Genomic DNA, 72,089 nt, shown 5'->3' on the forward strand with positions numbered 1-72,089 from the left:
ACGTAAAATACGTAATTTATTATATATTTTTTTTAAATAAAATAAAATAAAATAAAATAAAAAATAAAAAATAAATTTGACCCAAAGACCAAGGAGATATGTTTTTTTTCGAAGATCTAGACTCCCATCCACTTCCTTGTTAACTTAAAACTTCTGTATCTCGGCTCCTGAGTACTTTTTTTTTTTCAATGAAAAATCTCTGGCAGTGGGCAAACGCGGCCAGTAGTGATGAGCGGGTCGACCCGTAACCCGCGGGACCCGCGGGTCAACCCGCGGCGCGGGTGGGTCGAGTCAGGATTTCAGAGGAAATTATGTGGGCTGCGGGTGAGCGGGTCAGCCGCTCTCACACGCAAAAAAAATAAAAAATCACATGCTCTTGTTTTGTCTTTATTCCTAATAAGAATAAGAATAATAACAATAAAACAGTTTGAATACACTTGGGGTGTATACTTGAAGATTATTTTACCGATTTGGCGGGTTGAGCCATAGATTTATAAATGGGTTCGCGGGGCCGGTTGAGGCGGGTTGGGTTCCGTGGCGGGGCGGGGCGGGTCATGAAAAAACCCGACCCGCACATCACTAGTGGCCAGCAATAATTCAGGCAGTGAATGAGTTAAGCCAAACAATAAAAAAGAAAAAAGATGATACATAATCAAAAGTTTCATCACAACTCAAACTCCAAGGCGTCACAATGCGACGCGTTAAGGGCCTGTTTTTGCCATATAGTATTATTATTCAGATTCAGTCATTTCTTTGTATATTCAAGTTATTTGTCATATCTGCCCTGTTTCAAAGCCTGAAAAGGCAAAACAGAAATTGTGTTTGTATTCATAATGTTCCAATACGCAATGCCGAAAACACAATTAAAACCATTCATTACAATTATTTGTATTTAGCTAAAAAAAAGCATTATTTTACACTTTGGCTATTCAAAAATAGCAGATATACAAGCTTGTAGATCTGCTATTTTTGAAAAATCATCAAAATGTGTGCAAATCTATGAATATATATATTATTTTAAAGCAAACATTTGTAACTCAAATCTTTGCTTCTGGGGGGGTCCCTGGAACAAAAATATTTTGAGATGGGGGTTCCGTGGCCAAATACATATACATTCTGTGGTCCTTGTGACATGAAAAAGTTTGAGAACCACTGACATAGTAACATACGTTTTTTCAGGATTAGTTAGGATTTAGAAGGCCTTCGTAGAATCTTTATAATGGGTTAAACTATACAATTATGATCCTTTTAGCGTCTCGTCGACTCCCTCGCCGACGCCGTCGGGGACCGAACGCGACGACTTGTCGTTCTTGTGCGTCAGCCGGTGGCTGGCGAGATGCTGGAGGAGCCTGAAGCCTTTGTCACAGTGTTCGCACTTGTACGGTTTCTCCCCCGTGTGAATCCTCAGGTGTTTGGTGAGGTTGCTCTTGTCGTTGAAGTGCTTCTTGCAGACGTCGCACTGGTAGGGTTTCTCTCCGGAGTGGACCACCTGGTGCTTCTTCAGCGTGGCGGGCGCCGTGAAACGCTTCCCGCACTCGCCGCAGCGGTACGGCGCCTTCTCCGCCTTCTCATCGGCGGCCTTCGCCGGTCGCTCGTGCGTCGCCTTGTGCCTCGCCAGGCCGACCTTCTGGCTGAACCTGAAAAAGAATATTTTAAGACCAACTCGCAAGTTCATAATTATAATACTAGACAATCCGATAATCTCCATCCTCCCTTCAGCCGTACCACCCGCACAGCCAGTTCTCCATTAAAGGTTCTTTACTCTGGAATACAACACATAATTATTGCCAACTCCTCATCTTTACTCAGTAACTTTAAACATAGACTGAGGGCCAGCCTGATGAATCAAGCCTCTCCACTTGCTTCTACCATATAACGTAGCTTTCTGCATACATACACACACACACACTGACACACATGTGCAGACACGTGCACACACACACACTCACACTCAATACACAGACACTCGCACCCACACAATTCAATTGCGCACAAGTTATTTGTTGTTCGACGTGTCTTATGTTTGATTATTATGTTTAACTTGATTATTATGTTTAACTACTTGTTTATTATTTTTAGGTGAGAACCTTTTATAAGCCCTTTATGGGTTTATTTTCTTTAGATTTATTTGGCTATTCAAAAATAGCAGATCTACAAGCCCATATTGTAGATCTGCTATTTTTGAAAAATCGTGAAAACATTTTTTTTTTTTTTTTTCAAAAAACTTTTTTAAGAATCGCCTCAGGTCTTAATGGGTTAATAATGTTACCTTTGTACCGTTGTTTTATTGTGCAAATAAAATAAAATAAATAAAAAAATCTATTCAACCTCTTCCCGCACTCGTCGCACTGGTGCGGCTTCTCCCCCGTGTGCGTGCGCCCGTGGCTCCGCATGTGCTGCAGCAGACGGAAGCCCTTCCCGCAGACGCGGCAGCGGAAGCGCTTCTCGCCCGTGTGCACGCTCTGGTGCGTCCGCAGGTTGCTGCGGTCGCTGAAGCCCTTGGGGCACAGCGTGCACTTGAAGGGCCTCTCCCCGGTGTGCGTGTACCGGTGGGCGTCCAGGCCCTCGGCCGCGGCGAAGCGCTTGAGGCAGTACTCGCACTCGTAGGGCCTCTCGCCCGTGTGCACCCGCAGGTGCAGCTTCAGCTTGTCCGGGTGCTTGTAGCGCTTGTCGCACTGGTCGCACGCGTGCGGCTTGGCGTCCGAGTGGCTCGCCTGGTGGAGCTTGAGGTCATGCTTCCGGGCGCACTCCTTGCCGCACTGGTCGCACTGGTACGGCTTGGCCCTGCCCGTGGCGTGCGTCAGCCGGTGCTGCTTCACGCCGCTCTGTCGGGCGAAGCCCTTGCCGCACTCGTCACAGCGGTGGGGTTTGTCGGCCTGGTGCGTGGCTCTGTGCTGCTTCAGCTGCTTCCACGTGAAGAAGCTCTTGTCGCACCGGGGGCACTGGTGAGGCCTCTCGCGGTCGTCGGCCGCGTGCGTGGCTTTGTGCTGCTTCAGCTGCTGCCACGTGAAGAAGCTCTTGTCGCACCGGGGGCACTGGTGAGGCCTCTCGCGGTCCTCCTCGTCCTTGTCCGTGAAGTGAACGAACAGGTGCTGCGTCAGAGTGTGTTTGGTGCGGAAGCTCTTGCCGCACGTGTCACACTGGTAGATGTTGTTCTTCTTCTTCCCCGTTGTTGTTTTACTCTGGGGTGGTGTGAAATCAGCATCTAAATATATAATGAGAGAGAGAGAGAGAGAGAGAGAGAGATGAGAGGTATTAGGTCGTGGTTAATCTCTCAAGAACAGATTCAGTTGACAACCCGTGCGCATTGGCTACAAGTGGGCGTGCCATCAGATCAGGAAGCAGGCCGCGCTTTACCCAATCAAATGTAGTGGGCGGGATTGCACGTGTGTGCCGTTCTTTCCTCACTAGAAACAAACCGAAACTCATTTAACAATAGCGTCCTCGAAGCCGACAAAAGCACGGAAAGTTAGTAACATTTTTACTTGCTCTTTCATCATAGAAACAAATGGTATTATAACCAAAACCATCCATGTTCTCTGGGAGAAGTGGTGTTAGTGTTCCGTGTAGAAATATTGTTAGTGGGAATGAAAACATAGTCGCACCACCGGAAGTGAAAGGCTGAAGGCAGACCAAAACCCCGGTTTCCCTGAGCACAGGGTCGTCCGTTCAGCTCCGCCCAGAGCCAAGTGAATAAGTAAAAAACAGCAGAGGGTGCTGTTTTTATTTACTTTTTATTTGGCGATGGGTTCCCAGATTGGGTCATGGTAAATGTTTCTGTTTATTGTGCAAGTGCTGACACGTTTACCATTGAGCTAATAGAGCCTGCCTGCTTGCTCAGGGGAGAAATTGAATCTTAACCTTCAGGTAAAAAATGTTGTCAGATCCTGTGTCTAGGTGAGACATGATCTTTGACACGATCTAAATGTCTCAATAAGAAGACAAAAAACAAAAAACATGTATTTGGCCGTCAAAATATTTAGTTCCAGAACCCCCAGAAGCAAATATTGGAGTTTGCTTTAAAAAATATATATATATATTGAAAGATTTGCACAAATTGTCAAGATTTTTCCAAAAATAGCAGATCTACAAGCTGTTGTATATCTTCTATTTTTTTAATAGCCAAACAAATCTTAAAATGACACAGATGCGTTCCCGGTCTTAACACATCGGGTGCCGAATACGGTCTGAACCGTGTTTTCACAGAGTAGCGCTTTGGTGCCGAACACGGTCTGAACCGTGTTTGGTGTCTTTTTGTTTTTTTTGTTTTTTCCACGCGGGAGGGGCTGGAGCAGCTCTGGAATCACCCGTGGTGATTCTGAGAAGGATAGTCCAGATGGATCACCGTGTCAAAAAACATGGCTCCCCATCCGCTTCTGTTCTATCTCCTTCTCTAAAACCCCTATAACTACGAAACTTTTTACGCTGGGGAAAACGACTCATTTTGTATGAGCGATCGCTGCGCCATTGAGACCCTCCCGCGTGAGAGATGTTATCGTTCCAGGCGTTAGCCAGGACCATCGGGTAAAATGGAGGCATGCTTTTTTTCACATGGAATGCACGTTGTGGAGTCTACAGCTTAAACAGCGCTGCGCAGCTCAACGGTGAGATTTCTGGCACCGAACGTATCTGTTATTATAAAATGCTGGCACCCAATGTGTTAAAGTGCTAAGCCTTATATTAATTTCAACAGCACGGACAAACTCACTATGAAATGAATTACCTCCATTCTCTGGACCTGACTCTTGTCCATCCAGGCTGTCCTCGTCTGAGCCGCCGTCCCATTCTGAGCCGCTGCTCTGCTCGCGTGTTTCGGCGTCGATGTCTTCGTCTTCGTCGTAAGAACGTTGTTCTGCGTTTCGCTCTGAATTTGCATCCAGGCTCAACTCGAACATCATCGAATTGCAAACGTAAAACGGATCTGGTAGAAAAACAGATACAGACCAAACACATTAAGAGTGATACGTGATAATACATGATGAAAACACACACACACACACACACACACACACACACACACACACACACACACACACACACACGCACACGCACATCATCGTTTTATGCTTTTTCATAAATTAATTAGCTATTTTTATACTATGTCGTATGTGTGTCTTGCAAAAGTAACACAATCCGCAGATCTACAAGCTAGAAGCGTTGCAACATGTTGTGAGCTTGTAGATCTGCCATGTTTTTTCAGGCCAAGGGCCCCCTAGTTGAGAGAGAGATGAAGCAGGGACCCCCCTCTATATTGTATAAAATTGTGTTTCAGATTAACCTTTTTTGTTTTACTTTGTCTGCTCTTTTTTTCCTCTACACCTTATACCTCTTTGCCGAAAATAGCAGATCTACAAGCTCACAACGCCTCGCAGCGTGAGGCGTTGTGAGCTTGTAGATCGGCTATTTTCGGCCGAAGTTCTCCTCAGAATAGGGATGCTAGGGTTCAAGTGGTTAATGTAAAAAAAAAACGGACCCCCTATAATAGCACTGAGGACCCCCTAGGGGTCCCGGACCCCATATCTATGGAAATCCAAATGACTGAAATCAGTCAGACTGAGAACTTTAAAGGGATAGTTCACCCAAAAAAAACACTTTTTTTTAGGAATGTGACAAAAACAAAAAAATATGCATGAATTCAAGTCTCCATGGGGTGACTAATCGATAGAAAAAAAGTCATTTTTGGGGGTGAACTATCCCTTTAATCCATGAGTACATGTGAATGAACTCACCCGGAGGTTCTGTGAGGGGGGGGCCGCGGGACGTGACGTGGCTCTCTGATGACACCCTGTCTCCCAGTTCTACGACCAAGTGGCGTGTGGCGCTGCTCTCCTGTGAAGGGTTCAGACAAAGAGTTCAAAAGAGTTCAAATACGCGGGTTTTAGAGCAAGTCCCATAGGCGCAGGTTTTAGCTGCGGTGGACCCGGGATGGAGTTATGACATTGTTCTACTGTACCAGGATATCATAACATCATAAGAAAAGAATAAGATTAATTGTCTGCCTTTGAAAATAGCATGTCTTGACCAAAAATACATAGTAAAAAAAAAAAAAAAAAAGTACAAGATAGCCGATACAGCCTTTTTAACCCATTAAGACCTGGAACTGTGTCATTTTTAGATTTGAGCTAAAAAGCATTATTTTACACTTTGGCTATTCAAAAATAGCAGATCTACAAGCTCATAGCGCGGCACCGAGTGCCGCGCTATGAGCTTGTAGATCTGCTATTTTTGAAAATTCGTGAAAATATGTGCAAATCTTTGAATATATATATATTTTTAAAGCGAACATTTTTAACTCAAATCTTTGCTTCTGGGGGGGTCCCTGGAACAACATATTTTGATGGGGGTCCGCGGCCAAATACATATAATTTTGGGGGTCCTTGACATGAAAAAGATTGAGCACCACTGATATAGAAGAAACATACGTTTTTCAGAAAACTGTTGGGATTTAGGAGACATGTAGAATCGGCTTCAGGTGTCAATGGGTTAAGTAATAAGTTAAACAAGAAGTGAATGGAGAGACAAATCTTTGGATCACAATATCTTGGGTTCTGAACATTAAAAAAATAAATAATAATAATAATGTATTTTTTTCAAAAAGTCGTTATAAGTCGTTCTTGGCAGCCAGGGCGTTATGACAATGACTCGTTATAAGTCGTTCTTGGCAGTAAGAGAGTTCAGTACAGTACTTGAGTACAGTAAATGCACTTAGTTACTTTACACCACTCCAATTGTGTCAGGCCTTTACCGAGCGGCTGTCCTCCTCGTCTTTGCACGCGTCCCGCTTCTCCGTCTCCTCGTCGGACTGCAGCTCCAGCTCCAGCTCCAGCTCACCGCGGCCCTCCTCCTCCTCCTCCTCTTCGGTCCCCCCCCAGCCCGGCCTGACCGTGCACACAGACGCTATCTGGATGCCGTGGCGCGTGCCGTGAGTCTGTGGGGATCTTACCTAGGGATGGCCAAATGGAGACATTTCATTAACCGGTTACCGTTAGGCCTTACCGATTAATTCATCGATAACCGTTTAGAAAAAAAAAGTGTAAAACTAAAAAAAAAAGGTCCAAAATATATTTTATTTCAAAGGGCCAAGTCTACACAGTTTGTTTTGTGTCTCCAGCAGAGTTTCTAGCAGTGGCGCGGGAAGGGGGGGGCTACGGGGGCTGCAGCCCCCCTGGTGATGGGAAGGGATTTTTATTTTTTTTTATTTTTTGATTTTATTTATGAGAACGAGAATTAAATAACGTAACCCTAACCTAACCCTAACCCTAACCCTAAAACCGAAATAAAGTAAAGGAAAAAAAGTGCCAAAACCCACCCAAACCCGCACATTTTTCGACCCGAAACCAAAAAAATCGCGCGCGCGTGCATGCGTCAAGCGGATTCCCCCCGATGCTCAGCCCCCCTGGCTATTAAGTACTTCCCGCGCGCCGGGTTTCTAGTGTCTCTATCTCTCTCTGGAAGAGGTTGCACATGAACTCTGCAGCTGCACTGAGGCGCTCCAACACAAACAATACCAATACAAAGACGAGGAAGAAGAAGAATAAAGTGGAAGTCACGTGTGGTTGCAGGTGTAGACTTGGCCAACAAAAAAATTAAAAAACATTTTTGGCCATATATATATATATATTTTTTTTTTAACGATTAATCGTTAGTCGTTAGTATTAATCGGTGGCCAATTTCTTAACGGTTAACGGTTACCGGTTGGCCATCCCTGATCTTACCGGTGACTCCAGCTCCTCCTTCACGCTGGCGATGGTAGGGCTGTGGTAGCTGTGACCAGGAGATGCCTTCATACAGTCCACCAAGGCCACGGAGGCCATGGTGGTAGGGCTGTGGTAGCTGTGGTAGCTGACACCAGGAGGTGCCTTCATGCAGTCCACCAGGCCCACGGAGGCGATGGTAGGGCTGTGATAGCTGCCACCAGGAGATGATCCCTTCATGCAGTCCACCAGGCCCACGGAGGCGATGGTAGGGCTGTGATAGCTGCCACCAGGAGATGATGCCTTCATGCAGTCCACCAGGCCCACGGACAGCTGTCTCAGACCTAGGGCTTTGAAACCATCATGACATTTTTTTTTAGTTGACGATCAACCCATTAACTCTTTGACTGCCAGTATAGTATCAGTATTTTCAGAATGTACTCTCACCCCGTGCCAAGCGATTTTCGAGCGATTTTCGTGTTTTTAGTAGTTTTAAAGTTGTCATAAAAGTTTAGATCCATATTTATCGATCGATGTGTTTCCGGAGCAGGAGTCTTTGACTATTGCTCGGGAAGCAAAACATTGCATCCGGAGCTAGTGTCCCCTTCGCTACGGGCCGTTGGAAACACGCGTCTCCTTGGAAAAATGGACAAAAAAACAAGAACAGAGATACAGGCGAAAGAAAAAAAAATACAAACATGGAGTCGACGGGAACGGCATGACGTTATATTCAATATTTCCGTATCCGTTTGTGCTACAGTTTTACTGCTCCCTTCGGATTCAAGATCAGACCGTGATCTTCTCTAAAATAACAATAATTACAAACACGCGTCGACAGCCAACTGGACAAACTAGCAATTGACTCGATAACGCGTTGATGGCAGTCAAAGAGTTAAGACCTGGAACGCATCGGTGTCACTTTTTGATTTGAGCTAAAAAAGCATTATTTTACACTTTGGCTATTCAAAAATAGCAGATCTGCAAGCTTGTAGTGCGGCACTCGCTGTAGATCTGCTATTTTTGAGAAATCGTGAAAATGTGTGCAAATCGTTGAATTTTTTTTTTTTTTAAAGCGAACATTTATTACTAAAATCTTTGCTTCTGGGAGGTCCCTGGAACAAAACATTTTGAGATGGGGGTCCGCGGGCAAACACATGTCATTTTAGGGGTCCTTGACATGAAAAGGTTTGAGCACCACTGATATAGAAACATAGGTTTTTCAAAAGCTGTTGGGATTCAGAAGACATTTTGTAGAATCGGTCTCAGGTCTTAATGGGTTAATAATGGTCAAACAAATAATTGTGATTAATGTGTTTTCGGCATTGAATATTACATAATTATAGGCCTAAATACAAATTCAGTTTCTGTTAGCCTTTTAGGCTTTGTAAACAAAAATGGCAAAGGGCAGATATCTATGACAAATAACTTAAACATACAAAGCCTGTATACAAATAAATGACTGACAATGACCGGTTTCAAAACTCTGAATAATGTACTAAGACAAAAACAGGAGTTGTGACGCTATTATTTATATCATTGCTGTCAGGCAGAAACCTCTTATCTCCATATTTACATTGTTTGAGTATTTTTCGTAAATTAACGCCCTACGTGATAGTAGGCCACACACTACAGCGCAGTGTTGATTTCGTCGACTAAAACTATGACGAAAAATGTTCGTCGAAAACTAAATAAAAACGAAATAAATAGGCTGTATGATGACTAAAACTAAGACTAAATATATTGCCAATTTCGTCAACACATGAAAACTAGACTAAAATGTTAGTGAGGGACTAGTGGAGAAGAGATCCAGTAGAACTAGGGTGTTGTGCTCTGAAAATAGCAGATCTATGTGAGCTTGTAGATCGGCTATTTTCAGCATGCAACCAAGTGTAAAATCAGCCATTACTAGCAGTGATTCTCAATCATTGTAATTTAAGGACCCCCCCCCAGTTTGACATGCATTAGGGCTACAGAGCCCCATTTAATGGCATTTCTATCTCTGGGACCCCAATTCATATTGTAAAATCAATGTTAATGTAACTCTGAGAGTTTACAAATGGAACCAAATGGACCCGTTAGGGTCCATTTGGTTCAATTTGTACACTCTCAGAGTTACAGACCCATAACGGTCCATTTGGTTCCTATACATCATTTAGCTGGGGACCCCCTGGTATCCCCTCAAGTACCCCTGGGGGTCCCCGGACCCCACTTTGAAAACCAATGCAGTAAGTAACTCAACGAAGTACCTCGTAGCTCCTCCTCATCCTCCCCATCCTCCTCCTCCACCTTCAGGGCTCGTGTCAGGCCTGCGGGGGTCTTCATACAGTCCACCAAGGAGACCCTCAGCTCCTTCAGAGGTACCGGTGCCATCTGAGAACGACGTCGCTTCATCCTTCACTCCAGGGCCCAGTAGAAGGCAATGGCGAAGTCTCCTAAACATTGGCACAGTAAGTGGAAAGTAACGACTAATGCAAGGGTTCCCAAACTTTTCAGGCCACGACCCCCCAAAATAATCATTATTTGACCACCCTGACAAGCACTTGGAATTGTAGGCATTACATTTAGCTTGACTCGGTTCCACAGATAAATCTTGTGAAAATAGCCGAACTACGAGCTCACAACAAAAAATGGAAATACTCCAGTAAAGTAAAAGTACCTCAACATGGTACTTAATTGGTACAGTACTTGAGTAAATGTACTTAGGTACTTTAAACGACTGCTGTGTGTTCAAAATGAATTTAAACCAAGGGCCCAGCTTCCGGCTTTGAAATTGAGTCTATATAGGAAGTAAAAGTTACCCCTGCTGATGTCAGAAATATTTTTTCTTCATTCAAGCGGATGGGTTTTTGACGAACTTTAGACTTGATTTTCTTACCTTAATAAACATTGTCATAAATACTATATGCTTCCAGTCGCTAGTTTAACATCTTCTTTCAATCATCATGATATGTGTTTAGGTAAATTATGGTCCCATTTATTTTAAAATTGATGATAAAGTAGGTTATGCTCTAGGAGGGGCGGGATGATTTGATTGACAAGCTACACAACCAATCGCATTCATTCCCCGCCCTTGATTGACAAGATACCCAACCAATAGCATTCTTTCCGGTTGCGCAGGATATGACGCGATAGAGAAAGATGGCGGATTTGACATTGCTGAACAATCTGCTTCATTTACGGTCTGTAGAAACCAATGGCGTCACTTTGTCCATTCCTTTTTACAGTCTATGATACAGGTACATTGTGTCATTCTGTGTAACTGGTAATAGACCAATTATTTGTTTACCAACATTGAGACTGGAAGACACAGGTGATGTTTCATGCAATCAATTCCCAACATATTGTTTCGGGGTTTCAGTTCATTCAACCTCCTCTTGTGTGTGTGTTGGCTAGTGAGGCGCCGCCGCGTCCTAGGGAGACCAGACAGAATGGGTTTCATTTGGTGCCGGCCTGCGCGCGCATACTGGTTCTTATCAGTGTGACGTCGTCTGTTAAGGGGTCTATAAATGCATCTGAAGGACACCTGCTGGTCAAAGGGTGGAACAGCAACCAAAACCTCAAGCTGTTTCCATGCTGTCTGTGTGAATACATGAAAACAATACATAGTAAATGTAGTATTATTATGATCTGTAATGTAGAGACCGTTGCATCTACTGTTATTTATGTAATAAGCACTAATACGCCTCTTACAACACAATAACGTCCATGTTTTGCAGATTTTTTACAGGATTACTTACTCAGTGTCTCTTTTTTTTCTAGGCTAAATACTCCCAAGGTTAGATAGACGGTCAATCCAGATCTTAGATATATATATATGTATATATTTTAATAATCTATTTAATCTATCAAACAACAGCGACACAAGTTTACAAATCGCGCACCGTCTTCCGGGGTCCGTCGATTGACGTATGGTTTCACCCAATGGGTTTAGAGCAGCGTTGTCAGGTTGTGTGAGAGAAATAAGCAACCAGGGTCTATGAAAACAAGAAAACGTGAGCCCTTCGCCCTTTTAAACATAATAGTATATGTTTAAAGGGCGAAGGGCTATTTTCAAATAGCCAATTATATGTCATATACATTGACTATTTGAAAATAGCAGATCCAGAAGCTCACAACGCGTCGCGATGCAACATGTTGTGAGCTTGTAGATCTGCTATTTTCAACAACAACAAACAAATGTTGAAAAAATATTTGAAACATTTGGAATATTTTTTTAAAAACATTTTAACAGCACAAATCTTGAATGGGGGTCCCTGGCATAAAATGTTTTCAGATGGGGGGACTGTGGACAAATATATTTTAATTTGGGGCTATTTGACTTGAAACATGTTTGTGAACCACTGGTTTAAACAACATTAGTAAACAGATGCCAAATAAGCAACGACACTTTAGAAACAAGCCCAAAAAAACGCAACCAGCAACTACCAATATTTACAAGCAACTTACCAGAAAAACAAGACCAAATTCGCTTATAATAAGCGGACATGGCAACACCGGTTTATTGAGAGTAGAGGGAGGAGGCGGTTCTTGCAGTAACATTTTTACGCCAATCAACAGCTAGGTACGTCAACGGGACCGTTCACAGCCCATAGTCCGGAGGGATGGTCGCGCTGGGATTGGCTACTGTGTTGCCAGGGGGGACGGCATAAATGGCTGCCAAATAAATTACATTTGAACATCTGGATTATTAACCACTTAGATTAGATTGGATTAGGTTAGATCTGTGGGGTTCAACCTTTTTTTGCGTCAAGGACCCCCAAATTGACACACATTAGGCCCAGGGACCCCCATTTGAAAAGTTATGCCAGGGACCCCCAATAAGAGACGATTTTTACGGCTCTAGCAGTGATTCTCAACCATTTTAATTTCAAGGACCCCCAGTTTGACATGCATTAGGCTACAGACCCCCCATTTAATGGCATTTCTATCCATGGGACCTCCATTTTTATTATAAAATCAATGTTAATTTAACTCTGAGAGTGTACAAATGTAACCAAATGGAACGGGTCCATTTGGTTCCATTTGTACACTCTCAAGGTTGTTACACACCGGGGCGATTTTTTCGTGCGAATAATGCGTTTTTTTTTAAAAACCTTATAAAGTCAATGGCTCCGTACATGGAGCGAAAAAGCGAAGCGAAAAAGCGTCTTTTAATTATTCGTAACGAGTCCGAATTTTGCGTATTCGCTATTTTCGCCGGTGTCGCCCGGTGTGTAAGGACCTTCAGAGTTACAGACCCATAAGGGTCCATTTGGTTCCTATCTATTATTTAGCTGGGGCCCCCCTGGAACTCCCTCAAGGACCACTGGTGGTCCCCGGACCACTTGTTGAAAACCACTGGTTTAGATGTTTTATAGCATTTTGATGACTTATAATGTCAAGTAGCTACTAGCTATCATATACTTTATAATTGTTGGACACTCACAGGTGGTCCCCAGCTAAATGATGGAGAGTTGGTAACCAAATGGACCCTTATTAGATCTTTAACTCTTGAGAGTGTAAAATGAAACTGCGGGTCCATTTCGTTTCATGTTACACCCCACCCCTAATGGTAGTGGAGTAAAAGTACAATATTTGCCTCTGAGATGTAGTGGAGTAGAAGTAGGAGTATAGACAACTGGAAATACTCCAGTAAAGTAAAAGTACCTCAAAATTGTATTTAAGTACAGCACTTGAGTAAATGTACTTAGTTACTTTTCACCACTGCTCATAATAATCCGTCATATGACATCACCTGGATGAACTCTTCTTCTTTACAAGTATTAAACAAATGAAAGATCTGGTCCACAAGGTGGTGCTAGAGTACTGCTATAATTTCCATGTTGTTAACAAAGCTCCATCATAAGAGACATTAATGATCAAATGAGTACAAACAGTAATTCTGTTACTTCTGTTGAGTTAATAATAATAATAATTCAACGTGAGAATAGTATTTATGTATAATGTTCAATATGCCCACGGCCTATACTTTATAAACATTGATATAAGATGTATTGCATGATTATAAACATACTGTATGAGAGTGTTGTCTCATGAATGTGTTTATAATGCTTTACAGACATAATAATAATAATGATGATAATGATGATAATAATAATACTAATAATACAACTTGTACAACTTTGTATATTACCTTCAATACAAAACATGATAGTGCTTTACATTACAATAAAATAATTGCATTTGATTTATTGAATACTTTATTAACAGTTTGCAAATAGTACAGTGGTCTGATTTTACAATGATGCTAAAAGGAAAACACAAAGATCCCTAGAGGCTTGTTTTCATTGTGGTCCTGTAGCAGATCTACAACCTCACAACACATTGTGATGAGCTTGTAGATCTGCTATTTTCCAATAGCCAAAGTATAAAATAGGGCTTAAGTGGTTAAAGCACACAATCAATCAATAAGAAAGTTAAATGGCAAATAAAATGAAATAAAATGCTTAAAACTGGTGAGAAATAGATGCATAACTTCTCTTGCACTGTTTTAAGAACAGAACAAACATTATATTAATCTACATGAAACATGATATTAAAATGGAACAGATGGCTGTTAGATTAATGTTATTCACATTCTATAGGCTCCCCTTTAACTATATATATCAACATATGAATATAAATGTGTATGTAATGTCTACAGTGCATATTGGGTAGAACTTGCAAGGCAGACAACACACCAGCTAACTGATACATGGTGAACATGATGGTTTCAGCACAGAGCTCTTTCACACATCCAGTAGATGTGATGGTTAGAACACCGTGCATCGTTCCATCCTTTGTCAGGAGCGCCAGACTGAGACCCATCATAATAATAAACACAGTCTTCTTCTGCATTAAGGTAATGGCCTTTTGCAGGGTCATTGCCTTCAGTATGAGGCTCACCAGGGTACCAGTACCTGTAGAAGTAGGAACATATAATTAATACAATACTTTTACAAGGATGGTTTTTCACTCTAAATAGTTTTTTAATCATCTCCTCATTTTATATTCAGTGGTTTTCAAATGTATTTGTTGCTAAATTAGCTGATCTACAAGCTCTCAACATGGTGCATGTAAGCTTGTAGATCAGCTTATTTTGCCGCTTTGGAAAATGTGTGTGATAAATGAATGAATAAATTGTTATATTATGTATTTAAGGCTATAGAAATGAGTGCACATAAAGTACTGATATAGAAATAAATTAAAAACATATATATAATTAGCCTATTTGTATATATTTCACTAATAATGAGTGGTTCACCTGGATCTCATGACCATTTTTGGTTATAATTATTCAGGAACAGTAATAAATTGCTAGTTACCAAATGAACCCACAGGAAGCATCGTGCTGTTGCCTTATTTTTAACTCTATGGCTGCCATGTGTGGCTGCAGGAGTTTTTCTGTGTCTTGACTAGTTCAAGCCAGTAGATGGCACTGTTGGGACTGCTGATGCACTAGAGCAGTGGTTCTCAACCAGTGGTCCTTGAGGGGGTTCCAGGTGGTCCCCAACTAAATGATGGAGAGTTAGTAACCAAATGGACCCTTATAGATCTTTAACTCTTGAGAGTGTAAAATGTTACGCTCTCAAGAGTTAAATTATTGTTAAACATCTGCATTACTTAAGAAGAAGAAGTCTACACAATTAGAGATTGTACAAGAATTATTATTTTGATCAACGTTTGCCTGTTATTTCTCCTATTGGCAGGCCTTTCAACATCAATACAACATGGATGGAATTGTGGACAAAATCTTATCCAACGACAACAAAATATTCTTATATTCTTAAATATAAGTCTTGGGTCTGAGAGTCTAAATCTCATCAAACGGTGGTTCTGTGGCTCAAATGCCCAATAAATAATGGACCTTGATATGAAAAGGGTTGAAACCCACTGCACTAGAGCTGCAGGACGATATGTGAGTTATTATCACCAATACACCCCTGACTATGTCACACATATGTCTGTCATTAAATTAAATCACCCGATGTGACACGTTGTGAGCTTGATCGGCAATGAGACCATCATTAAACTTTATGAATTCACTTACTATATTGATATAATAAGTATTATATGACGGGTGACGACAATGACAAGACATGGAGGATAAAATGTTGACTGTTTGCAATCAGCGTCCAACTAACACCTTATGGATTATAATAACCTGCTTTCAATATAGACTACCATTTTATGCAGAAATCCTCCCAGTGTCTGATGACAGAACAAGGAGGAGAGAGTCGGGTAGGAAAGAACACCTCATAGCATTTAAACAGCGTCTTCAAGCAGATGATATTATCAGACAGATCAAACTCATAACTAAAACATTGGGGTCTTTATGGCCAAACATTTGCAGCCCCTTGCAGTCATGGAGGACGCAGGATTTCAGCATAATGATTAAAGTCAGCCTGTCGCCTCGCCGAGTTTCAGAAACACAGTAAAAAAACATTCATTTTAACCATGAATGTGACATTGTCAAGTAAACACACGCTTACTTTACATAACAACCTCTTGTTTTTTGAAACATTATAGCTTAGAAATATATGTGTGTGTTGGCCTTTATATTACTTAAATATTATATTACTTATTACTTTTACTGTTTTTCTTCATATTCCATACCGTTGCTGTCGGGTGGAAACCCAGGTGTCCAAAACAATTCATTTTTCATTGTTATTTTAAAAACATTTTAAAATAGTGAAAATGACCAATCTACAAGCCCACAATGCATCGCAATGCATTGTGGGCTTGTAAATCTGCTTTTATCACTACTTTTGTGCGACACTCTTGTATAATGAAGTAGGGCATTAATTTACAAAGAAATATTAAAAGTCAAAATATGGAGATACAACGTATCTGCCAGACAGCTAAGAATGAATTATCCTTACAGGAGGAATCAAAAACTTCCTAAAAGCAGCACTAAACACAATGAAGCCTCTCAAACAGGCCTGTACAAAGTTTATAATGGACAACTATGTTTGTATCTTTGACTGAAATAAACTCAACATAATGACGATACTTCCAAATGTTGAAAGTATTCCTGTGTGTGTGTGTGTGTGTGTGTGTGTGTGTGTGTGTGTGTGTGTGTGTGTGTGTGTGTGTGTGTGTGTGTGTGTGTGTGTGTGTGTGTGTGTGTGTGTGTGTGTGTGTGTGTGTGTGTGTGTGTGTGTGTGTGTGTGTGTGTGTGTGTGTACTATGCATGCATGGCACTGGCTTCATGTTTGAGCCACACACTGACCTGACCCAGACCATATATCACCAGACCTGCACATAAGCTGCATCATTGATTGATTGATTGAAAAATGTATCAACAAAGGTTATGTTAAAAGGATAACACATAAAGGCCCAGGGGGCTTGTTTCCATTGTGGTCCATTGTACTCAATTCCTCACGACCCGTTTCGGTTGCACCAAAACAGGTCGTAGCCCCGGGCACCACGAAGGGTTAATCGGGCCCTGGTAATGCAAGGTTAGTTGGATCAGTAATGTAATAATATTAAAATTACAATACTCGTTACTGGGGAAAGTAATAATATTACAGTAATATATTACTATGTAACGTGTTACTGCCCTACACTGCCCTTTGAGAACCACTGTTCTAGATATTAGATGCACATTAACTGGATAGTGAAGTAGATATCAGACGTCTTTGTGACAGTGTAGTAGTTTTGTATTTTATGATAACATTTAATACCATTAATTAGAATGAAGGTAAAATGAAGATGATCAGTCTTACGTTGGTGTGGTCAGTGGCGTTCCATCTACCCACATCCAGATTCCTTCCTCGTCTCTGTCGGTCAAACCCAGATGCACTCTCTTGTTGAAACTGGCAACAAAGTCCTGGACAAAAAAACTGCTGGTTACTGATGTACAAACTGTACAATAGATGTCTGTCTCCACAAAATGCACACACACACACACACACACACACACACACACACACACACACACACACACACACACACACACACACACACACACACACACACACACACACACACACACTCACACTACCTGTTTTGCCCTGCTCTTTATGACAACCAGGTCAGATTGTCTGTCTCTACACCACTGTCTGCTCTCCTCCCAGGTTTTGGTCTCAGTAGAGATGTAATAACAACCTCCGTCAAACGTGTGCCATCCAAGTGATTCTGACAAAAAATGTATTAAAGTTTGTCCTTTTTGTATTGCTCAATTTAATTACAAATGGTGAACAACATGATATAACAATGAATAAAAACAGTGATGTCTCACTGACCACAGTCACAGAGCATCCTCTTCAGGTCATCTCTCTCTTCAGTCAGGTTGTTGTTCTTGATTTGTAATTGGTCTCGCTCTTCAGTCAGGAGGTCATACCTGGTATCTAACTTGTCATACCTGGTCTCTAACTTGTCATACCTGGTCTGTATCAGGTCCAAACGGCTCTGTAACTGTTCTGTCTGGTTGTTATGTTTGTTCTGTGACTCATCTAAACGGCTCAGTAGTTGTTGTCTCTCCACCATGTTGGACTGATCTGTAGAATGAGAGATCCACTACTTAAAAACACCTACATTTTGTAAATAATAATAATAATGTCCAACTACAAATGCTGCTTATGTTGCTGCTATACAAAACATATTACAACCACTGCCTGATAATAGATTTTATGAGGTATAATATAGTGCATACATTGTAATACAATGCATTGTTATGACTTATGATACTTAACTTACAGAGTTTTAGTGGTACAGCAACGCTGAGGAGAGCTAGAACAACACAAAGCAATCCAACACCGACTCCAACCCGCCTGTTACGTCTTCTTTCTGGAGGACACACACACACACACACACACACACACGCACATGCACACGCGCACGCGCACGCGCACGCACACGCGCACGCGCACACGCACACGCACACGCACACGCACACGCACACACTTGTTTATTCATGTCCACATAAACAGAAGTACAAGAATGCCTTGTACAAAGGACATAAACACTGCCAGTGCAGTCAGATAATGGGAAAACAGCCAGTTACAAAGTGCATATAAGAAAGAACATTGCACTCACACATACAAGCATGTACCATGCACGCACATACACACTCATGCCTGCGTGTGCGCACACACACATGCACACACATGCGTACGAACGAATGCACGCACGCACGCTCGCACAAACGCACGCACACACACACACACGTGCACGTACGCTCGCACGCACACGTGCACGCACAACCGTACGTACGCACGCACGCACGCACGCACACACACACACACACACACACACACACACACACACACACACACACACACACACACACACACACACACACACACACACACACACACACACACACACACACGGAGTGAGATCGGTTAAAATCTTTGAAACTCCTGTATAAACAGTTTATTCTTAATTATAAGCATGAAACCAGGTTAAAATCCGGGGTTGAAGAGGAAAGTTACGTAGTGCAGCTTTAACCCTTTCACGCATAACGGTCACTACAGTGGACAACTATTAAAATGTCATTTTCTATTATAAGAATAGGTTTTGATGTCAGAGTTGCATACTAGCCTATACAGGGGACGCTAGAGCATCACCTCAATACTGCCATCCAGTGGCCAGGTGTTTTAACTGCAACATAATTTTTTCAACATCCAAGATGGCTGACAAAAATGTAAACAAGCCCAACAGCTCAGGAATATCTATCCGTTCCTTCTAAAGTAGGAGACCCCTGCAGGTAAAAAAAATATTTTTACATCAAGTAACATCTAATAAGCACTATAGTTGTGAAAAATTCCAAGTATTGATTTTATATTGGGAGGAAATTATGATTGATCATCTGTCCACTAAATTGGACTGCATGCATCACTGGCTCTATTTCAACTACAATTCATACTTTTGCTGCCACAGTTTGCTCTTGAAAATGCTTCATCTGCAGTAACCTTTTTGGATATAAATCAATGTATTCATGTTATTAGAAAGTAACCTGCATTGTTTGTATAAAGAATTATATTTTGTGCAATTTTTTTTTACATTATGTGAGTACATTTGTGTCTATTTTTTTTCTATATTTTGTAGAGGTCATGTGCAGGTCATTATAGACCTAGGCCTACAGGATAGTGGAGTAACTATTATATGACTAAAGTGAGGATGATGCTAGTGGCCAGTGGTGATCAATGGCTGCCAGAAAAAGAAGGATAAGCAAATATGATTAGCAGTGACAGTGAAGCTGAATGATGATGATAATACAAATACTACTACTACTACTACTACTACTAATAATAATAATAATAACCTATTTGAACCTACAAGGGAAATTCAGTTTTGACCCAAGTGGTCAGACTTGAGCAAAAACCTAACTGTGTGATGATGGGTGATATGGTTGATTGAAGTAGTCTCATCTGGCCTGAGTCAAACTAATTGGACTCACAGTGCCTAACTCTGAGTCCAATTAGTCCAATTAGTTTGACTCAGGCCAGGTCAGACTACTTCAACAAGCCATCCCCCATCCCACACAAACAAAAACAATCCCCATGGAGCTATTTGAAATTATTGCAGTTGTAATAAAAACTGTTGCAGTAGGTTATCAGCAGTCATTACTGTTGGATCACATAACATGTTGCCTATCCAATCATTTTGGCGTATAATCCTTTTTGCTAAAATGCACAGAGAAAGAAATATTATTTTGTGTGTGTGTGTGTGTGTGTGTGTGTGTGTGTGTGTGTGTGTGTGTGTGTGTGTGTGTGTGTGTGTGTGTGTGTGTGTGTGTGTGTGTGTGTGTGTGTGTGTGTGTGTGTGTGTGTGTGTGTGTGTGTGTGTGTGTGTGTGTGTTATTTTTTGCATCATCAGGCTATTATTGTGGGTAGCCTACTTGTGTTGTTGTGGAGTGGAGCTCTTGTTATAACAAAGTATAGGCCTATAGTAGTGTCATTACTGTAACCTGGTATCTGGAATGTGACCCTGTTGCTGCAGGGTAAACTATATAGGTAGCTTATTTAGTATAATAGATTTCTTAGCCCCCCACCCAAAATCACCACCAGCCGCCACCATTATTTTGATGAACATTTTCTACAAAAATAACAGAGGTCATTGTGAGTAACTCTCCCAACACTCTCTTTCAGATGTATTTCAGTAATAAAGTCTCTTCAGTTTTACTGACCTATATCCTGTACTATATCGCTTCACCAAGTCCATCTTGTATGAACATTGTGAAACACATTGCAGTGTCCAATGCACCCCTGAGACCAGGTTTGCCCCTGGAAACCACTGGCCCCAGCAAACAGACACAAAACAATGCAAACAGATGCCATGATGTTGCATGCACAAGAACATTCAAGTACATCTGCATAAAATGCTTGCAGGCTTTGTGCCCTAGGTGCTTAGTCAATTTAGTTTGACTCAGGCCAGGTGCGACTATTTCAATCTAGCCTGGACTAGTCTGGCCATGCCAGGCTAACTTCAATCAGCCATCAGCCATCACACTAGACTGGTTTTCACTAGACAGTAAGCACTCATGTTGGTGTTCAATTTAGAGTTATTTTGGTTTTCACTTGACAGTAGAAGCACTATTATTTATGCGTTTTGTGTTTGTTGAGCCAAGGAGTCAAGAGAAAGTTAATAAATAGTATTAGAATATGTTAGAAATGTGAAAAATGTTGTTTTACAGCATTACAAATATATTTGATTTGATATTATTAGATTTTTATCATTTTATTCATTGGTTCTATTTTATCCTTATTCTTTTCAGTTAAAAACACAAACGCATGCTGTCCTCCTGAGTGGACAGATCAATAACTCCTTAAAAAATTATTGTTTTAAAAAAAATAAAGTGCAGTTGTTATATTTATGTCTAAAGACACATAAAAACACTTAGTAACATTTTTTTTTCTCAGGTTATCATAATTCATGCGTGAAAGGTTAACCATAGACCCTATATACTTATTGGACCGGGGTTCCCCAGGGCTCTATACTTGGTTTGCCTCTTTTCCCCCTTTACACAAAATCCTTGTGATTTGTACATTAGTTTTAGTAACATCTCTTACCCGCCCGCAGTATCTTCAGTAGATCTTTCTTGGTCTTAGCAACATCTTCATAGGTCGCATCACCTATCTGTTGGAGGTCAAGGGTGTCATAATGTCCTTCTTCAGCCATTTGTACTTCAGTCCCTGTTGCTGTAGTCGTGGTGTCAACATGATGTTCCTCTTGGAGTGGATCTCTCTCCTGAGCTGAAGGCCTCACATCAATATCATCATAGATTGTATCGTCCATCTCTTGGAGCTCAATGTTGTCATAATGTTCAGCCACAGCCATGTTCCACCATTTCACAACTCACTGAAGACGTGTCTTCACTGTCCTAAACGTAGACGGCACTGTTACATTTATATCACATGTGACAGCTCACACTCTGTGAACCAATAAAAACAAACCACTTCACTCACTCACAGACAGACACGCACGCACGGACGCACGGACGCACACACACACACACACACACACACACACACACACACACACACACACACACACACACACACACACACACACACACACACACACACACACACACACACACACACACACACACACACACCAACGTCACCTCTCCTCTGCTAGGCTGGCTCTGAGGTTTAACACCTGATCTTATCTGATGAAATTCATCTAATTTCTAATCTATTTTTTCATCATAAACATGAACCACACATGCGTAGGCTGTGCTGACGGAAGCTAGAAGTGAGCACAGGTTTCCTGTATCTTCACGATCTCTCTAAAGTTACACAAACACACACAACTGTCCATCATGAAGAACCCACACCAAAAAAGTTAACAAATTAAATAAATACAAATATAAATAAAAAAGGGCATATTGTTTGAGACGAATATGTTTTAATAGAAACGTTTGTGTGTGCGTGCGTGCGCGTGCGTGCGTGCGCGCGTGTGTGTGTGTGTGTGTGTGTGTGTGTGTGTGTGTGTGTGTGTGTGTGTGTGTGTGTGTGTGTGTGTGTGTGTGTGTGCGTGTGCGTGTGTTGGTGTAAGGGCCTCAGCTGCTTTTAGCACAGATAGATGGAAGTTTCTCTGAGCAGACAAAGTCATCCCACTGGACTCTACCTGAAATCATAGATAGACAAGGTCCTGCATTAAAATGGCTTCCAGACAACATAAACTATATGACATGATCTTTACTTTGAGTTGCTATTACGTTTTCTTTTAATTGAAAGTTAATTGAGGGTGTTTTTCTACTTTGCCAGTTTGCACGCAGACAGTCTTGTCTTCCACCCCGGTTGTCGGGTTGGTGTTTGGCCCAGTTCCTATAGGACATCCTCTTACCATCACTCCATGACCATACGCCATCCTAGAGGAGGACAGTGTGGAATATAGTATAATATAATATAATGTAAGTGTAACATTATATTGAATGCCTTACTTCATCACACAAAGGTATCAAAAATAGCAGATCTACAAGCTCAGAACATGGCGCAGAGCGACACATTTTGAGCTTGTAGATCTGCTACTTTTTGCTATTTTTGAATTTGGATCCTGAAAATAAACAGTTTTTTTCATAACAATCAGCCAAATATAGTTCCTGTTTTACACAAAAAAGGAGGTGGTGCCCCCAGAGGACGAAAACAAAGAGACCCCCCGCCCCCGGACACTCATCTGTCTGTAAATGCACATGAACATAAATCCAACATATTAAAAACATGAATTGACACAACACTGATGACAGTGCTGTCAAACAATCTAAGAAGCTATCTATGCAATCTATTTAATCTGCAACACGTTTTTAGTGGGGGGTCCCTGCTTCATCTCTCTCTCAGCTAAGGGGTCCTTAATGGCCTGAAAAAACATTGAAGACCCCCGCTGTCGGGTAAAATACTGCACCTTTACACTGTCATGGCCCCCGATCCATGTGGAACCTTCTCCATACTGTGATTTGATCAGGAAATGAATGAATATGTCCTCCGCTCTGCTGGTTACTGAGGCCAGGTTTGCATACTGACTCAAACAGCTGTTCTGCATTAAGACATAAAGAGAAGACAGAGAGAAGGGAATAATCAGTCATACAGTGATGGAAAAAGTACTACATTTCTTTACTTAAGTAATAGTATCAATACTGCAATGTAGAAATACTCTGTTAGAAGTAAGTCAGGTAATCAAAGTTTACTTGAGTACACAAGTATTGGCATTAAAATGTACTTAAAGTGCCAAAAGTAAAAGTCAATATTTGCTTGATATAGACCTAGAAGGTCGAAACGTTGCAAAAATAAAATGTGAGTTTCTTGGAGCTTGAGAACAGTGTGCGGACTTCCTTCTTCTTTTCCAAAAGTAAAAGTACTCATTATGCAGAATGTCCCATTTCAAGTTTTCAAATGTATAAAAATCTTTTGAAAATAGCCGATCTATAAGCTCACAATGTGTCGCGATGCGACGCATTGTGAGCTTGTAGATCTGCTATTTTCAAATGGCCGAAATGTGTATAGGGGCTAGTGGTTAGTGTGTTTGGTAATAATAATCAAAATCTACAAAGTAACAAGCAACGAAAGTGTTCAAATAAATGTAGTGGAGTAAAAGTACAATATTTGCCTTAGAGATGTAGTGGAGTAAAAGGAAATTGGAAATGTAAAGTACAAGTAAAGTACAAATACCTCAAAATTGTACTTAAGTACAGTACTTAAGTAAATGTACTTAGTTACTTCACACCATTGCATGCTGTACAGATACACAAAGTAGAAGTTGTATAAAAATAAGTTTCAACCAATCTTGTTCATTCATTGTAATTACCTGTGCGGAGCCCCAGTCCATTTTAGCTCGGACATACAGGTAACAGCGCCCAGAGAAATAACTCCATCCATACGCACATCTTCTTGGACATAATGCTGAAGTAAAAATGAAATAAAGGATCATTCCTGAATCCATGGCAGTAATGATCCAGTTTGAATAGGAAGATAATGTAATACTTGTCCTCAGTGGCATAAAGGGGAATGGATGGATTTCTGTCCCCCTGTTTGATCCAGACTTTTACCTCCCTGTGGAAAACTAATTCTCTCTGTCGTACAGCTTGATGACTGCATATCGTCTCTGTCAGGTGGAAACCTCATATGTCCAAAACTGTTACTTTTCAGCTAGGATTCAAATTCAAAAATGGCAAAAGTAGCAGATCTACAAGCTCAAAATTAATTAATTGATTCATTCACTATATCCACGTATCCAGCCCACCATCATGGGGTTAAATGGTAAATAGCCTCGGGAACCCATGCCTTTTATTTTTGTTTCAAAAGAGGTCAGGTGGAAACCTCATTTGTCCAAAACTGTTACTTTTCAGGATTCAAATTCAAAAATAGCAAAAGTAGCAGATCTACAAGCTCAAACTTTTGTACTTTTCGAGCTTGTAGATCTGCTACTTTTGATGCTTTCGTGTGATGCTGTAGTTACACACACACACACACACACACACACACACACACACACACACACACACACACACACACACACACACACACACACACACACACACACACACACACACACACACACACACACACACACACCTGATGCAGCTCCAGTCAAAGCCATCATCACAGCACAGAGAAGTATCAATTTCATGATGGTGATGATTGCCTTCAGTAGAAAGAGAGAGAGATAGATATAGGTTAGATATATAGTTCAAGTAGCCTAACAACTAGGAGAGGAGAGGAGAGGAGAGGAGAGGAGAATCCCAAACCTTCAGTAGAATGATGTGTGTCGTCTTCCTTCCTGTGTTGAAGTGTTGAAGAAGACAAACAGAAGCTCTTATGTACACTTTGTTATGTCACCATATTGTGGGTGTGGTGAGAGCATACATGTTTCATGCACTGCACACAGTGCGCAGTGTATTATGCACAGAGAGTACCACATTTGTTCATTTGTTCAAGTTTCATTTATTGTAAACTCTGTATCCGAATTCCCGTGTTAATTAAACAGAACAATGAGAATATTAACACAAACCTTGATAAGAGTATTATTGACTCTGTGCTGGTCTTTATTTTTCTCAGGGGGGCAGAGCCTGGGGAACCCATGCCTTTTATTTTTGTTTCAAAAGAAAAAAAGCCTGGGGTAATTGCAGGAACTGTGGCCTATAGGAGTGGGAGTGAACCTTGTATTTTCCTAACCAATGAGAGTGCAGAGGGGCGTCGCTCCAAATTTGGTGACATCAGTGTTCTGTACACAGGCGAGGGGGGGAGGGGAGGCGGGCACATAGATTGGTGCAGCAATAGGGAGCCGGCGTCTTCTTCCAGCGCTAGGTTTGGTTTGGACCGGGCCGCTTTAACTTGCTACATCAGTGGCCGTGGGGTCAGCACTTTATATTTGAAATCTGAACGTTTATGTTGATGTAACGGTTGTAAATATTCTCAAACCAGGAAAGAGTGGTTCCATGACTGTCATGATATGTCAGTCATGTTTCAGGGCTAATATAGTGCCATTTATTCCAAAGCGCTTTACAATGTGCATACACACACATTCACACACCAACGGCAGACAGCAACCAGGCACCAACCTGCTCATTGGGAGCAGTTTAGGGGTTAATTGTCTTGCTCAAGGACACTTCTCCATGCATTCAGGGATTGAACCGGTTGCTCTTGTCTGCTGAGCCACTGTTGCTCCATCACCTCAGGTGTGTGTTTATGACAAGGAGCTGTACCTCGTGATATCAACTATGTTACACTTCTCTGGAGCATGACTGTATGATTTTTTTTTTGCTCTACTTATTATCCCTCAAGAACTTTGTGAACTCAGGAATATCATATCAGTAGTCTTGCGTGGCCAGACTGTTGCCTCCCACAATTTACAAATGTTTCCGACATACAGTCTGGGACTCGGAAGCTCTGATCATGTGTAAGGGGAAAGCGGATGCCCCTCCCCTACCCACGTCCGTTTCAGCATTGTGCAGAGGCGCAAATGAGTCCGACTGGAATCAACGAATCTCATAAATATCGTTTATGTCTACTAGTGTCTTCTTTCACAGTTTTTTCGGCGTTAATTCCATGATACCTTTCTCAGTTTTCTGTGATAAACAATCCTCGCACAAATAACATGAATCTACCGCTCCTATGACTATGCTTCCGCCTCGGTTCTGTTTCCACTAGGACTACAGGTCCGCGGGCACCGCGTCGTGATTGGTCGAATGTTTTTCCGGTCTGAACAACTTCCGTTACACAGCTTTCGGGAAGTGGAGTCCCAGACTCTATATAGCATTCAGAGATTGTGGAATAGTAGTCTGGTGACGCGAGACTATCACATCAGTAACATGTTAATATTCAGTTCAAGACAAGTCCTGCTATAAGCTGTCACTCATTCAAAATTGATTGAGTTGATTTTGTTATTGATATGATTCTTTAATTAATATGATGTCTTTTTTATTGAATTACTTTTATTATCATTGATTTTAACACAGTTAAAGAGTTATTTAGATTAATGTGTAACAGGGAGACCTGTGTCCATTCAGGGTTCTGTGTCCACGCCCCAATTACTCAGGTGTAAGTAGTCACTGTGATTAACCCCTCCCCTATAAAGCCTGGTGCTCATTCACTCAATCCTGCTTGGCTCTCTGTATGCACTGGCTTGTCTGAGCAAGGTAGGCAATGGATTGTTGTTTTGCTTTTGAACTGTTGTTTAAACCATTGTATTTATTGATTGTTAATGGTCCTGTGTTTCTCACACGCCCTCCTCTCTGCCTCAGTGTTGAGGATCTAAGCAGAGGCCAAGAGGCTGTTTGTAGGCCAGGTGTTGAGGCCCAAACCCCACCTAACCTCAGGCTTGTGTACTCCAGCCATTGTGCCCCTGTGTATGCTGCCAGGTGCCCCTGCCTATACACACAGACATTGACCGTTAATATAGTGTTCTGTATTTCGATTTGAATGTATTTTGATGTATAATTAGAATGCCTTGTGGAGGCTAACTGTTGTGTTTTGTTTTATAGGTGCTCCTTAGCTCCACTGCTGCCTTTGCCCCTTTTGTTAGACCCTTATTTCCTATGTATTTTATTTTCATTGATGACCAACTGCCGTCATTTATATTGCTAATTGTCATTTCTTGTACCCCAATAGTTGGAGGCGACCACAGTTGCACTGTGGGGGAGAACTGTCTTCTATCCACTACATGTGTGTATGGTTTGTAGTGTGCACCTAACCCACCAATAGTGTTGTGTGTCATACAGTTTTGAAGTGTTTGAACCCTCACTCTACTAACCCCTCGGTCTCTCCTCCCCCCTACAGTCTGACTGTGGTTTCACCTTTTAACATTAAATTGTGATTAACTTGTTTAATTCATCATGTGGCATTTAAAATAAATGTACTTGATTATCTTGAAGCACGTCTCTGCTCCCTTTTACAAACAAACTTGTGTTGTAATTCAGTGTTGGTTACTTTAGCACTTTAATTGATTCGTTACCTGAACTCAGGTGGCGTAGTCTTTCTTTCTTTTTTCTTTTCTTTTTCCTTTATTTATTCAGGGAAGCCCATTGAGAGCAAGCTCTCTTTTTCAAGGACGCCCTGATGACAGCATATAAAGTATACATATACAATGAAAAACAACAACAAACATTTGAATCATATTACAGTGTCACAGATGCAAGTAAACATAGAGTTACATGAAGCAGGTGCAATCACTGTGTAGTGCGCCATCGAGAAGCACCCTAAATGTCTCAATTGAGATCAATCGCTCCAGTTTCAGAGAATCCTGAAGTTTGTTCCATTTGTGTGGAGCATAATACATGAAAGCAGTCTTTCCTTGTTCACTGCTCTTACGCGGAATGGTGTATCTAATGTGGGATTGTGAACGTGTTGAATGACCTGTAACCTTAGGTTCCAGAAGTGAGGATAGGTACAAAGGAAGCTTACCACATAAGGCCTTATAAATAAATAAAATACAATGTTGCTCTCTACGCACAGTGAGAGATGGCCAACCCACTTTATCATATAAAATACAGTGATGGGTGAGATAATCATCGCCAGTAATAAAATGCAGGGCACTGTGGTAGACTGCATCAAGAGGCTTCAGTGTGGAGATTGAAGCATGCATATACAATATATCCCCATAGTCAAAAACAGACATTATTACAGATTGAATTAAAGTCTTTCTGCTGGAAAAGGAAAAACAGGACCTGTTTCTATAGAGGAAACCTATTTGTCCTCTTAGTTTTTTGATTAGGTTCTCGATATGAACCTTAAATGAGAGCTTGGCATCTAGCCAGATGCCCAGGTACTTATAAGAAGTGACCAGCTCAATTAGTTCACCTTTCAGAGTATAAATACCGGTAAAGGGATTTAAATCTGGAGACCTAGTAAAAACCATGCATTTTGTTTTATTGGAGTTTAAGACAAGCTTGAGGTCAATTAGAGCCCGTTGAAACCTATTGAAGGCGGTCTGTAAATTTGCAGTGGCCACTTCCAATGTTGGGCCAATACTGTATAAAATGGTGTCATCTGCATAGAAATGGACATCCCAGTGCGGAGAAGGGAGTGCAATGTTATTTACATACAGAGTGAATAAAAGGGGGCCCAAAATTGAACCCTGCGGGACCCCTTTCCCAATTGCCAAAGAACTGGAACTGAAACCATCTGCAAGAACAGCTTGAGTTCTACCCGTTAAATAGTTGGCAAACCATCTGATAGAGCAATTATCCAAGCCAATGGAGGTTAGCTTCTGTAATAAAATATAATGGTCCACAGTGTCAAACGCTTTAGAAAGATCAATAAAAATGGCTGTACAGTGATGGTGATTATCTAGAGCAGTTAGTATGTTATTTGTAACCAGTGTTGTAGCTGTAACCGTACTATGACCTGGTCTGAATCCTGACTGTTGGGGTTGGAGTATGTTATGTGTATTTAGAAAAGAACGTAATTGGGAACTTACTAGGGATTCAAGGATCTTGGCTAGACAGCACAATTTTGAAATTGGGCGGTAATTATTTAAATCAGCTTGATCACCACCTTTATGAAGTGGGATAACCTGAGCTTCTTTCCAGACTGTGGGAATAGCGCCTAAGGTAAGTGATAAATTAAAAATGTGGACAAGTGGTGCAGCAATTATAAAAGCACTAAGACGCAGTAGATAAGGGTTAAAATCATCTGCACCCTTTGACTTCTTAATGCATATTTGTGAAAGCGCAGTTAAAACTTCTGAGTGTGTCACTGGTCTAAATGAAAAGCTGGGAGGGGACAAATTGAGTGAGCTGTCAGTGACTAAATCCCTGCCCTGATCTGATGGTGCCAGGCTGACAGTTTGCCTATCAAATAGGTTGCCAGATAATATAAAATGATGGTTAAAAGCATCACAGATATCCGGTTTATTTAAAATAACCCCACTTTCACTGTTGATCTGTGTCGGGAGAGAGGAGACCGGCCTCGCTTTTAATGATTTTACGACCTTCCAGAAACTAGCCGCATTACCTTGTGCCTTGTCAAAACTAGCTAAATAAAAATCTGATTTGGCCTTTCTGATCATACTGATACCTTTGTTTCTCAAAATTCTGAATGATAACCAGTCAGCTGGTTCGCCCGAATTTCTGGCCTTTGACCAGGCCACGTCTCTGTGGCGGAGGGCCTCTTTGAGATCCGCTGAGAACCAGGGACTCGATCGATCCTTCACTCTAAGGTTCTTGTAGGGGGCATGTTTCTCAGTCACAGAATTAAAAATAGTAGAGAATAAATTAAGAGCTAAATCAGGGTCTTGAGATAAAATTACACTGTCCAAATCAGAATAAAATAAATCATGTAAAAAACTCTGTTCTGTAAAAGATTTAAAATTACGTTTATTAATCATCCGCCCCTTAGTTTTATCCGCTTTAGCAACCCTAACACAAACTATGGGGCAATGGTCACTTACACCTTGAGCCAAAACCCCGCTATAAGGGTATTTGGCTGGTCTGTTGGTTAGCGCTAGGTCAATCAAAGTAGATCTAGAGGGGTTATTTATGTTTGGTCTGGTGGTATGTTGGATGAGCTGTGTTAGGTTTAAGTCTGTGCATATCTGTTTCAGTTGGGAAGAATTATTTGAGAGCCAGTCTAAGTTCATGTCACTCAAAACCAAAACCTCCGAGGACACATATTTTGACAGCAGCATCCCAAATTCCTCTAGAGCCACGACTGGCGCTGAAGGGGGGCGATAAGCACCTATAACCGTGCAGTGAATATCACCACCCAGACAAATATCCAGGACAATATATTCGAAACGTTTAGATATAGATGACATTTCAAGGACATGTGCAGCTATGTGTTCCCTGACTAAAATTACTACCCCACCAGCTCTTGATTTCCTATCAATTCTAAAAATATTATAGCCATTTATGGCAATATCAGCGTCCTGTGTTAGCTCGGTCAGCCAAGTCTCTGACAAGACAAAGACATCAGGGGAACCCCCTTTAATCAGAATATTTACAAAATCCAGCTTTAGAGCCAAGCTTCTGATATTCAAATGGATACATTTTAAGCCGTCACAAGCTTGGAGCTCTTGTGCAGTCTTCAGATCTATGCAATTTATATTATAAATAAGAGCAGAGGGAGTAATTTTAGGAACAGCATTTATATAAATAAGGTTACTCACTATGAGTCAAAGTTACACATCTGTTATATTTCTGCCATGGTTACAAATGTGAAAGGAAAAAAAAGGGGGATGCAAAAAAGGTCTTATAATAACCTATAATATTAGCCTGACACTCAGCCTGAATTTTCATTTTGTTTCACTCCATTATTCAGTCTGAAAGCCCTCTCAATGCAGCCGATTGCTGAGATGGGGCGTGGCCAAAGTTTTTTTTTCCAAAGACTCTTTGGCGATTGGTTCATACTGGATTATCCCGATTCGTCGAACAGATTTTCAACCGAGGCTGAGACCTCCTATGAGAGCGTCACCAGACCAGAATCGCCTGAACATATTTTTTTAATGGCCGTGGCTAGCGATTCACGGGCTGGAGCCAGGCTACTATAATATAATAATAACCTATGATTAATTAATAACCTATGACTTAGTTTGTAGATGTTATTTTATGTCTGAAAATCAATAGTAAAAATAATACAAGTAAATAATGACAAAACATGAAACAAAACTTTTTTTGTGTTAAAAGAAACATACGTACAATAGAGTCACTTTTAAATGGGTTTATTGATAGCATCCATATGAGCCTTTATCTTTAAAGTAATGGTACCAGACAGTAGTGTTACATATGGAATGAACTCCCCATTGCAATTAGAACTGCAGACTCACTCCCAATCTTCTGCCGTAATCTGAAGACTCACCTCTTCAGACTCCACTTCAGCCCGTAGCACTTGCCCTAGCCTTGACGTCCTTGCAGGATTATGCAAAGGCTAAAATATAACTTAGATAGCATGTTATGTAGACAGATGCCAGGTCATTGTTGACCTGGCATCCTATAGTGTGTATGGTTTCAATGTAAAGGCTGAAGATAGGTTCTTGGTATACGTATGTATTAGTTATTAGATTATTGGTTTACTTATGTATTACTATTTCTATTCGATTTGATGTATTATGACGTATTATCTTGTGTCCTTGTTTACTGTAAATCCCTCTGGATTGAGAACGTCTGCTAAATGCCTAAACTGTAAACGCAGAACACCAGGAGACTCTTTGAAGCAGGGGTCTTCAACAGAGGGCCCGGGACCTGTGTGATTGTTCTTATATTAACCACTTAACCCCTCAATACTTGGTAAACCTCTGTACTCTGTCTGCTACCCCCCCCCCACCCTTTACACCAAACCTCTTTGCCAACTACCATCTACAAGCTCACACGTGTTGAACTTGTAGATCGGCTATTTTCAGCAAATGTTCCCCGTATAATATGGATGCTCAAACATTTGGCAACTCTGAGGACCCCTGTTGAAGAGTCCTGCTATAAACAATAAGTTGGATGTACAGCTTCCTATGCAGACCTATAAGCAACATCCACTGTAGTGGAATAAACTGGATGCGAGCTGCATCCAGTTTAAAACCCTAGTGCTAGCCTATAGGGCAGTGAAAGGAACAGCTCCTTCTTACCTCCGGGCTGTGGTCGAGGCTTACACCCATGCCCGACCACTTCAGTCTGCCGCCTCGGGGCGACTGGTTGCCTTGTCGCTCAGTGGTCCTTCTGGCCTATCACGGTCACAGCTTTTTTCTGTTCTGGCCCCACAGTGGTGGAATGAACTCCCCATTGATATCATGACAGCAGAGTCACTGTCCATCTTTCGCCGCAGGCTGAAAACCCACCTCTTCACTACCCTGACCCTTCCTCTTAGCCTTGCCTGTTGTTAACTAGTTGTACGAGCTCTTGTTTTATTGGATCTTGTTTAGTCGATACACATATTTTTTTTAGCTCTTGCTCATTTGATTTTCCTGTTTGTCTCATCTGTTTAAGAAAGTAGGTAGCTGATAATTGCACTTTTACTTTAGCGCTAGGTATACTCTTAGTTGCTTGTTTTAGAAAATAATGCGCTTAAGACTGCTGGAGATTAGTAGTTTCCTTCCTTACCTATGTTGAATGCACTTATTGTAAGTCGCTTTGGATAAAAGCGTCTGCTAAATGACTGTAATGTACATATTGAATCAATCAACAAAAGCCTGAGTAGTTAAAATGATCCCAGAATTGTTTTAAATTGAAATATCCCTTTAATTTGCAATAATAATAATATGAGTGCTTCTTATCTTACACCATGTGTGCCTTTAATGTACCTTTTTATAATGTAATCATTTATATCCGAAAAGTAACTTGTAACTACAGTTTTAAAATAATTGTAGTGGAGTAAAAGTACAAATATTTGCCTCTGAGATGTAGTGGAGTAGAAGTAAGAGTATAGACAACTGGATATACTCCAGTAAAGTAAAAGTACCTCAAAATTGTATTTAAGTACAGCACTTGAGTAAATGTACTTTAGTTACTTTTCACCACTGCTCATAATAATCCGTCCTATGGCATCACCTGGATGAACTCTTCTTCTTTACAAGTATTAAACAAATGAAAGATCTGGTCCACAAGGTGGTGCTAGAGTACTGCTATCATTTCCATGTTGTTAACATAGCTCCATCATAAGAGACATTAATGATCAAATGAGTACAAACAGTAATTCTGTTACTTCTGTTGAGTTAATAATAATAATAATTCAACGTGAGAATAGTATTTATGTATAATGTTCAACATGCCCACGATCTATACTTTATAAACATTGATATAAGATGTCTTGCATGATTATAAACATACTGTATGAGAGCGTTGTCTCATGAATGTGTTTATAATGCTTTACAGACATAACAATAATAATAATGATGATGATGATAATAATACTAATGATGCAACTTGTACAACTTTGTATATTACCTTCAATACAAAACATGATAGTGCTTTACATTAGAATAAAACAATAGTATTTGATTAATTGAATACTTTATTAACAGTTTGCAAATAGTACAGTGGTCTGATTTTACAATGATGCTAAAAGGATAACACAAAGATCCCTAGAGGCTTGTTTTCATTGTGGTCCTGTAGCAGATCTACAACCTCACAACACATTGCGATGAGCTTGTAGATCTGCTATTTTCCAATAGCCAAAGTATAAAATAGGGCTTAAGTGGTTAAAGCACACAATCAATCAATCAGAAAGTTAAATGGCAAATAAAATTAAATCAAATGCTTAAAACTGGTGAGAAATAGATGCATAACTTCTCTTGCACTGTTTTAAGAACAGAACAAACATTATATTAATCTACATGACTATATATATGAAAATATGAATATAAATGTTTATGTAATGTCTACAGTGCATATTGGGTAGAACTTGCAAGGCAGACAAACCACCAGCTAACTGATACATGGTGAACATGATGGTTTCAGCACAGAGCTCTTTCACACATCCAGTGGTTGGTATGGATAGAACACCGTGCATCGTTCCATCCTTTGCTAGGAGCGCCAGACTGAGACCCATCATAATACTCAACACAGTCTTCTTCTGCATTAGGGGTCTTGTTGTCTTCAGCATGAGGCTCACCAGACCTCCAGTACCTGTAGAAGTAGGAACATATAATTAATACAATACTTTTACAAGGATGTTTTTTCACTCTAAATCATTTGTTTTTTAATCATCACCTCATTTTATATTCAGTGGTTTTCAAACGTATTCGTTGTTAAATTAGCTGATCTACAAGCTCACAACATGGTGCATGTGTATAAGCTTGTAGATCGGCTTATTTTGCCGCTTTGGAAAATGTGTGTGATAAATGAATGAATAAATAGTTATAATATGTATTTAAGGCTATATAAATGAATAGAAAACACAAAGTACTGATATAGAACATAAAATAAAATAAAAAATATAATTAGCCTATTTGTATATATTTCATATATTTAACTAATAATGAGTGGTTCACCTGGATCTCATGACCAGTTTTGGTTATAATTATTCAGGAACAGTAATAAATTGCTAGTTACTAAATTAACCCACAGGAACCATCGTGCTGTTGCCTTATTTTAACTCTATGGCTGCCGTGCGGCTGCAGGAGTTTTTCTGTGTCTTGACTAGTTCAAGCCAGTAGATGGCACTGTTGGGACTGCTGATGCACTAGAGCAGTGGTTCTCAACCAGTGGTCCTTGAGGGGGTTCCAGGTGGTCCCCAACTAAATGATGGAGAGTTGGTAACCAAATGGACCCTTATAGATCTTTAACTCTTGAGAGTGTAAAGTGTTACGCTCTCAAGAGTTAAATTATTGTTAAACATCTGTATTACTAAATGTACAAGAAGTAACACCATTAGAGATTGTACAAGAATTATTATTTTGATCAACATTTGCCTGTTATCTCTCCTATTGGTACCAACATAAATACAACATGGATGGAATTGTGGACAAAATCGTATCCAACGACAACAAAATATTCTAATATTCTTAAATATAAGTCTTGGGTCTGAGAGTCTAAATCTCATCAAACGGTGGTTCTGTGGCTCAAATGCCCAATAAATAATGGACCTTGATATGAAAAGGGTTGAAACCCACTACACTAGAGCTGCAGGACGATATGTGAGTTATTATCACCAATACACCCCTGACTATATCACACATACGTCTATCATTAAATTAAATGACCCGATGTGACACGTTGTGAGCTTGATCGGTAATGACACCATCATTAAACTTTATGGATTCACTTACTATATTAATATAATAAGTATTATATGACGGGTGACGACAATGACAAGACATGGAGGATAAAACGTTGACTGTTTGCAATCAGCGTCCAACTAACACCTTATGGATTATAATAGCCTGCTTTCAATATAGGATACCATTTTATGCAGAAATCCTCCCAGTGTCCGATGACAGAACAAGGAGGAGAGAGTCGGGTAGGAAAGAACACCTCATAGCATTTAAACAGCGTCTTCAAGCAGATGATATTATCAGACAGATCAAACTCATAACTAAAACATTGGGGTCTTTATGGCCAAACATTTGCAGCCCCTTGCAGTCATGGAGGACGCAGGATTTCAGCATAATGATTAAAGTCAGCCTGTCGCCTCACCGAGTTTCAGAAACACAGTAAAAAATAAATCATTTTAACCATGAACATAACATTGTCAAGTAAACACACGCCTACTTTAAATAACAACCTCTTGTTTTTTTAAACATTATAGCTTAGAAATATATGTGTGTGTTGGTCTTTATATTACTTACATATTATATTACTTATTACTTTTGCGTTTTTTCTTCATATTCCATACCGTTGCTGTCGGGTGGAAACCCAGGCGTCCAAAACAATTCCTTTTTCATCATTATTTTAAAAACATTTCATAAATAGTGAAAATAACCAATCTACAAGCCCACAATGCACCGCAATGCATTGTGGGCTTGTAAATCTGCTATCATCACTACTTTTATGCGACACTCTTGTTTAATGAAGTACGGCATTAATTTACAAAGAAATATAAAAAGTCAAAATATGGAGATACAAGGTTTCTGCCAGACAGCTAAGAATGAATTATCCTTACAGGAGGAATCAAAAACTTCCTAAAAGCAGCACTAAACACAATGAAGCCTCTCAAACAGGCCTGTACAAAGTTTATAATGGACAACTATGTTTGTGTCTTTGACTGAAATAAACTCACGACGAACATAATGACGATACTTCCAAATGTTGAAAGTATTCCTGTATGTAGGTGTGTGTGTGTGTGTGTGTGTGTGTGTGTGTGTGTGTGTGTGTGTGTGTGTGTGTGTGTGTGTGTGTGTGTGTGTGTGTGTGTGTGTGTGTGTGTGTGTGTGTGTGTGTGTGTGTGTGTGTGTGTGTGTGTGTGTGTGTGTGTGTGTGTGTGTACTATGCATGCCTGGCACTGGCTTCATTTTTGAGCCACCCACTGACGACTGACCTGACCCAGACCATATACCATTTAGAATTACAATACTTGTTATTGGGGAAGGTAATAATATTACAGTAATATATTGCTATTTAACGTGTTACTGCCACCTATCAGTGTGCTTCGACACACCCTTTGAGAACCACTGTTCTAGATATTAGATGCACATTAACTGGATAGTGAAGTAGACATCAGATGTCTTTGTGACAGTGTAGTAGTTTTGTATTTTATGATAACATTTAATACCATTTATTAGAATGAAGGTAAAATGAAGATGATCAGTCTAACTTTGGTGTGGTCAGTGGCGTTCCATCTACCCACATCCAGATTCCTTCCTCGTCTCTGTCGGTCAAACCCAGCCACATCCTCTTGTTGAAACTGGCAACAAAGTCCTGGACAAAACAACTGCTGGTTACTGATGTACAAACTGTACAATAGATGTGTGTCTCCACAAAATGCGCACGCACGCACGCACGCTCGCGCGCACACACACACACACACACACACACACACACACACACACACACACACACACACACACACTACCTGTTTTGCCTCGCTCGCGCGCATACGCACACACACACACACACACACACACACACACACACACACACACACACACACACACACACACACACGCACACACGCACGCGCGCACACAAACACACACACACACACACACACACACACACACACACACACACACACACACACACACACACACACACACACACACACACACACACACACACACTACCTGTTTTGCTTTGCTCTTTATGACAATCAGGTCAGATTGTCTGTCTCTACACCACTGTCTGCTCTCCTCCCAGGTTTTGGTCTCAGTAGAGATGTAATAACAACCTCTGTCAAATGTCTGCCATCCAGGTGCTTCAGACAAAAAATATAATAAAGTTAGTCCTTTTTTTATTGGTTAAATTAATAACAAATTATGAACAACATGATACAACAATGAATAAAAACAGTGATGTTTCACTGACCACAGGTTATGCCCTTCAGGCAATCTCTCTCTTCAGTCAGGTTGTTGTTCTTGATTTGTAATTGGTCTCGCTCTTCAGTCAGGAGGTCATACCTGGTCTGTAACTCGTCATTCCTGGTCTCTAACTTGTCATACCTGGTCTCCAACTTGTCATACCTGGTCTGTAACATGGCCAATCGGCTCAGTAACTGTTCTGTCAGGTTGTTATGTTTGTTCTGTAACTCATCTAAACGGCTCAGTAGTTGTTGTCTCTCCACCATTTTGGACTGATCTGTAAAATGACAGATCAACTACTTAAAACACCTACATTTTGATGTCCAACTAAAATGCTGCTACAGCTTATGTTGCTGCTATACTAACATATTACTACCACTGATAATAGATTTTATGAGGTATCACATAGTGCATAAATTGTAATAAAATACATTGTTGTTATGATACTTAACTTACAGAGTTTTAGTGGTACAGCAACGCTGAGGAGAGCTAGAACAACACAAAGCAATCCAACACCGACTCCAACCCGCTTGTTACGTCTTCTGTCTGGAGGACACACGCACGCACACGCACGCGCGCACACACACACACACACACACACACACACACACACACACACACACACTTGAAATATTTATTCATGTCCACATAAACAGAAGTACAAGAATGCCTTGTACAAAGGACATAAAAAAAAAAATAAAGTGGGAAGAGTACTATTAGTCTGGTTGCCCGAATGGGCAACCAGACTAATAGTACTCTTCCCACTTTATTTTTCTTTCTAGATAAACTTTTTTCATATTCGCTACTTCTCCCACAGTTTATTTTTCCCAATTTCGTGCCATATGTCAAAATGACCGGCTTCACCGGGAATAGACTGCTTGTACCTTCCTAAGAGATTGGTTGCATAGTTTTATTGATATTAATTTATTAGTGCATTACATTTCCCCATCCACTTTAATGGGAATTGCAAAAACTCCCATTCAAGCATTTTTTTCTCGGAAACCGTAAGGGCTACAGTTACAAGACTTGGAGGGGGGGTTAATAGTTTATAGCAAAATTATTTAAAGAAGAATCACACCATTCGGCCACATGGTGGCGCTATAACAGCCCACTTTACCTTTTGGCCTATAACTCTTGAACCATAGGTCGTAAAATCAACATTTTTTGCGTCAGGATAGATTTTCCGCCATTTTGAATTTTCTGCAAAACATACTTTTAGCTTCCCACATTTTTTGTCCAAATCTCACAAAACAAAAATCGGTACGCATGATCTCTGGGCCCATCCGGTAAACATATCCAAACCAAACGGCATTTTGATAGTCTTTACCGTTCGTCCGTAAATGGCTTCCAAAGTTAGTGAGAGGGGCCTGTTTTACCAAAAATGCCAGAAATCACGAACGAAACGTCCGGTCAATCCCAAATTTAAATCACATGTCGAGGGTGATTTACTCAACGAATTCCCAAAAGGTTTCCACTTTGACCCATAGGGGGCGCCACAAATGCACAAAACGTAACCGTTTGATGCAAAAACATGATTTTTTGGGGGGGGGGAATCCTCTCAAATTGTAATAAAAGCGATATCAGGAGTGACGTGACAATATGATTGGCCCGTTACATTTGTGGGACGGGCCTATTTATTTAGTGGGAGGGGCCTATTTCCTCAAATCAAAACGGCACGTATCACGAAGGCAGGATCCGATCGGCACCCGATTCGAATGGCACGTCGCGCGGCCTCCGACGGTATTCCTCCCGGCGTATCCCTCGAGTCCCGGCGGCCGCGACCGGCGTCGGCGAAACCACACTTTGCAATTTCCCAGAATTGCGACGCGTCTAGTTACAAAGCCAGTTACAAAGTGCATATAAGGCAGAACATTGCACTCACACATACAAGCATGTACGCATGCATGCACGCACATACACACTCATGCCTGCGTGTGCGCACACACACATGCGCAATTGCGCACGAACGAACGAATGCACGCACGCAATACGCACGCACAAACGCACGCACTCACGCACGCACTCACGCACGCACGCACGTGCACACACACACACACACACACACACACACACACACACACACACACACACACACACACACACACACACACAGGGAGTGAGATCGGTTAAAACCGTTGAACCTCCTGTATAAAAAGTTTATTGTCTCCGCCAGGCCGAAAGACCCATTTTTTTATATTACTCCTACAGATTGTATCCAAACATCACGCAAATCAGTACATAGTATCTCTATAGTCATGTGATCAACACGGATCTGTCTGATTTTCCATATTCCATCATGATTGGCTAAGGTTGGCTTCCAAAGTTTGCAGAACTGGTCCATTTTTAACTAAATGCCTCAAATCATGAACGCAGCTTGTGATTTCCGTAAAATTTCACACGCACATTCCCACTAGGCCGAGGAAGAAATGTCACTTGGAAATTTTCCAATCAGCCTCATGGTGGCGCTATAAAAGGCCAAATTTCGTTTTTAACTGTAACTGCACCGATCTGCATACTCCCTTGAGGCCAAGGAAAAACATCTGCCCTGCATTTTTCACATTAGCCTTTATAGCGCCACCAGGAGGCCGACTTATGTAAAACACATATTTTGAGCCTTCAGATTTTATCCAAATTTCACGCAAATCGGTATACATGATCTCTATAGTCATGTGATCAAGATGATCTGTTTGATTTTTCATATTCCATCCTGATTGGCTAACATTGACATCTAAGGTTTGCAGGAGTGGCCCGTTTTGAACAAAATGGCGCAAATCATGAACGCAGTGTCCGATTGCGGTGGAACTTTGCACGTACATTCGCACTACGTTGAAGAACAAACACCACCCTTTTAACATTGCCCTATTATAGCGCCACCAGGAGGCCGATTTTTCTTTTTTATATTACTCCTACAAATTTTGTCCAAACATCATGCAAATCAGTACACATTATCTCTATTAAGGCTGCAACTAACGATTAATTCCATAATCGATTAATCGGATTATCGCACTTATTAAGCAATTACCTTATAATTTTGATTTTAAGTTGTTTTAGGCATGTTCTATCTAACAATAAAGACAATACAGATGAATAATTCATTTAAAAGTACATGTTATACAATTTTGCTCAGCTGCTGATTAGGCTACTACCCATAAAATATATAAATACATATCAAAATAAATAAAAGCCACCTTATGGTAGCTTTTCTCTTCTTCTGACTGCTTGATTTGATTAAAAAACAACATATTTTAGGCTAAAGGCGGGTAACAGTACAGGTAACAGTACTATACAAATGCAAATGTTTAATTTAAAAAAAATGGGATACAGGATAAATGGCGCTTCTATCCGAAGCGCTTAACATTGATTGTGCCATTAACCCAATCACACACACGTCCATACACCGATGGCGGAGGAAACCATGCAAGGCACCAACCTGCTCATCGGGAGCAATTAGGGGTTCAGCGTCTTGCTCAAGGACACTTCGACACTAACTCTAGGGGAGCGCCCCAGCCCGGGATCGAACTTGCGGTTTTCCAGTTCACTCTACCCGGCCACTCTACCCCTGAGCCACTGCCGCCCCCATAGGATAGGTGGGCACTTAACGGTCTTAAGTAATGTAAAGTATACTTGATGTGAACATGCATGGTACATCATTATCAGACTTAATGTTATCCTTCAACTTTTTGTTTATGCCCCAAAACGACTTGATATATAGGTTTTGTATCAATTTGTAGTTTTGTAATATTAGACCTTAATTGTCGAATGTTTAAGCATATTCTAATCATGTATACTTTACTTTACATTTTCTAATTTATTTATTTTTACATTTTGGATAAAATAGCCAATTTTACATTGAATTAATTATTATATTAATTATATTCCATTATCGATTAATCGATTATAGATTAATCGATTATCAAAATAGTTGGCAACTAATTTGATAATCGATTAATAATCGATTAAACGATTAGTCGTTGCAGCCTTAATCTCTATAGTCAAGTGATCAAGATGGTTCCGTCCGATTTTTTAAATTCCATCCTGATTGGCAAATTCTGAACATTGCTGGCCCACAATAACCTACCTGACCTGGCGGAGACCTGTGCTCCGAGGAGCACTTTTTCTAGTTCTTTGTGATTTGTACATTAGTTTTAGTAACATCTCTTACCAGCCCGCAGTATCTTCAGTAGATCTTTCTCTTTCTTGGTCTTAGCAACATCTTCATAGGTCGCATCACCTATCTGTTGGAGGTCAAGGGTGTCATAATGTCCTTCTTCAGCCATTTGTACTTCAGTCCCTGTTGCTGTAGTCGTGGTGTCAACATGATGTTCCTCTTGGAGTGGATCTCTCTCCTGAGCTGCAGGCCAGGCGTCAATATCATCATAGATTGTATCGTCCATCTCTTGGAGCTCAATGTTGTCATAATGTTCAGCCACAGCCATGTTCCACCATTTCACAACTCACTGAAGACGTGTCTTCACTGTCCTAAACGTAGACGGCACTGTTACATTTATATCACATGTGACAGCTCAAACTCTGTGAACCAATAAAAACACACCACCTCACTCACTCACAGACAGACACACACGCACGGACGCACGTACACGCGCGCGCGTGCACACACACACACACACACACACACACACACACACACACACACACACACACACACACACACACACACACACACACACATGCCCATACCAACGTCACCTCTCCTCTGCTAGGCTGGCTCTGAGGTTTAACACCTGATCTTATCTGATGAAATTCATCTAATTTCTAATCTATTTTTTCATCATAAACATGAACCACACATGCGTAGGCTGTGCTGACGGCAGCTAGAAGTGAGCACAGGTTTCCTGTAGCTTCACGATCTCTCTAAAGTTACACAAACACACACGACACAACTGTCCTTCATGAAGAACCCACACCAAAAAAGTTAACAAATTAAATAAGTACAAATATAAATAAAAAAGGGCAGATTGTTTGAGACTAATATGTTTTAATACAAACGTTTGTGTGTGTGTGTGTGTGTGTGTGTGTGTGTGTGTGTGTGTGTGTGTGTGTGTGTGTGTGTGTGTGTGTGTGTGTGTGTGTGTGTGTGTGTGTGTGTGTGTGTGTGTGTGTGCGTGCGTGCGTGCGTGCGTGCGTGCGTGCGTGCGTGCGTGCGTGCGTGCGTGCGTGCGTGCGTGTGTATGTGTGTTGGTGTAAGGGCCTCAGCTGCTTTTAGCACAGATAGATGGAAGTTTCCCTGAGCAGACAAAGTCATCCCACTGGACTCTACCTGAAATCATAGATAGACAAGGTCCTGCATTAAAATGGCTTCCAGACAACATAAACTAAATGACATGATCTTTACTTTGAGTTGCTATTACGTTTTCTTTTAATTGAAAGTTATTTGAGGGTGTTTTTCTACTTTGCCAGTTTGCACGCAGACAGTCTTCTCTTCCACCCCGGTTGTCGGGTTGGTGTTTGGCCCAGTTCCTATAGAACATCCTCTTACCATCACTCCATGACCATACGCCATCCTAGAGGAGGACAGTGTGGAATATAGTATAATATAATATAATGTAAGTGTAACATTATATTGAATGCCTTACTTCATCACACAAAGGTATCAAAAATAGCAGATCTACAAGCTCAGAACATGGCGCAGAGCGACACATTTTCAGCTTGTAGATCTGCTAATTTTTGCTATTTTTAATTTGAATCCTGAAAAGTAACAGCTTTTTTCATAACAATCAGCCAAACCGAGTTCCTGTTTTACACATAAAAGGAGGTGGTGCCCCCAGAGGACGAAAACTAAGAAACGCCCCGCCCCCGGACACTCATCTGTCTGTAAATGCACATGAACATAAATCCAACATAATTAAAAACAAAAAGTGACACAACACTGATGACAGTGCTGTTAAACAAGTCTATGAAGCTATCTATGAAATCTATTTAATCTGCGACACGTTTTTAGTGGGGGGTCCCTGCTTCATCTCTCTCTCAGCTAAGGGGTCCTTAATGGCCTGAAAAAACATTGAAGACCCCCGCTGTAGGGTAACATACTGTACCTTTAAACTGTCATGGCCCCCGATCCATGTGGAACCTTCACCATACTGAGATTTGATCAGGAAATGAATGAATATGTCCTCCGCTCTGCTGGTTACTGAGGCCAGGTTTGCATACTGACTCAAACAGCTGTTCTGCATTAAGACATAAAGAGAAGACAGAGAGAAGGGAATAATCAGTCATACAGTGATGGGAACAGTACTACATTTATTTACTTAATTAATAGTATCAATACTGCAATGTAGAAATACTCTGTTAGAAGTAAAGGTCAGGTAATCAAAATCTACTTGAGTAACTGTACAAAAGTATTGGCATCAAAATGTACTTAAAGTACCAAATTAGAAATTACTCATTATGCAGATTTGAAGTCATTATGTCCCATTTGAAGTTTTCAAATGTATACAAATCTTTTGAAAATAGCAGATCTACAAGCTCACAATGTGTCGCGATGCGACGCATTGTGAGCTTGTAGATCTGCTATTTTCAAATGGCCGAAATGTATATAGGAGCTGAATTGGTTTGTGTGTTTGGTAATAATAATCAAAATCTACAAAGTAACAAGCAACGAAAGTGTTCAAATAAATGTAGCGGAGTAAAAGTACAATATTTGCCTCTGAGATGTAGTGGAGTAGAAGGAAATTGGAAATGTAAAGTACAAGTAAAGTACAAATACCTCAAAATTGTACTTAAGTACAGTACTTAAGTAAATGTACTTAGTTACTTCACACCATTGCATGCTGTACAGATACACAAAGTAGAAGTTGTATAAAAATAAGTTTCAACCAATCTTGTTCATTCATTGTAATTACCTGTGCGGAGCCCCAGTCCATTTTAGCTCGGACATACAGGTAACAGCGCCCAGAGAAATAACTCCATCCATACGCACATCTTCTTGGACATAATGCTGAAGTAAAAACAAATGAAATAAAGGATCATTCCTGAATCCATGGCAGTAATGATCCAGTTTGAATAGGAAGATAATGTAATACTTGTCCTCAGTGGCATAAAGGGGAAGGGATGGATTTCTGTCCCCCTGTTTGATCCAGACTTCTACCTCCCTGTGGAAAACTAATTCTCTCTGTCGTACAGCTTGATGAATGCATATCATCTCTGTCAGGTGTAAACCTCATATGTCCAAAACTGTTACGTTTCAGGATTCAAATTAAAAAAAAGCCAAAGTAGCAGATCTACAAGCTCAAAATTAATTAACTGATTCATTCACTATATCCACGTATCCAGCCCACCATCATGGGGTTAAATGGTAAATAGCCTCGGGAACCCATGCCTTTTATTTTTGTTTCAAAAGAGGTCAGGTGGAAACCTCATTTGTCCAAAACTGTTACTTTTCAGGATTCAAATTCAAAAATAGCAAAAGTAGCAGATCTACAAGCTCAAACTTTTGTACCTTTCGAGCTTGTAGATCTGCTACTTTTGTGTGATGCTGTAGTTAGTGTAGTATGATCACATAGAGCATTCATTTACAAACAAAACAAAATATACAATACAGTATACCAGCCTGTATACCCTGGTGGCTAATGTCGGTAACACAGCCACTCCATCAAACATGACACACCCTGCATCATCACACAGTCCAGCATGCTCTTCACTGAACACCTTCCAAGACCAAACGTTCATGAGCTGAGCTGAGCTCGATATCACCACCATGATCCCTTCAGCCTCTGACTAGAGCATCAAACCAGAGTGTCAAACTGGACAGTTTAAGAGTCTGGTTATTGAATCTACACCATAGAAACGCATGCATGCTGCCACACATGCACGTACGCATGCTCACTCGCACGCACACACACACACACACACACACACACACACACACACACACACACACACACACACACACACACACACACACACACACACACACACACACACACACACACACACACCTGATGCAGCTCCAGTCAGAGCCATCACAGCGCAGAGAAGTAGCAGCTTCATGATGGTGATGATGAAGATGATTGCCTTCAGTAGATAGAGAGAGAGAAAGGTTTAGGTTAGAAGTAACAACTAAGAGGAGAGGAGAGGAGAGGAGAGGAGAGGAGAAGAGAAGAGAAGAGAAGAGAAGAGAAGAGAAGAGAAGAGAAGAGAAGAGAAGAGAAGAGAAGAGAAGAGAAGAGAAGAGAAGAGAAGAGAAGAGAAGAGAAGAGAAGAGAAGAGAAGAGAAGAGAAGAGAAGAGGAGAGGAGAGGAGAGGAGAAGAGAAGAGAAGAGAAGAGAAGAGAAGAGAAGAGAAGAGAAGAGAAGAGAAGAGAAGAGAAGAGAAGAGAAGAGAAGAGAAGAGAAGAGAAGAGAAGAGAAGAGAAGAGAAGAGAAGAGAAGAGAAGAGAAGAGAAGAGAAGAGAAGAGAAGAGAAGAGAGGAGAGGAGAGGAGAGGAGAGGAGAGGAGAGGAGAGGAGAGGAGAGGAGAGGAGAGGAGAGGAGAGGAGAGGAGAGGAGAGGAGAGGAGAGGAGAGGAGAGGAGAGGAGAGGAATCATCCCAAACCTTCAGTAGAATGATGTGTGTCGTCTTCCTTCCTGTGTTGAAGTGTTGAAGAAGACAAACAGAAGCTCTTATGTACACTTTGTTATATCACCGTGTGGGTGTGGTGAGAGCATACATGTTTCATGCACTGCACACAGTGCACAGTGTATTATGCACAGAGAGTAGGCCTACCACATTTGTTCATTTGTTCAAGTTTCATTTATTGTAAACCCTGTATCCGAATTCCCGTGGAAATTAAACAGAACAATGAGAATATTAACACATAGATTGGTGCAGCAATAGGGAGCCGGCGTTTTCTTCCAGCGCTAGGTTTGGTTTGGGTTCTTAGACCGGGACGCTTTAACTTGCTACATCAGTGGCCGTGGGGTCAGCACTTTATATTTGAAATCTGAAAGTTTATGTAGATGTAACGGTTGTAAATGTCATGATATGACAGTGATGTTTCAGGGCTAATATAGTGCCAGTTATTCCAAAGCGCTTTACAATGTGCATACACACACATTCACACACCAACGGCAGACAGCAACCAGGCACCAACCTGCTCATTGGGAGCAGTTTAGGGGTTAATTGTCTTGCTCAAGGACACTTCTCCATGCATTCAGGGATTAAACCGGTTGCTCTTGTCTGCTGAGCCACTGTTGCTCCATCACCTCAGGTGTGTGTTTATGACAAGGAGCTGTACCTCGTGATATCGACTATGTTACACTTCTCTGGAGCATGACTGTATGACTTTTTTTTGCTCTAATTATTATCCCTCAAGAACTTCGTGAACTCAGGAATATCATATCAGTAACATGTTAATATTCAGTTCAAGACAAGTCCTGCTATAAGCTGTCACTCATTCAAAATGGATTGAGTTGATTTTGTTATTGATATGATTCTTTAATTAATATGATGTCTTTTTTATTTAATTACTTTTATTATCATTGATTTTAACACTGTTAAAGAGTTATTTAGATTAATGTGTAACAGGGAGACCTGTGTCCATTCAGGGTTCTGTGTCCACGCCCCAATTACTCAGGTGTAAGTAGTCACTGTGATTAACCCCTCCCCTATAAAGCCTGGTGCTCATTCACTCAGTCCTGCTTGGCTCTCTGTATGCACTGGCTTGTCTGAGCAAGGTAGGCAATGGATTGTTGTGTTGCTTTTGAACTGTTGTTTAAACCATTGTATTTATTGATTGTTAATGGTCCTGTGTTCCTCACACGCCCTCCTCTCTGCCTCAGTGTTGAGGATCTAAGCAGAGGCCAAGAGGCTGTTTGTAGGCCAGGTGTTGGGGCCCAAACCCCACCTAACCTGAGTCTTGTGTACTCCAGCCATTGTGCCCCTGTGTATGCTGCCAGGTGCCCCTGCCTGTAGACACAGACATTGACCGTTAATATAGTGTTCTGTATTTCGATTTGAATGTATTTTGATGTATAATTAGAATGCCTTGTGGAGGCTAACTGTTGTGTTTTGTTTTATAGGTGCTCCTTAGCTCCACTGCTGCCTTTGCCCCTTTTGTTAGACCCTTATTTCCTATGTATTGTATTTTATTTTCATTGACGACCAACTGCCACTGTCATTTATATTGCTAATTGTCATTTCTTGTACCCCAATAGTTGGAGGAGACCACAGTTGCACTGTGGGGGAGAACTGTCTTCTATCCACTACATGTGTGTATGGTTTGTAGTGTGCACCTAACCCACCAATAGTGTTGTGTGTCGTGTGTTTTACAGTTTTGAAGTGTTTGAACCCTCACTCTACTAACCCCTCTGTCTCTCCTCCACCCTACAGTCTGACTTTGGTTTCACTTGTGTATTTCCACCTTTTAACATTAAATTGTGATTAACTTGTTTAATTAAATTGTAATATCAGTATGATATCATCATGTGGCATTTCAAATAAATGTACTTGATTATCTTGAAGCACGTCTCTGCTCCCTTTTACAAACAAACTTGTGTTGCAATTCAGTGTTGGTTACTTTAGCACTTTAATTGATTCCTTGGGTGCAACTCAGGTGGCGTAGTCAAAGTTACACATCTGTTATATTTCTGCCATGGTTACAAATGTAAAAGAAAGAAAAAGGGGGATGCAAAAAAGGTCTGTTAATAACCTATAATATAATAATAACCTATGATTAGTTAATAACCTATGACTTAGTTTTTTAGATGTAATTTTATGTCTGAAAATCAATAGTAAAAATAATACAAGTAAATCTTTCTTTGTGTTAAAAGAAACATACGTACAATAGAGTCACTTGGGTTCGTTGATAGCATCCATATGAGCCTTTATCTTTAAAGTAACGGTACCAGACAGTAGTGTTACATATGGAATGAACTCCCCATTGCAATTAGAACTGCAGACTCACTCCCAATCTTCTGCCGTAATCTGAAGACTCACCTCTTCAGCCTCACCTCTTCAGACTCCACTTCAGCCCGTACTTGCCCTAGCCTTGACGTCCTTGCAGGATTAGGCTAAAATGTAACTTAGATAGCATGTAGACAGATGCCAGGTCATTGTTGACCTGGCATCCTATAGTGTGTACAGTTTCAATGTACAGGCTGAAGATAACCATGGAACTTGTGTTCCACGCCCCGCAGCCTGCAGGGCCCTGTGAGAATTGTGTATTTAATTTTTGTGTATTTAAAGATTTTTTTTTTATTTATATTGGTCAAATAGAACCGAATTAGACCCGAAAAATTCATGTGCGTGAAATTACGCCACTGGGGGGGCCTTTGATTTTGTGGTGTTCCACGGCCCTGAGGGGTCTTAATGCGGCCCTGAAGATAGGTTCTTGGTTTACGTATGTATTAGTTATTAGATTATTGGTTTACGTATGTATTACTATTTCTATTTAATTTGATGTATTATGACGTATTATCTTGTGTCCTTGTTTACTGTAAATCCCTCTGGATTGAGAACGTCTGCTAAATGCCTAAACTGTAAACGTAGAACACCAGGAGACTCTTTGAAGCAGGGGTCTTCAACAGGGGGCCCGGGACCTGTGTGATTGTTTTTATATTAACCACTTAAACCCTCAATACTTGGTAAACCTTTGGCTCTGTACTCTGTCTGCTACACCCCCCCCCCCCCCCCATCCACCCTTTACACCAAAGCTCACACGTGTTGAGCTTGTAGATCGGCTATTTTCAGCAAATGTTCCCCCTTTAATAGGGATGCTCAAACATTTGGCAACTCTGAGGACCCCTGTTGAAGAGTCCTGCTATAAACAATAAGTTGGATGTACAGCTTCCTATGCAGACCTATAAGCAACATCCACTGTAGTGGAATAAACTGGATGCAGCTCGCATCCAGTTTAAAACCCTGGTGCTAGCCTATAGGGCAGTGAAAGGAACAGCTCCTTCTTACCTCCGGGCTGTGGTCGAGGCTTACACCCATGCCCGACCACTTCCGTCTGCCGCCTCGGGGCGACTGGTTGCCTTGTCGCTCAGTGGTCCTTCTGGCCTATCACGGTCACAGCTTTTTTCTGTTCTGGCCCCACAGTGGTGGAACGAACTCCCCATTGATATCATGACAGCAGAGTCACTGCCCATCTTTCGCCGCAGGCTGAAAACCCACCTCTTCACTACCCTGACCCTTCCTCTTAGCCTTGCCTGTTGTTAACTAGTTGTACGAGCTCTTGTTTTATTGGATCTTGTTTAGTCGATACACATATTTGTTTTAGCTCTTGCTCATTTGATTTTCCTATTTGTCTCATCTGTTTAAGAAAGTAGGTAGCTGATAATTGCACTTTTACTTTAGCGCTATGTATACTCTTAGTTGCTTGTTTTAGAAAATAATGCGCTTAAGACTTCTGGTGATTAGTAGTTTTCTTGCCTACCTATGTTGAATGCACTTATTGTAAGTCGCTTTGGATAAAAGCGTCTGCTAAATGACTGTAATGTACATATTGAATCAATCAACAAAACTCTGAGTAGACGTTAAAATGATCCCAGAATTGTTTTAAATTGAAATATCCCTTTAATTTGCAATAATAATATGAGTGCTTCTTACACCATGTGTGCCTTTAATATACCTTATTATAATGTAATCATTTATATCTGAAAAGTAACTTGTAACTACAGTTTTAAAATAATTGTAGTGGAGTAAAAGTACAATATTTGCCTCTGAGATGTAGTGGAGTAGAAGTAAGAGTATAGACAACTGGAAATACTCCAGTAAAGTAAAAGTACCTCAAAATTGTATTTAAGTACAGCACTTGAGTAAATGTACTTAGTTACTTTTCACCACTGCTCATAATAATCCGTCCTATGGCATCACCTGGATGAACTCTTCTTCTTTACAAGTATTAAACAAATGAAAAGTCTGGTCCACAAGGTGGTGCTAGAGTACTTCTATCATGTCCATGTTGTTAACATATGAGACATTAATGATCAAATGAGTACAAACAGTAATTCTGTTACTTCTGTTGAGTTAATAATAATAATAATTCAACGTGAGAATAGTATTTATGTATAATGTTCAATATGCCCACGACCTATACTTTATAAACATTGATATAAGATGTATTGCATGATTATAAACATACTGTATGAGAGTGTTGTCTCATGAATGTGTTTATAATGCTTTACAGACATAACAATAATAATGATGATGATGATGATAATAATACTAATGATGCAACTTGTACATCTTTGTATATTACCTTCAATACAAAACATGATAGTGCTTTACATTAGAATAAAAAAATACCATTTGATTTATTGAATACTTTATTAACAGTTTGCAAATAGTACAGTGGTCTGATTTTACAATGAAGCTAAAAGGAAAACACAAAGATCCCTAGAGGCTTGTTTTCATTGTGGTCCTGTAGCAGATCTACAACCTCACAACATATTGTGATGAGCTTGTAGATCTGCTATTTTCCAATAGCCAAAGTATAAAATAGGGCTTAAGTGGTTAAAGCACATAATTAAGCAATATTACACGAGAGGGTGTGCTTTACCGTCATTATTGGCACGCCAGTGATGCGGTCAGGAACGAGGCGCAGCCGAGTTCCGCCAGCATCACTGAAGTGCCAATAATGTAAGGTAAAGCACACCCTCGAGTGTAATATTGCGATTATACAACAGTTACCAACAAAACACATCCAAATGTATTCATATTGTGGGGCAATTCATAATAAAAATGTTTCGCTATTATGTTTCCCTGTAAAGAGAAGAGTTTATTTGACTGAGACAAAATAGTCCCTGTAGCAACACAGCTGAGGCACATCACAGCTGATTCCAGTAGGCTATATGCTCCGTCGTACGAAGGTATCGCACGGCGAAAATAGCCGATCTACAAGCTCACAACACGTCGCGTTGTGAACTTGTAGATCGGCTATTTTCTCCTTCTCATCCTCTTCTAACCATTGATCAACCGTAAGTCCACCAAATAAATCATAGTCACAACATAGTCCATTTTGCGTAGCTGTTTGTTCTCCGGTGGCGGCGGTGGGTCAGGATACTCTGTTTGTTTTCGTACCGTGGGACAGCGTGACGTCACAGCACAGCTGTGCCATATATGGTCTAAGCAGGCGCGGACTGCAGAGCGGAGTGATTTATTAATGTGATTCGGCCCGTGCTATGATGCTGGTTTGAAGCACGGCTAGAAAGCTATTTCAACCAATCAGATTGCTTGGTCGGAACTACCTGTTGTATAATCAATCAATAAGAAAGTTAAATGGAAAATAAAATGAAATAAAATGATTAAAACTGGTGAGAAATAGATGCATAACATCACTGTTTTAAGAACAGAGCAAACATTATATTAATCTACATGAAATATGGTATTAAAATGGAACAGATGGCTGTTAGATTAATGTTATTCACATTCTATAGGCTCCCCTTTAACTATATATATGAACATATGAATATAAATGTTGATGTAATGTCTACAGTGCATATTGGGTAGAACTTGCAAGGCAGACAACACACCAGTTTACTGATACATGGTGAACATGATGGTTTCAGCACAGAGCTCTTTCACACATCCAGTAGATGTAAGAGGTAGAACACGGTGCATCTTCCCATCCTTTGCTAGGAGCGCCAGACTGAGACCCATCATAATACTCAACACAGTCTTCTTCTGCATTAGGGTTGTTGTTGCTTTCAGCATGAGGCGCACCAGGCCTCCAGTAGCTGTAGAAGTAGGAACATATAATTAATACAATACTTTTACAAGGATGTTTTTTCACTCTAAATCGTTTGTTTTTTAATAATCTCCTCATTCTATATTCAGTGGTTTTCAAACTTATTTGTTGCTAAATTAGCTGATCTACAAGCTCTCAACATGGTGCATGTAAGCTTGTAGATCGGCTTATTTTGCCGCTTTGTAAAATATGTGTGATAAATGAATGAATAAATAGTTAAATATGTATTTAAGGCTATAGAAATTAGTGCACACAAAGTACTGATATAAAAATAAGATATAAAATAAAACATATAATTAGCCTATTTGTATATATTTAATATATTTCACTAATAATGAGTGGTTCACCTGGATCTCATGACCAGTTTTGGTTATAATTATTCAGGAACAGTAATAAATTGCTTGTTACTAAATTAACCCACAGGAAGCATCGTGCTGTTGCCTTATTTTTTAACTCTATGGCTGCCGCGCTGCTACAGGAGTTTTTCTGTGTCTTGACTAGTTCAAGCCAGTAGATGGCACTGTTGGGACTGCTGATGCACTAGAGCAGTGGTTCTCAACCAGTGGTCCTTTGAGAAGGTTCCAGGTGGTCCCCAACTAAATGATGGAGAGCTGGTAACCAAATGGACCCTTATAGATCTTTAACTCTTGAGAGTGTAAAATGTTACGCTCTCAAGAGTTAAATTATTGTTAAACATCTGCATTACTTAAGAAGAAGAAGAAGTCTACACAATTAGAGAATGTACAAGAATTATTATTTTGATCAACGTTTGCCTGTTATCTCTCCTATTGAACCAACATCAATACAGCATGGATGGAATTGTGGACAAAATCTTATCCAACGACAACAAAATATTCTTATATTCTTAAATATAAGTCTTGGGTCTGAGAGTCTAAATCTCATCAAACGGTGGTTCCGTGGCTCAACATGCCGAATAAATAATGGACCTTGATATGAAAAGGGTTGAAACCCACTGCACTAGAGCTGCAGGACGATATGTGAGTTATTATCACCAATACACCCCTGACTATATCACACATACGTCTATCATTAAATTAAATCACCCGATGTGACACGTTGTGAGCTTCAATAACACCATCATTAGACTTTATGGATTCACTTACTATATTAATATAATAAGTATTATATGACGGGTGACGACAATGACAAGACATGGAGGATAAAACGTTGACTGTTTACAATCAGCGTTCAACTAACACCTTATGGATTATAATAGCCTGCTTTCATTATAGGATACCATTTTATGCAGAAATCCTCCCAGTGTCTGATGACAGATCAAGGAGGAGAGAGTCGGGTAGGAAAGAACACCTCATAGCATTTAAACAGCGTCTTCAAGCAGATGTTATTATCAGACAGATCAAACTCATAACTAAAACATTGGGGTCTTTATGGCCAAACATTTGCAGCCCCTTGCATTCATGAAGGACGCAGGATTTCAACATAATGATTAAGTCAGCCTGTCGCCTCGCAGAGTTTCAGAAACACAGTAAAAAAACATTAATTTTAACCAAGAACGTGACTTTGTCAAGTAAACACACGCTTACTTTTAACAACCTCTTTTTAAACATTATAGCTTAGAAATATATATGTGTGTGTTGGTCTTTATATTACCTACATATTATATTACTTATTACTTTTACTGTTTTTCTTCATATTCCATACCGTTGGTGTCGGGTGGAAACCCAGGCGTCCAAAACAATTCCTTTTTCATTATTATTTAAAAAACATTGTAAAATGGTGAAAATAACCAATCTACAAGCCCAGAATGCACCACAATGCATTGTGGGCTTGTAAATCTGCTTTTATCACTACTTTTGTGCGACACTCTTGTTTAATGAAGTAGGGCATTAATTTACAAAGAAATATAAAAAGTCAAAATATGGAGATACAAGGTTTCTGCCAGACAGCTAAGAATGAATTATCCTTACAGGAGGAATCAGAAACTTCCTAAAAGCAGCACTAAACACAATGAAGCCTCTCAAACATGTCTAATATGTTTGTATCTTTGACTGAAATGAACTCAACATAATGACGATACTTCCAAATGCTGAAAGTGTTCCTGTGTGTGTGTGTGTGTGTGTGTGTGTGTGTGTGTGTGTGTGTGTGTGTGTGTGTGTGTGTGTGTGTGTGTGTGTGTGTGTGTGTGTGTGTGTGTGTGTGTGTGTGTGTGTGTGTGTGTGTGTGTGTGTGTGTGTGTGTGTGTGTGTGTGTGTGTGTGTGTGTACTATGCATGCCTGGCACTGGCTTCATGTTTGAGCCACACACTGACCTGACCCAGACCATATATCACCAGACCTGCACATAAGCTGCATCATTGGTTAATTGATTGATTGAATAATTTATCAACAAAGGTTATGTTAAAAGGATAACACATAAAGGCCCAGGGTGCTTGTTTCCATTGTGGTCCATTGTACTCAATTCATCACAACCCGTTTCGGGTGCACCAACAGCCGGTTTTAGCCCCGGGCACCACGAAGGGTTAATCCGGCCCTGGTAACGCAAGGTTACTTGGATCAGTAATGTAATCATATTAAAATTACAATACTCGTTACTGGGGAAAGTAATAATATTACAGTAATATATTACTATGTAACGTGTCACTGCCCTACACTGCTCATGACACATCACTGTGCTTCGACACACCCTTTGAGAACCACTGTTCTAGATATTAGATGCACATTAACTGGATAGTGAAGTAGATATCAGATGTCTTTTTGACAGTGTAGCAGATTTGTATTTTATGATAACATTTAATACCATTTATTAGAATGAAGGTAAAATGAAGATGATCAGTCTTACGTTGGTGTGGTCAGTGGAGTTCCATCTACCCACATCCAGATTCCTTCCTCGTCTCTGTCGGTCAAACCCAGATGCACTCTCTTGTTGAAACTCTCAACAAAGTCCTGGACAGAAAAACAGCTGGTTACTGATGTACAATAGATGTGTGTCTCCAAGAAATGCACTAATGTGCTCACACTCTCCGCAGTCACGCTTGCGTACGCACACACACACACACACACGCACGCGCGCGCGCGTACACACGCACGCACGCGCACGCACGCACGCACGCACGCACGCACGCACGCACGCACGCACACACACACACACACACACACACACACACACACACACACACACACACACACACACACACACACACACACACACACACACACACACTACCTGTTGTGCTTTGCTCTTTATGACAATCAGGTCAGATTGTCTGTCTCTACACCACTGTCTGCTCTCATCCCAGGTTTTCTTCTCAGTAGAGATGTAATAACAACCTCTGTCAAACTTCTGCCATCCAGGTGATTCTAACAACAAAACAATAAAGTTGGACACTTTTTTTTTCTCTCCCTCAAATGAATGACAAATGAATGAACAACATGATATATAAAAACAGTGACATCTCACTCACCACAGTGCCTCATCTTCATGTCATCATGTAACTGGTCAAAACTGGTCTGTAACTGGTCAAAACTGATCAGTAGCTGATCTGTATGGAAACAATATAAAAATGGGAGAACCACTAATTACACAAATGTACACCTACAGCAGCAAGTCAATTGTTAGCATTAAAGTACTGTATATTTCATGCTAGCAGATCTATCTGGAGGAGTAAATAATAGCTATCCTGAAAACCCCTGACTGTGATCTTTCTGTGTGCAGTTTGTATGTTCTCCCACTGCTCACTTGGGTTTCCTCACACACCAAAACACATGTTAGAGAGAAACTCCTGTCAGTGACCTTGAGCAAGGCATTGGTTTTAGAGCCCCCACCTGAAGCAAACACATAACGGTGCTTCAGCACCATAGACAGAGAGACAGAGCAGTCTGCATGGTGCTCTGTAGGATCACCCTGCAGAGAGTGAAGGTTGAGCAAAGGATCAAATGGTGGAAGTCAAAGATGGGGTGCCGTGATTTCTCTTCCCCCTAAAACATGATCATCATGTATTATGATTATACTATGGAAGATTTGTTTCAAAAAAGTGCACGGAAAATGATAAAAGTATGTTTTATGTGGACACGCCTACAGTTCATTAAGTATACCTGGTTTTCTACCTTAGCACCTCCCACCTGAACCAGTCCCTCCGCCTCCTCCTACAAGACCACCCACCTGTCCTAGTCCCTCCTCCTCCTCATGAAAGGACTGCCCATGGCCCTTCCCGGTTGTTTACATGCATCACATTGTTTAAATGCTCTAGAACGGTGGTTGTCATACTGCTATTTTCAAATGTTAGATTTACAAGCCCACAGCGTGACACATTGCGACGCGTTGTGAGCTTGTGGATCTGCTATTCTCTGTATGTCTGAAAGTACACCTTAACATGAATCCAACATGTTAATAGAAAAGACAATGTATAAACAAACAAACAGCAACTGTTTGTAGCAACTGTTGAAATATTAGGCCTTAAATGTCAAAGTGCCAAGCATATTGAAACTATGTGCACTTTAGCCTATCTCAGGGGTCTTCAATATGGGCCCTGGGACCCCTAGGGGCCCTAAGAGTTACTACAAGGGAGCCACCAAATCTTTGTAATGGGAACCTTTTCTCTTTTTTCTTTTCCTTACATCAACCCCTTACATCCATATTCTGGTGAGAGGATTTACAGGAAATAGCAGATCTACAAGGCAAAGAGGTTTGGTGTAGAGGGGAAAAAAGAGCAGACCAAGTACAGAGCCAAAGGTCAAATGGGGGGAACGGGCACTTTCCAATCACAGCGCGTCTTTTCCAGGACTTGTCAGAATCTAGTTGTCCCGCCCCCACCTGCCTCTCATTGGCCTACTGAACGTCCCCTTCTGTGACGCACACGGAAATTTCCAGCTGCCCCCCAGGAAGCGGAAGTGCACCCACCATACAGACGCTTCAGAGCCAGAGGAGGCGTCTACCTTTATATTTCTATGGTTAAATGTCTCAAAGTACACCTTAACATGAATCCAACATGTTAATAGAAAAGACAATGCATAAACAAACAACATTCTTTTCACAACACAGATGCTAGTGCTGTCACACAAGTCTATGAAGTTATATTCTGCTGAACAGAAACCAGCTTTCTACATTTTTCAACATAATTTTTTTTTGTTTATAAATCAGTGCAATTGAACACCCACTCCCACACGAGTGTGAATATAGTTGTTTTGTAGCTATTCTGACAGTAATCATAGAGTGTTTGTTCAGTAACAGGAGTCTCCATGTCTCTCCAGCTCTTTATTAAACAGAAAATACATTTTCAGGTCGGGATACCAATCAGGATAGAGAACTCAGTCAGGATACAGATTAAACAAGTGAAATTCGGAAGTGCTCATTTATGTGTGTCATCACTCGGAAGTGATGACACACATAAATGAGTAGATTGGAACTGGAACACTATACAAATGAAGCTGATAAATGGGTACTCTCTCCTGATTGGCTGAGATTTTGTCACCTACCTGAAAATGTATTTTTTGTTTATTAAAGAGCTGGAGAGACAGGGAGACTCCTTGTTACTGAACAAACACTATAGCACAAAATAGAGCTATTTAAAGGGCAAGAACACCTTGGTAGAGGTTTGGGTTGTATAGCTACCATGCCATGATGTAACTCTAAAGGTGGACAAGAAATCTGAATGAATTGCTCTCAATGCCACTCTTTTAGCCCGTAAACAAACACAATCAAAACTGATTCAGACAATATAGAACATCACCAAACCCAGTGCTGTTTGTTTAGAAATTTAAACTTCCTGTTGAATTTACTATTTGAAGATCCAGATCCGGATCCACGGATCCAGTCTGGGTTTTCTTACTAATTAAAATGACAAAATCAACAGGAAGTTGACATTTTTATAAAGAAAATCAAATGTGATGTTCTATATTGTCTGAATCAGTTTTGTTTGTGTTTGTTTACAGGCTAAAATAGTGACGTTGAGAGCTGTTTAACCGTACAATGTACAGTAATTCAATGAGGAGCATATTTTGAATGATCAATGTCTAATCAATGTAGCAATTATTTTTTTATTTGTTGTCCACCTTGGAGTTGCATCATGGCAAGGTAACTACACAACCCAAACCTCTACCAAAGAGTTCTTGCCCTTTAACACTGTTACTGAACAAACAAATCAGCTCCGTCAAGCCACATCTCCCCCCAAAACAGTTAGAAATCGCAATCCATGCTGTCATTTCATCCAGACTTGACTACTGTAATTCTCTATACACCGGCATTGAACAGTCATCTCTTAGACGACTGCAATTGGTCCAGAACGCTGCTGCTCGCCTGCTGACTGGCACTAAAAAACGGGAACACATAACCCCTGTTTTGGCCTCACTGCACTGGCTCCCTGTTAATTTTAGGATTGATTTTAAGGTTCTCCTATTTACCTTTACATCTATTAATGGGCTGGCCCCTCAGTATCTCTCTGAGCTGCTTAAGACTCATTTATTTGCTTTGGATTTTAATCTCATCTGAGTGTTTTATACTGTATGTGTGCATATACGTGCTTGGTGCTCATGTTGACACTTGCCTACATGTATATGCTTTGTTTGTTGCTCCTGCTCTGTACAGCACTTTGGTCGATCTTTGGTCGTTGTTTTAAATGTGCTACAGTATATAAATAAAGTTTGATTTGATTTGAACAAACACTCTATAGCAATGATTAGGCTACTATCACAATATAGAGCTATTTAACACTGTTACTGAACAAACACTCTAATGATTACTATCACAATATAGAGCTTTAACCTTTAAACAAAAACCTATTAGTTTTAACCAAATAAAATACCCTACCTTTAACTATAGATACTGATGGAAATGTGATTAAATCAGTACTTTCAAATGTGTTTACTTTCTATGTGTATCTGAGGAATATCATTCTTGACAGCATCAGTTCAGACCTTTTAGACTTTTGGTGTTTAAAATAAAATCTATGTGTTTCTGCAGTTCCTCCACTAGCTTCTCACTCACTCAGTCTGCTCTGGAGCTCTGCCGTCTTGGTTTCACTCGCAGCCGGTCTGGTCTGGAGCTCTCTCATCTTGGTTTCACTCGCAGACAGTCTAGTCTGGAGCTCTGCCGTCTTGGTTTCACTCGCAGACAGTCTGGTCTGGAGCTCTGCCGTCTTGGTTTCACTCGCAGACAGTCTGGTCTGGAGCTCTGCCGTCTTGGTTTCACTCGCAGACAGTCTGGTCTGGAGCTCTGCCGTCTTGGTTTCACTCGCAGACAGTCTGGTCTGGAGCTCTACCATTGTGGTTTCACTCGCAGACGGTCTGGTAGCCATATCTGAAAAAATATATAATAATCACAGAGAAACCGTACAATTCAGAGTTGGAAACAGTACTCACATGTTCTACTTAAAGGACGTCTTCATCTTTTTTCAACCTATCTTTATATAATTGGTCCTCACTAATGCTCATGATAAAATGGTACCATTTGTTTCTACTGACTCTGTGACTCAGAGAAGGGCTGTGGGCGGTTCAGAAACCTGCCTACCAGTGACATCATCATTAGGCATGTATTTTCTTTTCAATCAAGATTTCATTTATTTTAGCAAAACAATTTTCCCTTGTGAATAATAAAGACATCTAATCTAATCTAATCATTTTTTTCATGAGAACAATAGCTTCTATTATAGCATTCTAACTTTCCAGGAATAGAAAGCCTGCCTGGTAGGTGGGTTTCTGAACTGTCCACAGCCCTCTTCTGAGACACAGAGTGAGTACCATATTATAATGAGCATAAGGACCAATTATATGAAGACAGGTTGAAAATGGGTGAAGTGGTCCTTTAAGTAAAAGTATTAATACTGCAATCCGGTATTCACATTTTACAAAAGTATTGACATCAGAATGTACTTAAAGTACCAAAAGTAGAAAGTAGTCATTGTTTCACAAGTTTTAAAATGTATGAAATGTATAAAAAAACATTTCATGCAACGCATTGTGAGCTTGTAGATCTGCTATTTTCAAATGGACAAAATGTATACAGGATTGAAGTTGTTAATGTATGTTTTGTAATAATAATCAAAATCTACAAAGCAACTGTAACTCAAGTTTTCAAATAATTGTAGTGGAGTAAAAGTATAATATTTGCCTCTGAGATGTGGAGTACCTAGAAGTAAAAGTAATGCATTGGAAATACTCCAGTAAAGTAAAAAGAATATCTACAAATTGTGCTTAAGTAAATGTACTTAGTTACTTTACACCACTGGTGAAATGATGAAACATTTGAAACACATCCCACGTTGTATGTTTAGAACTTCTTGAAGCTGTGGTTGCTAATGAGGTCCTACTGGTACTCCATCAGGGAATAGTAGATTGGTATAATGAAGGCACTCTCAAACTTGAAGTATATGAGTATAATAGAATAGGTTTATAAAGCAAGATTGCAAGCTTCAGCGCTACCTTCCTTTCTGCAGGAGACATGAGTCATCATTACACATCATTTGTTCCTTCCTAACTCTCAGCGGACAACAGAAAAGCACACAAACATGTTTTCTTTCCCCCTCTTCCAATATGTCAAAGAGATTAGCCTGACATCAAGCTCAATTTCCTCCAGTTCTGCCCCCCTCCCTTTCTCCTCTTTCGTTCATCCTAGTATGAGCTTCTCACTTGCTACTCTCAACCCTTGGCTAACTATCTTCCTTTTTTTTTCAATTACTTTTTCATTTATTTTATTTTATTTTATTATAATTATTTATTTATTTCTAATTTCCCCAAAGAATTATACAAAACAAATACAAAACGTAATTTGAAAACCACAGCATGTCTGATCAAATGAATATCAAATATCTAAATATTGTCACAAAATAAACACGTCCAGAGTAGACGTTAAAATGACCTCACTCATGTTTGAAATGTAAATATCCGTTAAGTGTCCTGACCTGAAATCTGAGCTTCCAGCTGGCTCTTCAACTGTTGGATTTTCAAGTTGAACTCATAGCGGACGTCATCAGCCTCAGCCAGACAGAACAGGAACAGAAGCAAAGCCACCTTCATTGTGAAGCCCAAACTCTGAAGACAACAAGCACGATGCCTTGTATTTATTGTATTTATTGGGGATAGTGACAGATATATTTTATTCCTGTTTCTCATCAATCCGAGTTCCCAGAAGTTCTCCCATAAAGACGGGAGGGAAGAGAAACTAGTTTCTCATTGGATGGGGGTGTGGAGAAGCATGTTTAGAGTCAACTGATTGGTTCCTTCAAGGAAAGCACGCTTTTAGGGGAGGTGGAGAAAAAAGCAGCAAGAGGTAGCTGTGTTCCTGAGAGCAGTGACCCCCAGGGGTCCTTGAGGGGGTCCTTAGGGCTGATGTAGTTAATGTATGTTTTGTAATAATAATAATCTAAATCTAAAAAGTAACTACAATTAATTGGACAGAGGAGTAAAAGTGCCATATTTGGGGGTCAAAGAGTAGGATTGTGTTGGACACAACATCAGTGCTGACAGTGTGTGAACAGGTTGATATAATATTGATCTAACTAAATCTACATCTGTAATCTCAGCTGCATGTGGCTCAAAGGTTCACTCAATATTTCATTTCAACACAAAAAGAGTCATTCAGTGTTTCCTACAAAGTTACGCAAATACATTATGAATGAATCACTGAAGCCCTAGTTTATTTTTAAAAAATTAAAAAAATAGCCGAAATATATATAGCCTTGTATATCTGCTATTTTCCAATATCCAGAATATAAAACAGGTAAAGTGGTTAAACTGTTCCTCGTTTTGCTGGGGACCCCTGAAGGACCACTGGGGGTCCCCAGGCCGCACGTGGAGAACCACTGCTCTAAAGATGAGGGATGGAAGGCAGAGACAGAGTGTCTTCTCTCATTGTTAGAGTGTGGAGATGAAACCTCAGATGACCTTCATAGTGCAGGTTGCAGCATGCTTCACTCTACTCCAGGGGTGGGCAGCATTTATTTCCAGAGGGCCATACTGACTTCGATAAAATGAGTGAAGGGCCACACATTGTACAATTGAATTGAAAGTTAAAACGCATTGTGCTGAATGATGTTAAAACTGCATGAATTTGGTAGACATGCCAGACTACTTTAGAATAAGGTCCTTGCTTTCACAGCAAGAATGTTCATCAACAAAATGTTGATCTTTCATTGTCTCCGCCAGGCCGAAAGGCATGGCGAGAGAGTATGTTTTACCCTCCGTCCGTCCATCCGTCCGTCCGTGTGTGTGTGTGTGTGTGTGTGTGTGTGTGTGTGTGTCCTGTCTGTGTGTTACCAGCTAATCTCCGGCACCGTTGGCCCGGTCGCTGCGAAACTGTGCACACCCACTCTCTGGATGCCAATTTAGAACCTCTGCCCCACATTTTTCACATGGGCCTGTTATAGCGCCACCAGGAGGCCGATTTGTGCAAAACCCATTTTTTCCCATTACACCTACAGCTTTTAACCAAAAGTGTGATCAACCCGGATCTGTCCCATTTCCCATATTGCATCCTCATTGGCTAAGGTTGGCTTCCAAAGTTTGCAGGATTGGTCCGTTTTGAACAAACTGCCTCCAATCATGAACACAGCTTGCCATTTCCATAAAATTGCACACACACAGGAGGCCACAATAACCTACCTGACCTGGCGGAGACCTGTGCTCCGAGGAGCACTTTTTCTAGTTATCTTTTCGTATCACTCTGGTGTACTCTGTACGAGGTTACAATGAAAAGATTACATAAAACAATCCACGTCAATGCCGTATCTTATCTTATATGATATGCACCACTCCATAGGTCACTGATAAAACACATTGCATTCACATTACATTCATTATATATGGACTCACGGCAGACTGTTTCACTGTTACATTAAAAACATAAAACACTTGAGTTACATACGGATGGAGGAATGCAGATGTTCTCAAATGGCAAATATTAATTACTATTAATTGGAGTTAAATCAATTTGTCTCAAAACCATTAACATATGGCATATGACTTGGCGGGCCGGATTGAGATGGTCAAAGGGCCGGGTCCGGCCCCCGGGCCTTATGTTGCCCATGTGTGCTCTACTCTGTTGACTCAGTCTACTCTGTGTCCTCATGACACACACACACACACACACACACACACACACACACACACACACACACACACACACACACACACACACACACACACACACACACACACACACACACACACACACACACAGGGTTTGTATTAACATTACTATACTGAGGTCATCAACACTGCCATTTTAGGACAGCTATTTCTTTTATATATTTTGCCATGTTTAACTGTAAGCCTGAAGCCGAAAAAATAGCTGATCTACAAGCTCACAACGTGTCACGCTTCGACACGTAGTGAGCTTATAGATCAGCTATTTTTCGGTGCATGACACTGGCAACGCAACTAAATATAAATCATGTTTAACTCTAATTAAAATGTATAATCCTAATCATAACAACACGAATCTAACCTCTAAATGTATAATCCTAATCATAACAATATGAATCTAAACTCTAAATGTATAATCCTAATCATAACAATATGAATCTAAACTCTAAATGTATAATCCTAATCATAACAATATGAATCTAAACTCTAAATGTATAATCCTAATCATAACAACATGAATCTAAACTCTAAATGTATAATCCTAATCATAACAATATGAATCTAACCTCTAAATGTATAATCCTAATCATAACAATATGAATCTAAACTCTAAATGTATAATCCTAATCATAACAATATGAATCTAAACTCTAAATGTATAATCCTAATCATAACAATATGAATCTAAACTCTAAATGTATAATCCTAATCATAACAATATGAATCTAACCTCTAAATGTATAATCCTAATCATAACAACATGAATCTAAACTCTAAATGTATAATCCTAATCATAACAATATGAATCTAAACTCTAAATGTATAATCCTAATCATAACAACATGAATCTAACCTCTAAATGTATAATCCTAATCATAACAATATGAATCTAAACTCTAAATGTATAATCCTAATCATAACAATATGAATCTAACCTCTAAATGTATAATCCTAATCATAACAACATGAATCTGAACTCTAAATGTATAATCCTAATCATAACAATATGAATCTAAACTCTAAATGTATAATCCTAATCATAACAATATGAATCTAAACTCTAAATGTATAATCCTAATCATAACAATATGAATCTAAACTCTAAATGTATAATCCTAATCATAACAATATGAATCTAAACTCTAAATGTATAATCCTAATCATAACAATATGAATCTAACCTCTAAATGTGTGTAGTGGCAGAGGAACGTATGCAGGAGAGTAAGAAAGGCTCTGGGTTCGAGGCCTATGGCCTCTGTGTGCAGAAAATGATGATTCATGATGAAAAGCATGAAAAGTAGTTAGAGTACAGATGCTCTGTTTACTCTTACTCTGCTTACTTAAAGTAAAAGTTCTGAGCATGATTAACAAACAATGAGTTCATCTGGAATCACACTACTGTAGGTCAAAGGGAATTTATGGGGAAATTGGTGTATTTTGGTAAATAAATGTTAATGTGTAATCCTAACACACACACACACACAGACACACGCGCACGCGCACGCGCACATGCACGCACACACAGACAGACAGACAGACAGACAGACAGACAGACAGACACTTCGCCTGTCCTCTGCAGGCTCTGTGGTGTAACATCTTATCTGATGACATATTCTAATTGTTAATCATAAATATCAAGCACACTGCGTAGGCTGTGCTGACGGAAGCTAGAAGTGAACAAAGTTTTCCTGTAACTTCACAAACTCCCTAAAGTTACACAAACACACACAACTGTCCATCGTTCTGAACGGACACCAAAAAAAAAGTTAAATAAAAAACAATGAAACAATATGATTTAGCCTGTGTGTGTGTGTGTGTGTGTGTGTGTGTGTGCGTGCGTGCGTGCGTGCGTGCGTGCGTGCGTGCGTGCGTGCGTGCGTGAGATGACTACACACATGTTCATATAGATGTGTGTGTGTGTGTGTGTGTGTGTGTGTGTGTGTGTGTGTGTGTGTGTGTGTGTGTGTGTGTGTGTGTGTGTGTGTGTGTGTGTGTGTGTGTGTTGCATCATGCATGGCACACAAACACAATGCGATGTGTTTTGTTGATATAACAAGTTTGTTCATATAGAGTCCTATCCACACATCCACCATTTAACTTCCACAATCCACATGTTCAAAACCATTGGTGTTGTGTGTGTGCTGCATTCTGTCTGTGTGACATGCATGATGCAAAGGTTTTGAAAGTGAAACTGGTCAAAGTCACTGGACACCTACTGTAGTCTGTGTAGCAGGATGGGCGTTGTCTCCCCACTCTGCCCATGGCCCCTCCTCCTCCCACTAATCAGTGGGCTGTTTACCTGCAGTGCATAAGCAGCACACACTCTGCCCTTGTTAGCTGTCTCCTCTCATTTGTGTGTGTGTTTCAGCGCCGGTGACACGCGTGTGCGTGTCTTCACTGACGTGTAACTTCCACAAACAAAGCTGGCCTGTTGGGCTTCAGTTGTGTGTGTTTGTCCACCATGCATCAACATAGCCCTGGTCCAGAGCGTTAGAGAGAACTCACTAACGCTCTGGACCAGGGCTAGCATCAACACAGTTATGTTTCTTGTTTAGCGAGTGCCAGTGTGTTTTGATTTAGTTATATGTTATGGTCATGAACGTGACCGGTTGTTTTTATGTCATTTCAGTCTGTGTGCAACTGTCCAAGTGTCTGTCTCTCCATGAGAGCACCCCCCCCCCCCTCGGGTTGTCTACCCCTGGTGGTGTATGTGTGACTGCACCACGCAAAATGTGTCCGCAGGCACTAACTGTGTTTTGCCTTGATGCGGTATATTTAAATCTCTCTCGCTCTCCTGTTGGGTCATTTATTTTAAGCACTATTTAATAGTAGGCCAACACAATGCTGCTTGTGTTTCCAGGAATTGGTAGTTTCACCCCTGACCATCAGCCCTCGTGTTGGCTTTAAGTCTGGTGCTTCTATCATGTTGCGTGAAACCCCCGGTCGCCTATACAGTATCAGGTCTATTGCCGGTGATATCAAGAAATGTATTTTAATCCAATGGATGAGACTGTGTCACACTAATGTATGGTTTCCCTTCTGTTTAGTTCTGATGCTGAGGCCCCCAAGTCAGGACCAGGCGACGCCTGCTCCAGTGGTGGTGGTGGTGGAATCCCCTTTTCTTTTGTGTTCTGATGAGATTATTTTACTACTTGTGTGCTGTGGCTTGGGGAGCCACTGCCCTGGGCTGGTTAGCCAGTTCTTCCTTCCCCTTGGCAAGCCTCAGCATCGCCCCAGTGTAGAGGTGCAATGTATTTTATTGTTGAACAGGTGGGTGGTGCTAAGGTGATGGAGGAGGTGCTAAGGTGAGAACCAGGTATACTTAATGAACTGGAGGCGTGTCCACATAAAACATAATTTTAACCATTTCTGTACACTTTAAAAAAAAAAAAATCTTCCTAGTATAACCATAATACCTGATTATGTTTTGGGGGGGGGGGGGGGGGGGGGTCACTGAAAATCCCGGCACCCCGTCTTTAAGTACAACGAACCTTGTGGGGAGTGATATCCTTGTCTTCAGGTGGTTTAATTTTATTAGATTCTATACTATTTCCTAGTATGCAATCCCCTAGGTGGCGTAGTTGGCTATACCTTAATTTATACCGCCCTGTTACTTGCTTGTTTCTAGATCATACAGTCAATTGTGATAATGATTTGCATTGCATTTTGACTGATATATTTGGATTTTGACATGATGTATGTCTGTTTGGTTGCATTTCATATGCTCTCAGAGTTACATTAACACTGTGAGGATTTGGTTGATGATTTGATAGAGGTGGCCTGGTTGTTCTAACCCTGCTGAACAGATACCCTGACCAACCTGTAGGAGTCGCTATAGTGCAGAGAAAGAGGATTCAAACCCCTTAAAGTCTGCATAGAGGTGGATAGGAACATTTACACTGACCCTTGACCTGTATAGACCCAGGGGCCCACAAGTTCAGGGCCTCCCTCAGTGATGTAAAGTCACTAAGTACATTTACTCAAGTACTGTACTGTACTGTTCAGTACTTTTACTTCTACTCCACTACATCTCAGAGGCAAATATTGTACTTTTACTCCACTACTACTAATTATTTGAAATCTTTAGTTACTTTGCATTTATACATTGTTATATTATAAAACATAGATTAACCACTTCAGTCCTATTTTATACCTAGGCTATTTGAAAATAGCAGATCTACAAGGCGCGATGCGACGCGTTGTGAGCTTGTAGATCTGCTATTTTCAAACATCTTAGTGCTTTTACTCAAGTAAATTTAGAATTCCGGACTTTTACTTGTAACAGTATTTCTACATTGCTGTATTGATACTTTTACTTAAGTAAAACATGTGAGTACTTTTTCCACCACTGCATTTTAGTCTCTTCTTTTGTCTTTTTTTATTGTGCTCTTTTTTCTCTCTAAGCACCTTAAACGTCCATAAGTATATCATGCACAGTATACATACATTGCTGCTATGCTCAGGCACCTTAGCTTGTTTCTTATCTCGGGTACTCTTGTAAATATGTAGATAACTTGTTTGGTCTTTCTGTTCTCTTGTCTGATCTCCTTCCCACTTACCCCCTCTTCTTTCTATGGAAATTAACGTTGCGATGGGAATGATGTAAAAAAAAAAAAAACCAATTTCACCCACTTTTTTACCTTGTAAACCTGTGATGTGACAATGAAACTGATTCTGATTCTAAGAACATAAAGGTGATAAAACCACACGTCCATCCTGTCAACATGTCTGAGACTTTACAACCGCATGTGTGCTGACGTTACTGCCATGTATTTATAGAGATCTGTGGCCATGAAAAACTGTCCATGCGCTGATTGCATAATATTACATTATAAAATATATAAAACTTTGCATTTCTTGTAGGTCATAGGGCAGTTCTCCCCCCCCCCCCAATAAATAAATATATAATAATAATCATAATAATCATAGTTGAACTGGGAACCCCCAAAGTAATATTTGAACTGGGAACCCCCAAAAATAATCATATTTGAACTGGGGACCCCCCAGCATTGACAGGAACTTGGAACTGTAGGAGTTGAGGCATTACAGTTAGTTTGGTTCTGCACATAAATGAGAGCTTGTAAATCAGCTATTTTTTGCCTCTTTCTTAAGTAATATTTATTTGGCAAATGTTTGACCAGCTTTTATAGTAGTAGTTTGATTACTTTTGATGCAGTAATGGGTGAGAGAAAATTAATATTTACAGATGGGGATCCGCAACCAAATAAATATAAATTTGGGGGTCCTTTACATGACAATGTTTGTAGAACCACTGGGTTTATTGATCAGGGTTTATGCCCTAAAAAGGCTGACAACCCTTGCTGTAAATCAGTGTTTCTTAACCAATGGTCCGGTAACCACCAGTGGTCCTTGAGGGAGTTCCAGGTGGTCCCCAGCTAAATGATGGAGAGTTGGTAACCAAATGGACCCTTATTAGATCTTTAACTCTTGAAAAATGAAAGCAACGGGTCCATTTGGTTTCATTTTACACCTCCCCCCCCCCCCCTTAAAAGAATCAATACTGAAATGTAAAAATACTCTGTTATAAGTAAAAGTCTGGAATTCAAAATTTACTTGAGTAAATGTACAAAAGTATTGGTATCAAATTTTACTTAAAGTACCAAAAGTAAAAGTACAAAAATGTTTGAAAATGGCAGATCTACAAGCTCACAACGCGTCGCATCGCGAAGCGTTGTGAGCTTGTAGATCGGCTATTTTCAAATAGCCTATGTATGAAACGAAATAGGGTGGTTAATGTGTGTTTTATAATGTAACCATTTAGATCCGAAAAGTAACTAGTAATTATAGTTTTAAAATAATTGTAGTGGAGTAAAAGTACAATATTTGCCTCTGAGATGTAGTGGAGTAGAAGTAAGGGTATATAGACAACTGGAAATACTCCAGTAAAGTAAAAGTACCTCAAAATTGTATTTAAGTACAGCACTTGAGTAAATGTACTTAGTTACTTTACAGCACTGCTCATAATAATCTGTCTATGACATCACCTGGATGAACTCTTCTTCTTTACAAGTATTAAACAAATGAAAGATCTGGTCCACAAGGTGGTGCTAGAGTACTGCTATCATTTTCATGTTGTTAACATAGCTCCATCATAAGAGACATTAATGATCAAATGAGTACAAACAGTCATTCTGTTACTTCTGTTGAGTTAATAATAATAAGAATTCAACGTGAGAATAGTATTTATGTATAATGTTCAATATGCCCACGACCTATACTTTATAAACATTGATATAAGATGTCTTGCATGATTGTAAACATACTGTATGAGAGCGTTGTCTCATGAATGTGTTTATAATGCTTTACAGACATAACAATAATAATGATGATAATGATGATAATAATACTAATGATGCAACTTGTACAACTTTGTATATTACCTTCAATACAAAACATGATAGTGCTTTACATAAAAATTTGATTTATTGAATACTTTATTAACAGTTTGCAAATAGTACAGTGGTCTGATTTTACAATGATGCTAAAAGGATAACACAAAGATCCCTAGAGGCTTGTTTTCATTGTGGTCCTGTAGCAGATCTACAACCTCACAACACATTGAGATGAGCTTGTAGATCTGCTATTTTCCAATAGCCAAAGTATAAAATAGGGCTTAAGTGGTTAAAGCACATAATCAATCAATAAGAAAGTTAAATGGCAAATAAAATGAAATAAAATGCTTAAAACTGGTGAGAAATAGATGCATAACTTCTCTTGCACTGTTTTAAGAACAAAACAAACATTATATTAATCTACATGAAACATGGTATTAAAATGGAACAGATGGCTGTTAGATTAATGTTATTCACATTCTAATAGGCTCCCCTTTAACTATATATATGAAAATATGAATATAAATGTTTATGTAATGTCTACAGTGCATATTGGGTAGAACTTGCAAGGCAGACAACACACCAGCTAACTGATACATGGTGAACATGATGGTTTCAGCACAGAGCTCTTTCACACATCCAGAACCTGATAGAGCCAGCATAACACGTTATGTCGTTCCATCCTTTGCCAGGATAGTCAGACACAGACCCATCATAATACTCAACACAGTTTGTTACTGCATTAGGGAACTCTTTGGTTTCATCATGAGGCTGACCAGACCTCCAGTACCTGTAGAAGTAGGAACGTATAATTAATACAATACTTTTACAAGGATGTTTTTTCACTCTTCACTCTTTCATCTCCTCATTTTATATTCAGTAGTTTTCAAATGTATTTGTTGCTAAATTAGCTGATCTACAAGCTCTCAACATGGTGCATGTAAGCTTGTAGATCAGCTTATTTTGCCGCTTTGGAAAATGTGTGTGATAAATGAATGAATAAATGGTTATAATATATATTTAAGGCTGTAGAAATGAGTAAACACAAAGTACTGATATAGAAAAAAAAAGATAGCCTATTTGTATATATTTCACGAATAATGAGTGGTTCACCTGTATCTCATGACCAGTTTTGGTTATAATTACTCAGGAACAGTAATAAATTGCTAGTTACCAAATTAACCCACAGGAAGCATCGTGCTGTTGCCTTATTTTTTAACTCTATGGCTGCAGGAGTTTTTGATGCACTAGAGCAGTGGTTCTCAAACAGTGGTCCGGGGACCACCAGTGGTCCTTTGAGGTGGTTCCAGGTGGTCCCCAACTAAATGATGGAGAGTTAGTAACCAAATGGACCCTTATAGATCTTTAACTCTTGAGAGTGTAAAATGTTACGCTCTCAAGAGTTAAATTATTGTTAAACATCTGCATTACTTAAGAAGAAGAAGAAGTCTACAAAATTAGAGAATGTTGAAGAATTATTATTTTGATCAACATTTGCCTGTTATCTCTCCTATTGAACCAACATCAATACATCATGGATGGAATTGTGGACAAAATCTTATCCAAAGACAACAAAATATTCTTATATTCTTAAATATAAGTCTTGGCTCAGAGAGTCTAAATCTCATCAAAATGCCCAATAAATAATGGACCTTGATATGAAAAGGGTTGAAACCCACTGCACTAGAGCTACAGGACGATATGTGAGTTATTATCACCAATACACCCCTGATTATATCACACATACGTCTATCATTAAATTAAATCACCCGATGTGACACGTTGTGAGCTTCAATAACACCATCATTAGACTTTATGGATTCACTTACTATATTAATATAATAAGTACCAGTAAGACTCCCTAATCGGGAGATAAGCGACCGTAGGTCACATGTATACAGAAGAGGGCTGTAACGGCGATTGGTTCCTAGTTGTGTGGGCAATGTATAGTTTTGTTTGGTGGTCTAAGAAATGTGGTGGCAGGCATGTTGATGACATG

General features: G+C 40.2%; 2 protein-coding genes across 2 annotated transcripts in view; both read right to left on the reverse strand.

Annotated features, from left to right (window-relative positions):
• LOC311035327 (uncharacterized protein) overlaps positions 1-11,574 on the reverse strand; it is a 12,008-nt gene extending 434 nt beyond the window's left edge. The window contains exons 1-8 of the mRNA XM_084043462.1: positions 11,432-11,574; positions 9,941-10,126; positions 7,716-8,044; positions 6,746-6,943; positions 5,730-5,829; positions 4,724-4,921; positions 2,329-3,205; positions 1-1,637 (exon numbers count right to left, since the gene is read on the reverse strand). The exon at positions 1-1,637 is cut by the window's left edge and continues 434 nt beyond it. Coding sequence (XP_083899588.1) covers positions 1,238-1,637; positions 2,329-3,205; positions 4,724-4,921; positions 5,730-5,829; positions 6,746-6,943; positions 7,716-8,044; positions 9,941-10,085 — 2,247 coding nt within the window. The 5' untranslated portion in view covers positions 10,086-10,126; positions 11,432-11,574 and the 3' untranslated portion in view covers positions 1-1,237. The remainder of the gene's footprint in view (positions 1,638-2,328; positions 3,206-4,723; positions 4,922-5,729; positions 5,830-6,745; positions 6,944-7,715; positions 8,045-9,940; positions 10,127-11,431) is intronic.
• Positions 11,575-34,432: 22,858 nt separating this feature from the next.
• LOC311034879 (C-type lectin domain family 4 member M-like) lies at positions 34,433-59,751 on the reverse strand. Its single transcript, XM_084042910.1, has 5 exons — positions 59,644-59,751; positions 56,126-56,203; positions 55,888-56,021; positions 55,504-55,607; positions 34,433-34,668 (listed from the first exon to the last, which is right to left on the reverse strand). The coding sequence occupies exons 1-5, from the start codon at positions 59,708-59,710 to the stop codon at positions 34,497-34,499; spliced, it is 555 nt and encodes a 184-aa protein (XP_083899036.1). The 5' UTR covers positions 59,711-59,751; the 3' UTR covers positions 34,433-34,496.
• Between the last annotated feature and the right edge of the window lie 12,338 nt (positions 59,752-72,089).

This window comes from Gymnoscopelus microlampas, assembly GCF_963454915.1.
Source record: "Gymnoscopelus microlampas genome assembly, chromosome: 19".
NCBI classification, from domain to species: Eukaryota; Metazoa; Chordata; class Actinopteri; order Myctophiformes; family Myctophidae; genus Gymnoscopelus; species Gymnoscopelus microlampas.

Bases quoted from the DNA above. Each gene is read 5' to 3' on its own strand.
- LOC311034879 (XM_084042910.1), bottom strand. From the start codon at position 59,710: ATGAGAGAGCTCCAGACCAGACCGGCTGCGAGTGAAACCAAGACGGCA. The intron at 56,022-56,125 runs GTGAGTGAGATG...TTTTGTTGTTAG, and splicing joins CATGAAGATGAGGCACTGTG to AATCACCTGGATGGCAGAAG. The intron at 55,608-55,887 runs GTAGTGTGTGTG...TTTTCTGTCCAG, and splicing joins TAAAGAGCAAAGCACAACAG to GACTTTGTTGAGAGTTTCAA.